The following is a 70342-nucleotide window of genomic DNA, read 5'->3' as shown; positions in this document are numbered from 1 at the left end:
GCAGTGGTGACTCTAGCTGGCTTTCGCAGGGGGAGGTGGGAGGAGAGAGGAGGTTGATCTGAGCTGGGCAGGGGCATTGCTGGCTCACACCAGGCAGATCCAAAGTATCCCAGTCCCCAATCCAGAGGGCACGAGGCCGATCCAAGATATCCCAGTGCCCCATCCAGAAGGCCTTCCTGGGTCCCCCAGACTCCCCCCCAATGCTGAGGCCGCTTTGCCTTCTCTCATAAATAACCTGTAATGCCGCTGAGTGCGGTTTTCTTGTTGGGGCTTTTGTTTCTTCAATCATGACAAAAGCCACACTAATGAGTTATTGGAAAAACCAAGCCCTGCTCCAGGCCAGAGAGGCTGGGTGAGCACAGAGGGGGAGGTGTGGAGCACGACGGCCAGGCAAGGCAGGAGGCTGAGTGATTCCCTCAAGAGAGCTTGCCAGCTTGAGAGAGTGAATTTAAAAAGCCCTAATGGCTCATATGTTTCCAGGGCTTTCCAGTCCACACAGACTATGACAAGAAATCCGTCTCTGAGCAGGTGTCATTAACATCCCACTGCTCCTAGGCATTTCCACCTCAGGGCCTTTGTACCCGCTGGCCCCTCTGCCTGGAACACCCTGGCTGCCAGGTATCCACTTGTCTCCCTCCCTCCCTTTACTCACGCCCTTGATCAAACAACATCACCTCCTCAGAGGGACTTCCCCTTACCACCGTGTCTAAAGTGACACCTCTTCTCATTCTCCATTGTCTTGTCCTGATATAATTTTGTTTTTATAGCACTGATTGTAATCTGATGTCTTGGATTGGATTTTACAGAAGCAGATCCCAAGACAAGGATTTGAGGGCAAGCAGTATTCAGTGACTCCAGGAAACACCCATGGGAGAATGGGGAAGTGATACAGGGGAGGGAAGGCTTCCAATAAAGGGTGCAGTAAATAATATGGGGAACTCTGGGAGCCAGTGTGGGACACATACCTAAGAGACATCCTGCCCAAGAGGTGAAGGAGCCGGATATTTATGTACCAGCTCTGTGAGTCACTGGCTGAGGGCTGCTCCCAGGGAGCTGGGGGTGTCTGGCTATTCTGGCTACTATGTGGGCAGGCAAAAAAGGCTGTGGGCAAAGGCATTCAGGTGCTGCAATTAGAAGTCAGCCTGAGGGCAGTGAAGTTAGTATATGAGCTGAGCACCCACAGGCTCTTCTAGAACTGACTTGACACAATTATGTTTGTCTCACCCACTAAAATGGAAGGGAGAGACTGTCGTGTTCACTGGTACATCCTCTGTGCCTAGAACAGTGTCTGGTAATCATGACATAGTTGTTGAATGAATGGATGCCCATTTTACAAAAAAAGAGGGTAAGGCTCAGAGACGTGAAGCACTGTGCCCAGATTAGATTCATTCACATCAGTATTTTACTGAGCACCTACTTTGGGCCCAGCACTTAAGTCTCTCCGACTCCAATTCCTGGGATCCCCCTACTCATGTCTTCCCCGAGCCTGGGTCCTAGTGAGGAGGAGGTGGGATTTTCAGGACTCCATTCCATACCCCTTGGCACGCAAATGCTCCTCTGCCCTTAGTCTGACCTGGCAAGGAGAGGTCTGAGAAGCCTTCAATGGAGGTTCGGGCATGAGCTAGGCAGCTAGGATGTACACTGAAATGTTATTTTGCCTTCTCCCATTTCGCTTAGACTAATGACTGACATTTCTCTCTCCTCCATCCCAAGAAAGGAACCAAGGTCAGTGTCTGAGTCTGGTCTTTCTTGCCTCAAGAAGCTTTGGGTTTTGTTATCAATATGCACCAGCAGGAACACCCCAGCCCAGGCTTGGAGGTGGAGGTCTCTTCCGGGGGACCGAAGAGAGTATGGACTAAAGAAGGGAGGAGGAAAAAGTGACTTGACTAGGAGGGAGACGGGAGAAGGGCCAGGAAAGGACAGAGACTGGGGACTTTTTTGGGGGGCCTCGTCCCTCTGGACTGCAGTGCCAGATGAGGTAGCTGTGGAGGCTGGATGGTAAGTGCTGAGGCCCTGAGGGAGGTCTCCAGGGCCCACTTGTGGTCACTGAGAGGGCCGCTGTGGAGACCTCTCAGAGCCTGTCCAGGACAGCCAGCTGACTGAGGCCTTGCCCAGGGTTCAGAAGCCAAGGCAACAGGAGTCAATTACCATGGCAACCACAAGGCTCAAGGCCTCTTTCCCTGGGTCCTAGATTCTTCTATGACCCTGGAGACTCCCCCTAAACATAACTAAAGCTGATTTCTCAGCACTCTGGCAATTGGAGACTTGGGATCAGAATTTATTTGACTTGAAAAAATAAAACAGTATGACATTTATTGCATGTGGATGTTGCTGAGTAAATTCAAACCCACTCCAGTGCAGAGGGACCTGAGGGCCTCTGGATGAAGGGGACTGAGCTGAGGGGCACAATGCCAGCCTCCTGTCTGCTAGTGGGTCTGGCCAGGCAAAGCCAACCCCCAGGTCAGGCTCCTGATGGCTTGGAGGTCAGAGGAGACCACAGAGGAAACAACGAGGAACTTTTTAAAATTTATTTGAAAATCACATTAGTTCTGATTACAAAAATAATACAAACTGCTTGCAAAAAGTTGGAGAAAATAGAAACATATAAAGACAGAAATGCAAATTGCCCATAATCCCATCACCCACAAAATCATTAAAATGGTATTATACATCCTTCTCATCTTTATACAGTTTTTACATAATTGAGACCATATTAGTATTATTTGTATAATTTATATTCTATCTATAGCAGACAAAGGCCCTTGAGCTCTGCATGGTGAACAAATGAAGAACACACACACACAAACACTCCCACACAAACACACACATCTGCACAGACAGTGGAGAATAGAGCGAGGGCAGACCACTGAACAGTAATAAATTCCCACCTTACTACTAAACAGCATCATTACCCTGAAAAAGTTATTTTACCCTCTTTGTGCCTCAGTTTCTTAATCTTTAAAATGGGGTTAACTGCCTCCCTGCATTTTGAGGAGGGCCAAATGTGAAAGCCCTTTATCAGCTGTAGTGGTTATCACTAGACCAGGATAAAAAGAGCCAGTATCCCTGCTTTTGGCATTTAATTTGCCGTGTGGCTTTGAGCCAATTGCTTAGTTTCTCTGGTCCTTAGCTACCTACTTATTTAAATGAAGGACTGGACTAGGATTTCTAATAATAAAACTAACAGTTTTTAGAATGCTTACTATTTGTTAGGCACAGCATGGAATACTTTATACGCATTTTCTCATTTAATGCCCCTAACAGCCCTATGAGGTTGGCACTATTCTTATCACCATATTATGGATGAGGAAACAGACCCAGAGAGGTTAAGTAACTTGCCCACAGTTGCTCAGCTAGTAGGCAGTAGAGCTTAGGTAAAATTAAAGACTGAGTGCTGCTGTCAATCAAACTCCTTTGATGATAGAAGTGTTCTATATCTGCATTGTCCAAAATGATCTTCATTGGCTATGTGTGACTGTTGAGCACTTGAAATGTGGCTAGTGTGACTGAGACACTGAATTTTAAATTTGACTTTATTTAAGCTTAAATAAATGCTAGTAGCCAGTGGTGGTGTGCTTGGCTGGCACAGCTCTAGAATGTCAGCTTTTGGCCCCTCTTCTATGTGAGGCAGCACCAAGTAATAGAGAAAAGCAGACTCTCCTCTCTGGAGGCAGATTCTCTGGAAAACCAGCATTGCCACTTTCTAGCTGTGTGACCTTGAGGGAATGACTGAATCTCTCTGTTCCTTAATTCCCCATCTCTAAAACGATGATAAAAATACCTACCTTCTGGGTGGTTGTGAGGGCAAGGGCATTTTATGGTTTTGCAGTTGTCTACATACTCCCTCAGATAAGCCCTGGGTTAGCGGATGGAAACGGTGACAGGTGGGGCTAGGCCATCCTCAAGGGGCTGAGTGGGAGGTTCCCTGGGGGTCCCGCCTTTCATGCTAGCCGTCAGATGTGGCTCCCGAAGACCCCCGGGATGCTGGGTGTGGAAGTTCCCCCAGGAGAGACAAAAAATGAGAAGAGTTAATCAAAAAGGCAGCGAGTCCCCAGGGTTCCTGGTGTGTCTGGAACAACGATTCGTGTGGGACTGCGCCTGAGACCCCTCCCACCCCCTAGCGCAGCTGGGTGGGTGGGGTGCCTAAACCAGGAGTGATCTGGAAAATGAGGGGCTAGAGAGGAACTAGGGGCCAGAGAGGCTGGGGTGGGTTGGGAAGAGAAGCAGCGGTGAGGAGGTGGGGCAGGAAATGAGGTACAGAGTAGGATGACATCAGTTTGTCCTGGGGTCGGATCAGAGCAGAAGGAGGGGCAGTAGGGCCACCACATCGCACACTAGGGGTGGGAGGTGTGTGCCGTTCCTGTCGTATTCTGTGTGAATGGCGCCCCCTGGAGTTTATGCCACGCACTGGTCCCGTCGGTGTGTGTGCCTTTGATTATTCCACTCCAGATTTCCTCCTCCCCGCCCACTTTACAGGCATCAGAAAGAGATCATGGTTAAAGGAAAAAGAATTTGCTGGGGAGCTTAAACAGAGAGAGATCTGGGAAAATCACGGGCCCTGTCCCCAGGCCCAGCCCTAGGCCTCTCCCCTCCCATCACCTCAGCTTCACTCCCCTCCTCCCATTCCTCCTTTCCCCTCACACTCCAGCCTGCCTTTTCAAGCTTGAGAACATTTGATCCCGCTTCTGAAGAGCTGTCTTGGAGAAGGTAAGAAAGACCAGCTCAGCGAAACTCGATGCCTTCCACTGGCCCTGGAGCAGATGCCAGAGGACAGAGCCACCCTCAGCCTGGCAGAGCCCCGACACCTTCAGGAAACACACCTGACCCACACCTCCCTTCCTAGAAAGCATCCCAGAATGAGGCAGCAGTGGAGGGTCACGTCCCCTGCCACTGTGTACACAAGGATTTCCCAGAGTGTTCTGCCCCTCACTTGCCTACTTCCCTTCCCCAAGAATTTGCTTCCCCTCAGCCTGTACATAACTCAAACATTTCTTCTTATATATTCATTATTTCCATTTGTCTCTGATCCACACATTGTCTGGATAATTTTGGCCTCCCTTATCCTGATAATTCAGGTCTTGCCCAGAGTCCTCTTTTGTTTGAGTCAGTGTAATCCAAATCAGTCCATTTTAATGAGCAGATGTCGAGTGGCTGCCACATGCTCAGTCCTGCTCTGGGTGCTGTGAGTGATCCACACAGGACCAGGACACCCACCCTGCCCTTGAGTTCACAGCACAGATGCCACTATAAGCCTGAGGTGGGAGGTGACAGCCATGAGACCAGAGTAACAGGTGGCTCCTTCAGAGAGGAGCTTGTCTCCAGGTGCTTGGCAGTCTCTTAGTCAGATGAGTCTCCCTAGGGAGGCCAGTGGAGGGAGACAGGGATGGGGCTTCTGTCTGGGATGGGGCCTGGCCCCCAGAGAGTGGCTTCTCCTCCCAGTGGGTGTTGACTGCTTCATGCCAGCTTCCAGTCTTGCCTTCAAACAGGCCTGGTTCCCAGGAGCCCAGAAAGACATTTACATTGAGAGAAATACCCAAACAAAACACCAAGCTGCTTCCCTTGGGCTTGGTTGAAACTTGGAAGGCTGCAGGCAATCCGGCTTAGGGGTATGAATCAATCTTGCAATAAGAGCCAAGAAGTCAGAGTAACCACCCCATGCTGTCCTTGTTCCCCAGCCCCTTAGCATTTACCTGTGTAGTAGATGCTTTGTGGCTGTTCCTGTATCTATTTCCTGACTCTTTTTTATACCTGGATCTATAACCCTGTAGAAGCAGTATCTCCACTCCAGGTGAGGGGCCTGGGGGTAGGGCTGTGTCTCCCCCTCAAACTCGCAGGACAGGGCTGTGTCTCCCTTTGGACTGGGGCTCCCTGAGGGTCTTTACTTGTTGGATGTCTCCAGCAGGATGCTCAGTATGATGTAGGCACTATGCCTGGCTTAATAAATATTTATTGAATTAACGAGTAAATAGTCAAGAGAACCTGACTTTTCCAGCCCATTCACTCCCTTCCCTGACCTACCCAGTGGGGAAGCAGGGCTGAGTAAATCAGTGCTCCATACACCTCCTCAGGGTGGGAAGACCAAGTGTTTCCAAGCTGGTGTTAAAACAAAATTACTTCTGATCCACTGAACTGTCAGCTCAAAGAAGTTAAACAAAACCTCCCCTGTCCTAATATTAGTGTGGACTAAGGGAGCTTGGGACAGCCAGGTGACCCTCACTTGGGAAATGGTAGCACCAGGTCTCCAACATAGCTCACAAGGCTCTGGAGTCAGGGCACATCTGCTCATTGTGGAAATGAGAATCTGGGGCCCAGAGAGGGAAGATCTCACAAACAGGCAGGGTGCAGTCTTGACACAGAAGCCAGAAAGCAGGGAGGGACGCCTGTCTCTTTTGTATCCTCCAGCCTCATCATTCTAGGACTGGTATTTTCAGTAACTCACTGCTAAGCCAGTCAGTGAAAGTCTCTTTGCCTCAGTTTTCACATCTGTAAAATGGAGGTGGCCGCACATCTTAACTTACCTCACAGGGACATTTTAAGGACCAAGTAGGATAGTGCATGTGAAATTCCTTTGAAAGTTCAAATGGGAGGGCACCCCTGGAGCTGGTTGTAAAATAATTTACAAGAGAATCCAAATAAATTGGCCTTTCAAAAGTGATCATGGTTCCCAGTCTCACAGTCTAGTGCCATCAATTTTCATTGGTCAATTTATATGATAAGCATTTATTGAGTACCCACTAAGTGCCAGGCACTGTGCCAGGTGCTAGGGATGCCAGGCACCCCCTTCAACCCATTCCTCACACAGAGCCAGAGCAGGCCTGCTAAATTAAAGTCCAGTCCTGTCCCTCCTCTGTCCATTGCCCTGCCATAGCTCCCATCTTACTCAGAGTAAAACCCAACATCTTGCAATGAGCCCCAAACCCAAATTACCTGCCCCCTTAACCTCTCTGATCTCAGCTCCTACTACTCTCCCCTCAGCTGTAGCCAAATCCTGCCCACCATCGCAGGGCCTGCTCACTTGCTGTCCCTATCTCGGCAATGCTCTTCCCCGAGAAATGGCACAGTTTGCTCTCTCTTGTCTTTAAGGTCATGACTCAAATGTCACTGGGATCTTCTCTGGACACCCTCTCTAACGTTTTAGCCCTCACATTTCCTACTCCTCTTCCTAGATTTAGCATTTTCCTTACTATCTAAATTCTACTTATATACTATATTGTCTGTTTCTTCTCTAGGATGTTACCTCCATGAGAGCAGGAGTTCTTGTCTATTTTGTTCACATTGAATCTGCAGTGCCTAGTGGAGTGCCTGGCACATAGCAGGAACCCTTTAAATATTTCTTAAATGAAGGAATGGTGAACATATGGACAGGGTCCCTGCTCTGAATCCTGCATTCTGCAAGCAGAGAGCCTGCCATGGGTATGGGGTAGCGGTGGGGGCGGAAGTGAAGGGGGCTACAGACCTTGATGGGTGACAGAAGTCTCTATGGCCTCTCCTTTCCAAGTGTGCCTTTGCAGGATTGCAATATTACTAGTCTTAGGCAGCACGATTTATAACAGGAGTTAACTGCTTACTAATTAGCAGCTGGAACCATTAATTGGCTATTTGTTAGAGCCAGAATTAATAAACTGGTCTTTCAGTGGGGTCATAACTCTCCCTGTTCCTCACCCCTCCCAGCCAGCCTTCCCCTACCTGACCAGAAAGTGTCTTGCCCCTAAATTGAATAAATACCTCCCACTGTGTGATTTCAGAGAATTTTCCTTGCAAGGTGATGACGCTATTCCCGCAAAGACTCTTCTTTTCTCTCTCCCTCTTTCCTCTTTCAGGCTCTGACTTGCTGGAGGTGAGTGAGTGAGAGGCGGGAGGAGATGTGGGGCGCTTTCTAGTAGCACACTCTCATAGCAAAAGCCCAAAGCTGCCCTGCTTGGCCAAGGTCTGGGGCTTCTGGTTCCCTGGCCTGTCACATACCCCTTCAGTCAGCAGCTAGTTACTTGGAGTCCCTGGAGTTCCAAGGGCTGAGCTTTCTCTAGGGCAAAATACTGGGTTTTTTCTTAGAACGCCATGGGTGGAACCGAAGAGGTGGCAGTTGAGTGCTGACCACTGAGCCTCCAGGCAGTCCAGCTTCAGTCTGATCCTGTGCCCAGTGGCCCACTTCATGGATGCCTCAGGTCCAGTGGCCTAGCCCTCATCTCCCACCCCCTAAAAGCCCAATTTGGGGTCCACAGAATTGTTCTCTATGAAAGAAGAGAATAGGAACACTTCCTGTGAAAGCATTTACTAAATCCCTAGGCCCTTACATCTCTTCTATGGAACAGTGGGAAAGAGCAAGAGCACAGAGCCCACTTCAGCCACTTAGCAGCTGTGTGACTCACTAAATCTTCCTATGTTATTCTATGAGAATAACAGTCCTATCTCACACAGTTGTTATGAGGATTAGTTAGTACACGTGAAGGCTTAGAACAGTGCCTGGCATGTGGTGTCAGCTATTACTATTATTATTCACTTCTGTCAACAACCCTGTGAAATAGGGATCCCATTCACTTTACAGCTGGACAAGCTGTAAAGGCCTAGAGAGGTCAGTACTGGAGCTCAGGACTGATGTCTCCCAAGCCCAGTGCTCTTTTCCTTCTCCTGGGTTGTCTCCCATTGTCAGACCCAGGGCTCTGTCAGAGGCAGCAAGCAGGGCACACCTAGGGGAGGAGAAGACTGAATTTACGACACATGCAAACAGGCTGTCAAGGTGTTTACACTGCATACAATTAGCTGCAGACTATTCACAAGTGGATTAGCTACAGCAAATGTTCAGTCCCAGACTGCTTGAATTTGGTCCTCTGTTCCCCCTTCCCCTCCCTCTGTCCCTCCCCATCATAAGTCTTCTCTCTCTTCCAGGCCAGTGTAGGTGTTCAGAGACTAGTAAACTCACTGTCAGCTGAGTCAGGGGGGTCCCCTGCCAGTAATGAACCCTAAAGCCAAAGAGGAGCAATTAACTGCTATTTAGGGTTGGACTAGCTAACTGAAAAATAGGAAAACAGTTTACCATGACATGGATAAGTACTTAGTCAACTCAAAATGGGCAAAGCCAAGGAGGGTGGGAATCACTGTGATCACTCCCTGAGAGCTTCCTGGAGGAGGTAAGTATTTTCAAATAAAGGGAAGAAGATGACAATAAAAGAAGCTACTCACCCTCAACTGGTACTACTTCCTTTTCAGACTGGATGGGGGAGGTGGGTGGGAAGATGCCTGATAGCTTTATATCTCTGTGGGGCAGAAACTGACTTTTCTCTTTGGTTAGGGGCTGGGGGTGGGGTGTAGAAAGGACGGCTGCATTGAGGGTATCCTAGGTCTGTGGTATCTGGCCTATGATGGGAATCATTCATTCATTCATTCATTTAACAGATCTTCAGCTGACATCAGCTGGGTGCTCAGCACTAAGTTGGGTCTTGTTCCCCTTATTCAACCTTGGACCCACAGGAAAGGAAAGAGAAAAAAAGGTTGAAGGGGTGAAGGAGGCACAATCAAGTGGAGATGGGCTGAAGAGTAAGATTCTTCAGACGTTCTTGGACTTTCTGAGATAGAAAGGGAACTGAAGAAGTGTCACCTGATGGAATGCCCCTACTGCCTGGAATTTCTCTGGACACCTCCCACCCCGTCCCCCTCCCGCTATTGGGGGCACGTGTTCCTCTGGGGATCAGTCCCTGGAGGGCCCGGAGAGGAGAGACCCAGCAGGAAATGAGCCTGGGAAAGGGTGGCTTATTATTTTTAAAATTCGTTTTAATTCACATACTGAAAAATTAAAAAAATTTTAGTGTGCATTCTTTGAGTTTTGACAAATGCAGAGAGTCGTGGACCACCGTCACAGCCAAGATGTTAAACAGCTCTGGGGGATGGGGGGAAGAGGGTCTGTAATCTCCCCACTTGTGAGCTGCTGAGGGTTTTCCGCGCGCCTACCTGCCCCTCTAACACAATTCTTGCACACACGCCGAGATAAATAACGGCGACAGGTGGAGCAGGTGAGATTAACAGGACCAGGGTAGGGGGATGCGATTGGAGGTGCGGCGGAGGACGCCCGCCTTGCTTCCTAGCCTTTACCTCTCCCCGCTGGCGTTTGGGAGGAGCGCTCTCCCCAACCCTGCTCCCAGAGGGCCAGACTGAGGTAGCGGAGTCCGGGAGTGCAGGACCCCCGCAGCTAGAGCGGGCCCCTGGCTTGACAGCCGGAAGAGAGGGCCCCCTGGGGCGCTTGGGGGCGCCTGAGGTCCTGAGGGGAGACAGGATGGGGAGATGGGCGAGCTGGGAAGAATGAGGGGGTGGCCTGGGCGAGCTCTGGCTGCGGGGTCCTGAGGACAAACCTGTTGGCAGCCCGTGGGCCGAGGCAAGAGCAGGAGATCTGATCGCGCCCTCTCCGCCCCCAGCTCAGCCAGCTGCTCCGGCGGTGGCCCCCACGCCGGCCGCCGGGAGAGGCCGCGGGTGTCTGGAAAGGGGCGGGGCTCGGCCGGGGGCGGAGGGACTCCCGGGCGGCGCAGACAGCCCTGCAGACCGACAGCAGGCGATCGGCTCGCGCTCCTGCAGAACCCTGAGAGCCCCGGGCTCCCCGGCCTTTCTCTTCAGTCCCGCCCCCCAAAAGTGCAAAACACTTACAAAGTGTACAGTGCCCCGCAGGCTAGACTAGAGTCCCTGGGGCGATCGGCTGTGCTAGCCCAGCGAGCTTACTGGGATCGGTGCACCCGGCTCGGGCAGCGGGTCTGGGTGAGCAAGGGCGGGCGAAGAGCGGGTGTGCGAGCGCGCGGCTGCAGAGCCCGCGCCGAAACCTACGTCCCTTCGCCACTGTCCTCGGGATAGATGGATCCATTTCTGCTTCCTGACATTTTCCTGTTTGGGGTAGGGGGTGTTGTGGGGGGGGGGCGGAGAGAGGGAGAGAAGGAGGAGGGGGAGAGAGAGAGAATGAGACAGAGAGAAAGAGAGAGAGACACACACACACACACACACACACAGAGAGAGAGAGAGAGAGAGAGAGAGAGAGAGGAGAAAGGCAGTCTGCTTCCCCCAGCCCTGTTTTGTTTTCTCTAATTGGTCCTGGGGGAGGCGAGGAAATTGGACAGAGGCTGGGCCGGGCGAGCTGGGCTGCCTTTAATTGGCTCCTTTTTTTTTTAACTGGAGGGGAATCAAACAGGAGAGCGAGCGACAAAGGGTGGGAGAGCGAGAGACCGAACGAGAAGACGCGAGGAGGAGGAAGGAGGGAGGAGAGAGGGAGGTGGGGGGAGCGCGGAATGAAAAGCTCCGAGAGGGGAAAAAGCAGCACAGCGAAACCCAAGTTGCCGAGCGAGAGGAGCGCTCCCGCTGCCAGGAGCCCAGCGGCCGCCGCGCCCGGGAGCCCGGCGCGGCCCCGCCTGCTCTGGGCCCCCGCCCGTGGAGGCCGCCGGGCGGGGGCGGGGACCGCCAACTTGGGGCGCGGCGCTGCCCGGCTCTCCCGAGAGCGCCGAGCCCGGGAGCGCCACGGCCGTGGCCAGACGGTGGGAGCCGAGCGCGGCGAGCGGAGGCGGCGAGCGGCTCTCTCGCCGCAGCCCCGGCCTCGGCGAGAGCGCGAATATTTTTCAAACGACTCAAACTTTCCTTCTTTCCCTGCGTTCTGGGGTTTCTCAGAATTTCTCTATTGGAATGGAATTCCTCTATTGATTCCCGCGGGGCGCCGGGGCTCGATTCCGCCCTTGGGCTTCTCTGTGGCTCGGCTAACTTCGCGGACCCAGGGACTCTTGGCTCCCGCCCCTCGGCGGAGCCCAGCCCGCGCTGCTCCCCGGCTCAGGAGGGCCAGAGCCGGGGCTTTTCGCCTAGGAGAGGGTGCACAGCCTGGCACCCTTGGGTCTGGCCATTGAGCCTCCAGCACCAGCCGCAGGACTGGAGACAGCGGATTAACCCGAGCAGAGACCCGGCCTCCCGCCCCCGCTCCGCGGAGGGGTATCCCCTGGGCGGGGAAACGACAAGTTTGTCGTCTGTGGCCTGTTGGATCCAAACGCCTCCGCCTCCGCAGAGGGGTTCCTGGCGCCCAGAATCCCGAGAAGACAGCCCTGGGGACCGGGGGCGGCTCGGCGGCCGGGCTACTCGGGCCGGGGCGCTGGCTGCTGAGCCGGGCGCGCCGAGGCACCCGGGGCCAGGCCAGCGCCCCCTGCGTCCCCACGCGGGCAGCGGCCCCGCTGGAGGAGAAACCCGGGTCGCCGCTGCCGCCACCGCCGCCTCCTCAGTCTCCTGGTCTCTGTCGCCGCCTCCTCCCCCTGGGTTGCCTCTTGCGGAAGGGCGAGACGTAAGGGGCATCGCGGGGCCCCGGCGTATGAGCCCTCCGCCGCCTCTCGGGCTGCGCCGCCTCGCGGGGATGAAGCACGGGCCGTGAAGATGGAGCTGACCTGCCTTCTACTTCTGGCGCTGATCCCCTTCCACTGCCAGGGACAAGGAGTCTACGGTAAGAGCTCGCGTCCCGCTCCACGGCGGCTTAACATCGCGAGGAAACTTTGCAAGAGGCGCAAAGTGCGCGCTGCTCGGGTTTGGTGGGGCCCCGGGCTCGGACTCTGGAATGAATGTCCGGGCACCCGCCCTTTCCCAGAGCGGGAGGAGATCGAGCTAGCTGCTTCAGATGAAGCACGGAGATAGGTCGTAGGGTCTGGCATGAAGCCGGGGATGCCAGGGGGAGGTAGTACCCACTTTCCCAAACCTTGCCAGTGGCGGGAGTGACTTGGAACTCTCGAAAGCACCCAGTTGGTTCGGGAGATCCTGACAGACCGCAAACCGGGGTCTGGGGAAGCGACTTGCACCGAAACCTCGTCCTACCCTGTCTCGGCCTCCGGAGTGGAAGCCGAGCGATGCACGATCCCGAGTTGCGCCCGGCTTAAGGGCGAGCTGGCTGCCAGCACCGCGGCCTGGCAGTGGGCTCGCCTTCTCTGCTCTCGCTCGGCTTCGCTTCTTTTGCTCGCTTTTTGACAGCCCAGGCGGAGGCCGGCATCCCCTGGATCTGGCTTCTAAGAACCCAGAATCCTTCTTCTGACCTCTCCTGAGCCAGTTAGTTCTTCCTATCCCCGGTTCTCAGCTACAAAACCCCAGCCCCACCTTCCTTCTCCCTGAGCACACACACATTCAGCCACCGTCCCCAGGAAACGCAAACACTGCACGCACCCATCGGGCTGCGTGTTCAAACTCTGCCTCCTGCCACGCAGCTTTGCTACCGCATCCCCACGCCTCTCTCTCAGGCGCGGAGGAGACTCTGGTTATCCCTTCTCCCTTCTTTCTCGTGGGTTTTCCCAGGGAAAGGTCCCGGGAGCTGATATCATTCGTTCAGGATCACACGGGCTCACCCCTCTCAGGGACTCTCGCTCCTGAGTTCTGGCTGCCATCAGTGCACTGGCCCACAGCACGAAAAGTCTTTGGGGCAACATGGACCTTACTTTACCTTCTGACTGCAGGGTGGTCTGTGTAGGTCACTTTTTAATGATGTATAGCTGGAGCGGGGAGGATTCTCTTTCCCTCTTTCTCTAAGGTTGAGGGCCTAATTATTTGTCTTTAGATCAGGAGAGGGCTTGACCTATTCTGTTGAGGGGTGGGGGCAGAGGCATTGTCCCCTCAGCTGCCAGCCTCAAGTGCAGATTCTAAATGCTTCCTTCTAGGGGTGCCTGGCCTGCCTCCCTGAGCCTGGCAAGAGGAAGAGGTGTCCTGAGGGGTGTCTGGGAGGTGACATCCTTCTGGCCCTACACAGCTAGCTGGCTTGGGCTTTATTCCCTGGGTAGGCTGGCCCAGGCATCTGGCCAAACTCTGCTTCTTAATTAGTTTGTGTGTCTCTTACTGCCTGGTCCTTTACATAGGCCAGAAAGGGAAAGAAGGAGGAAGAATGCAGCAGGGACTGAGAGAGGCTGGGTTGTGGGGAGGAGGCCGCTGAGTGGGTCCAAGAGACCTCGGTCTCCCCAAAGCAGAGGAAAGACATCAGGGTGTACGGGGAGGTCCTCTTTTTTTTCTCTTCAAGGTTTCCCTATACCTTTACTGCCTCCCTAAGAGGTGGCCCAAGGAGGGACCCACTGAGGCTTTTGCCTTCTCACCACACCCCAGGGGCTCCAGAGAGTGAGAGGAGCCCTCCCCATTTGCTGCTGTCCTCCACCGTGCTTCTCCCTCCGAGTGCCCTTGGGCAGATCTGGCAAGCCCATCTCCTGGCCATCCCTCTCCTCTATCCTCTCCCGCTTCTCCAGCCTTCTCCAGGGATACATGGGACCCATCTTGAAGAGGCCCCCCTGAGCCTAGCCTGGAAACCCCAGCAATGAGAGCTGGGGGTGGAGCAGTGGTCTCTATGGACCTTGATTCAGAGTACTTTGGGGCCAGAAGGCTTAAAAGTCCCCCTTTCTCTGTATTTTCTCCACTTCCTCATGTACTGGGGTCCCAGCTGCTCTCACTCAGAGCAAATCAAGGTGGGCTGGGTGCACTGGGGCCAACCTGGGTTCTTAGGTGACGTTCTTTCTACCTGCCCTTCAAGAACATGGCCCCTAAAATGTCTGGGGCCTCAGGGGAATTGCAGGATGGAAAGTCTTTATCAAGGTGGATGGAGAGAGGGGAAGACCTAATACGAGGAGGAGGGTGAGAGACTGCTGAGTTCCTTATGATGCTAGAAGCTTAGGCATATATAGTAGAAGGGAGAACCACTGTATCACAAGAAATAGTATGAAAAGCTAGTTCTTCTGCCCCCCCCCCCCGCCCCAAGCAGATAGAGCAGCTTGAGAAAGAGTAGGGTGTAGAGGGGAAGGATGGTCACTCATATCTGTCATTGAATGTCAGCACCCAGCATGGTGCCTGGCACACAGCAGGAGCTGGGCAAATATTTGTTGCATGAATGAAAGGCCATTGTTGGGGGGAAGTTGAGGAAATGCTTCTTGAAATTTTTTCTCCCCAAGAAGTCTGTCTAGGATGGCCTCCCGCAGGGTAGCAGGGTCTCTTTGAGAGTCTCTGCTTAGGGAGAGTGACAGAGTCCTAGGCTGGCAGCTGTAGGGAACCTCAGCTACCCTGGCAGTGAGGAGGGAGGCAGAAGGTTTTACTCAAGGCACAAAAGAAAAAAGTGTGCCCTGGGGAGGGAACATCAGCATCTTTCCAGAATGTATGGCTGAGGGAGGGGCAGGCTAACATGGAAGCTGAATTGAGGAGAGAGAAGAACAGGATGTGGAGGGTAAACCCAGCAGGATCTGGCCTGGGCTGTGGGTCTCTGCTGGTGGGAAGTACATGCCTGGAACCCTGTGCTCGACTTCCCTCTGGGTGTCCTCTTGTCGGCTCTGAGGTCCACTGTCTGCAGTAGGGCTGGGGAGACACTCTCAGTCTGGCCAGGTGGCTTTGCTCTTCTTTGGGGCACAGATGCTACAGCAGCGGAGCACTGGACCAGATGGTCCAGTTGGAGCCAGTCCCCTCTTCCCTCCCGCCTCCCAATCTCCTGGCCCACTTTGTTGTACTTCAGGGTGGATACTGTAATCTGCTTTCTGGCAAGCCAGTGGGATGGGCTGGCTAGGTCTCTGGGGCAAAGATAGTAGCCAGGTGATGGAGGAATATTCTGCGATTGGATAACATCAGAGAACACCCCCTCCTCCATCCTGGCTTCCTCTCCTCCTCCCATGGCTTCTGGACTTCCAGCCAGTGTCAGGTCCATGGGACTCCTCTCCCTTACAAAAACACAACAAACCCCTGGATTATTTAATATGCAGGAGTGGGAATTGACATTATCCTTAAGACAGGTTGTTTGCAACTTACTGGTGGAAGTCAAAATATTTCACCAAAGGTGTCATCAGAAACTACTATCCTATGCTAATTTTTGTGGGAACATGAAGACAGATGTTGAATAATTTGACAAGAGCAACATAGCTTACAGAATTATCACCAAGTCAGGTTTTTTCCCTCCTCTGAGGGGTGCGGAGAGGGCATTTCAGAAAGTGTGTCTCCCAGTGCCATCTTCTGGGTGTTGCTCTGGTTGTGGGCACTCTCTGGATTTTTCATTAGAGTTTCTACCCCATGCCTTGAAAACTGGCTTTCCCCTGGAGAAGGAAGGCATTGCATCAGGAACTCTGGCCCCACAAGGCCAACAGAAGGCTTGGGATTTTCTAAAAGCTCTCAAGAAGGTCCCTGCCTCTGTCCCGTCTTCCTTCTCAGTTATAGAAACTGCATGAGGGAGAGAGAGGGCCTTGTGTCCACAAACCTACGCTGTTCTGTTTGCATTGTCAGCATTGTCTGCACCCCTCCCCAGGCCCTGCCCTGCTAAGTTGAAGTCGTCCCCTGAGCCAGTCTGAGAGCTCCCCAGGCCCAATGCCAGGCAGGAGAACCCCCCTTCAGGTCAAGAGCCACATGATGTCCCATCCTTCACTGCAGCCTGGTAATCTGTGCTTCCTGTCTGGGAGGGGACTCTGGGGAATGGGGGAGGGGTGGTTAAAGACGATTTCATTAGCCAGGAAAGCACCTTTGACGGGCAGGCTGGGGCCATGCCAAGGGCCTACTTGTAATTGGCCAGGCCTGGCTGTGAGCTCCTGGGGCCAGGGTGGCGAAGCTTCGTTTACAGCCTGGTATTAGCTCTGCTTTGCTGGAACATGAAGGGACGGGCAGGGGGCTCCATAGGGAGAATGGAGGGAGCTAATCACAGCCGCCAAGGCCCAGCAAATGAATGATGCAGGAAATCAATACCTGGGGGCGGGAGTGGAAATCCGGGCAGTGGTAGCAGCCACCGCTTCTCTGGCTGCCCAGGAGGCACGGGCAGGCCTGAGAGGAGTGAGACAAAAGCAGGAATGTGGGACCCGCCCTCTCCCCAACATCCTCCCCTCTTCCCCTTCATCTCCCTTCCTCTCCCTCACTCCTACCTTTCATCTCCTTGTGGCTGGGCTCAGGGAGGTTGCCGGGGAGATGCCTCACCCAGCCATAACAGAGGACCTGGGAGAAGGGACCTTGGACTTCTCAGTCCTGGAGAGCCCTTCCTCGCCCTGACCTGCCTCTGGACACTGGATGCTGACAGGCCCCAGGTGTGGGGATATGTACCTGGGGACCCTGCCCTGTGTGGCTGCACTGCCACTCCAGATGTGGCCAGCAGGGGGAGGGCTTGGCTGCCACATTGCTTCTTGCCTTTCCTGGGCTCCATTGGCCTCTCGCCTCCCAATAGGATAAGAGTTATTCCAATTCCTTAGCCTGGGGCCCATCAGACCTCCTTGGGGCCTTCTGAAGCTCAAGACCTCCTTCCAGCTCCTGTGTCTCCACTCCAGTGTCCTAGGGCATTCACCTGTGGCCAAAACCACACTTCCTGCACCCTAGCCTGGAGAAGAGCTCTCTGGTGGGGCTTGGCTGAGTTGGCTCCTGCCTGGGCAGGGCTGTGTGCAGAGCAGGGGCTCGTGACTTGGCAGAAGTGACTCTTTGTGAACCTGGGTGCGGCCCTTCTGCATCTTTCTCCCCAGTTGTCAGAAGACCTTGCTTTGCAGGCACGTAACTGCTGATGGTTGGAACTAGGTATTAAGGGACCCCAATTGCTTTGAAATGCTGATTTGGAAGGCAAAAGCAATGCTTAACTCAAAGGAATGAACCATTTTTTTTTTTAAACAGTACAATCTCCCCTTTCCACAAGTCTATGCGTATCACGTGCTCTTTGCAAAAACAATCGTAGAAAACATAAAAATATAAGGAAGAAACTCACTTGGCATTTTGCTCTGCATTTGATGGTGATTCTTTCAGGCATCTTTCTGTGCAAAGAGGAATGAACTTTTTAGGGAGAATCGTTGGTTATAACTACAATATCTTATAGGTATGTAAGTGCCGTGTGCATTGCCAAGCATTTTCATGCCTCTGCCTCCTTTGATTCCATAACATTCTGAGAGGTCAGCACAGCAGGTCCTATCGTCCCCATTTAATAGATGGGGAAACAGGTTCTAAGAGTTTAAGTGATATGCTCAAGGTTATACAGCTGGTAAGAAGTGGCTGGGAGACTTGATCCCAGGGGATCTTCTGATTTGGGTATAGGAAAACAACATGGTGTTCCTCTCACCACTCATTAAATATTTACTGAATACCTCCCTTGAGCAAGGCCCAGTTCTGAGCACTGACAGGGCTACCGAGATAAATAAGATGGAGGCTCTTCTCTCAAGGAGAACAGGAGAAGAATCACAGACAAGATGGTGGTTCCTGGAAAGATCTCGATAAATGCCATTTGGCAAGGGCAGGTAAAAGGCTGTGGGAATTTGAAGGGGGCGGAAATTACTTCCAAGGCCTTGTGGAGGAGGGAGCATTGGAACTGGTCTTGACAAATGGAAGTGAGGACTGAGAAGGGCATTCCAGGTGGAGTGCTCATTGTGGCAGAAGCTTGGAGGATAAAGAACCTGGTGTGTGTGGGGAAAGTGAGTCGTTCATTTGGGCTGGAGCATATGTTGAAAGGGAATCAGGATGGAAAAGAATCTAAAAAGAAAAAATATATATGTATGTATATGTATAACTGAATCACTTTGTTGTGCACCTGAAACTAACATTGTAAATCAACTACACTTCAATAAAAAATTTTTTTAAAAAAGAAAGTAAATCAGGGCAGTTAGAATTGGAACAGTAAAGGAATAATACTAAAAATTGCTAATGTTTAATGCCCAGGCAAAGATTAGGAATATATATTGTCCTCTTTAATCCTTACCACAGTCCCTTAAGAGAGAGTCATTCATCAGCCCATTTTACCAATGAGTAAACTGAGGGCTCAGAAAAATGAAGTTACTTGTTCAAGTGGCAGAGCTGGGCTTGAACTCAAGACTTGCTGATTATAAAGCCTGTGCTTGGGTGGAGTAGGCTGGAATCTTGGGTTTGGGAGATGATATTGGTAGGGTCTTGAGCAGGGGAGTGGGTTGATATGAGCCCAGGTAGCTCATATCAGGTCAGGTAGCCATGCAACTGTATGTTTGAGGAGGCTGTGTTCAGGAGGAAGGAGACATCAGGAGATCCTGAAGTTGTCTGGGGATGTCTTAGTGAGAGCTTGCTCCAGGATGGTGGCCATGAGAATAGACAGGAGGGATTGGGTATAAGAACTGCAGTCTATCAACAAACATATGAGTGAAGGCTCTGTATGGGGTGCTTGAGATATTTAGTGAGAGAAACAGGCTCTTGCTCTCCTAGAGTTTACATTCAAATTGAGGGGAAACGGGTAGTAAACAAGTCAGGGAATATGTGTGTGTGTGTGTACATATATATATATATATATATATATATATATATATATATATATAAAATGATGATGAGTTCTATAAAAAAGGGTAGGCAGCTAAGGGAACAAGGAGTGGTAGACTGTGGTTTAAGTTCATATACAGTAGTTGGGAATAGGGGTGATCTTTGAGTAGGTGCCACCAGAGCAGAGACCCACGAAGGAAACCTCATGGATATCTGCAGGAAGTGTGTTCCAGGTGGGAGAATAGCCAGTGCAAAGGCCCTGGGGTAGGAATATTCCTGGCTTATTTAGCAACAATGCGGCATCCTGTATGGCTGAAGCAAAGTGAGCCATGGGGAGGGGAGTGGGAGTTGGAGTTAGAGAGTTAATGGGACCAGATTGTTTGCAGCCTTGAAAGCTATGTAAGGACTTTGGATTTGATTCTGAGTGAGGTGGGGGCCATGGGAGGGTTTTGAGCAAAAGGAGGGACATGAACTGACACCTTTTTAATAGAATTCTTCTGGCTGCCCTGCAGGGAATAGACTGGAGGAGGTTGGGTATTGAGGCGAAGGATCCAGGCAGAGACTGTTACAAAAGGAGAGAAGTGAGACAGTACAATGATTAGGTCCTGACAGTGTTTCAGAGCTCAGGCAAAGGATAGGAGCTGAAAATGGCTCTGAAGTTTGGTGTTGAGAGGCTTGGCACATAATGGCAACGAGGTGGAGCAAAGGTCATGGGAAGTCAGACAGGTTTGGGGCAGTGGAGGGAAGTAGATAAATGCCTAGACTTCTGGATAAGGAACTCAGGTCTGAACCCTAGCTCTGCCCCGTGCCAGCTGTGAAAGCCTGAGAAATCACATCTGCTTTCAAAGCTGTGGCTTTTGGGCTTGTCAGACGGGTTTGTGATAAGCATGCAATGAGATGGTGCCTGGGACGCTCTGAGCACTGTGCCAGGCACTTAGCAAGGCCTTGCTGAATGGTTTTATTTGAATGACAATGCCAGTGTAGTTTGGAACTTCATGGGATTCTGGTGCTGGGATGTCTGGGAGAGAAGCTGGTGGAGCAGGTGGACATGAGTGTTGGTGCTCAGGAGAGAGGTCCGTTCTGAAGAGGTAGATCTGCATGTCTGGATTTACGATCACAGAGCGATGTGGGTTGACACCATGAGGTGGAATAAAACTGCCACAGAAGAGAGAGCAGAGTGAGAGAGGAGGCTGGGCTGAGACCAGTGCCCTGGGATGGGAGGAGGAAGAGGAGCCAGAGCAGGTGGCATCAGGGAGGTAGGAGGAGACCCAAGAGGGGACAGGGACCGGAGAGCCAGGGAAGGGATAGAGTCCATGGGAGGAAGGGTCGTCTGAGGTCGAGGAGGAGACAGAGTAAGGACCATCTGGGGACTGGGAGGTTGGTGGGGAGGCAGCTGCAGCACAGAGCAGGGCTCATCAAGACCCAGCTGGAATCCTCTGGGGATTTTGTGAAAGTGCAAATTTTGATTCAGTGGGTCTGGGGCTAAGCAGAGGTTCTGCGTTTCCAACAAACTCCTGGGTGAGGCCAATGCTGCTGGCCCCTGGGTTGCTCTTTGAACAACAAGGGCAGACAGGAAAAATGATTGTGCTCAGATGGGAAGACTTGGGTTGGAAGGCCAGCCTGCTGTCTCTGGGGGACCCTGGCCCAGTAGCCTCACCTCTCTGAGCCTCAGTTTCCTTATCTGGAAGGCTGGTTCAGGCACGCCCACCTCTTGAGTTTACAGAGGAGCCTGAGTGATATCACTTTGTAAATTCAAAGGCAAACTATGGGGGCTCTGTTTCCTGAGAGCAGAGAGAGTGGCAGGCAGATGGTCGGAAGCCCCGAGTGTGGGTGGCTTATGGAAGCAGGGGGTGCAGGCTGCGTTCTTGAGAAATGTTGCAGGCCAGGAAGGGTTAGAAGGGCAGTTCCCCTGCCCAGGCTGGGGCTTCTGTCTGTGAGAAGCTGGGGCTGCAGGGGTGGATGACCTCTGTGGGGGGTGGTGACATGGGTGGCCATCGAGGGTGCTGCTTGGCTGGCTTGGAGATTCCACCCCAAACTCTTCTTGATTCCTTTTCAGTCCCAGAAACTCGGCCTAGGTAGACTGATTATCTGGAGGGTTGGAAGCTGTGTAGAGAAGTGGTTCTCAGCCCTGGCAGCATGTCAGAACCACCTGGAGAGCTTTTTCAACAACATATGCCTGGCTCCGCCCTCGGCCCTCCTGAATCAGAAACCCCGCAGGCGGCATCAAGGCAGCTGTGGTCGGAGAGCTCTCCAGTTGATTCTCAGGCACAGCTGGTATAGACAGTGCATCCGAATGAGTCAGGTCCAAACAGATACCTTCTTCCCTTGGGCTTTCTGAGGGCATTTCTGGGTTTTCCAGATCACTGCCCAAGCTTTGTTTCAACCCATTCATCTGGACCCTGGGGTCTTAAAAAACCCCAACTTATTATTCTTTAAATTATGAACAAGGGAACTTGCAGTTTAATGGTTCTAACTGAAAAGTCCATGTCAGGAGCTTGGGAGACTGGCCTCTCTCCCTGCTTTAACCAGGGAATTTCTAGTCCTGAACCTAGCGAGACTGAAAGAAACAGCCCCAGAAATGTTGTTTTCATTGATTTTCAATAGGTAAATTCTGTTACCTTTTTGAAATGTGTCCCTTTTATTTATTCTCCTCTCTTTTTGGTTTAGAGAAAATGAAAATTTCAAAGCTGGACCACATCGTAGGAATTCAATGTAAAGTGAGTTACTAGTTTAATGAGTACCTGCTAAGGGTCTGGGAGGGTAGTGGGTACTGTGGCTGCAGAGGTGAAGGACACCTGCCCCTTGGGAGCCTGCAGTGGAGTAGGGAGAATGTCATCTTTTCCAACATTCTAGTTTTCCAGATGGAGAAGCTGAGGCTCAGCTTGAGGAACTTGCCCTAAGCCCTGCAATTAGCAAGTAGTGGAGTCAGGATTTGAACTCAAGCCTGCCCAATGCCAAGTCTAAATGCCTGCCTACTTCCTGAAATGTGAAGTTCCTGAGGGCAGGACCTGGCCATGTTTTTGTTCTCCAGCCTGTGCTATGGAGGACAGGTTGGCTGATGGGGGCAGTATAAGGATCCTTAGTCCCATATGAGTTGGGAATCATATTCTGTTGTTAGAAACAAAGACCTGACTACAGAGTCTTCAACAAATTAAAGTGACTTTTATAAAAAAAAAACTTCTTTCAAAATTTTAATTAATTAATTATTATTTTTTAATGGAGGTGTTGGGGATTGAACCCAGGACCTTGTACTTGCTAAGCATGTGCTCTACCACTGAGCTATACGCTCCCCACTTATAATAACTTCTTATGATCTTTTATACTGTTTGTACTTCCTATAGTGAAACTCCTTTTTAAATCCTAATATTGGTTACTGGTACCTTCTTTTTTTTTTTTTTTTTTTTTTTGATTAGTCATTTTAGGGGTTTATCATTGTTTTGTCTTATCAAAGAACCAAATTTTGGATTTGTCAATCCTCTGTGTTGTAAGTTTGTTTTCTTTTTCATCCATGTCTACTCTTTAAAGTGGCTTTATTAAGTCTAGAGGTAGGCTATCCATGGCTGCTATGGTGGCTCCTCAGTCACTAAAGATCCAGGTCCCTTTCATCTTGTTCTCTCCTTACTGTGGTGCTTCTCAAAACTTGCTCCATGTTAGAATTACCTGGGAGTGTTTAAAAATCCTGATGCCTAGATCGTACCTCATACCAATTAAATTGGAATGTCTGGGAGTGAGAACCAAGCATCAGCATTTTTTTTTTTTAAAAGAAACCCAGGTAATTCCAATGTGTAGCAAAGATTATGAACCCCCACCTTAGAACATTTTGCCTTAAAGTCACTAAAGGGCTGCTGGGGCTTAGCCATCATGACACATTCCAGGCAGGAAGAAGGGAGGAACATTTAAAAGGTTGAGTCATCTACCAATTGAGTCAGCTCTTCCAGGAATCCCCTCCCAATGATGTCTGCTTCCATCTCATTGGTCATTCTTAGATGAAGACAGGCTGAAAAATATAGCCCTTTAGATGGACACATTCTCACCTAAGAGAATATCAGGTTTCAGTTATAAAGAAGGGGAGATTGGATGCTGGGTAGGTAATGAGCAGTCTTTACCACAAATCCCCACCTCAGGATCAGTTGGCATTTCTTGAAATGAGAGGATTTAGATGAATGTGAACAGCTGCTCTTCTCCACATCTCCCCCTGCCCTGCCACCCTAGCTCAGGTGGGCTGGGGGCTCTGTCTGCTCAGAGTATGCCCAAAAGAAACCTTAGAGAAGACTGAGACCCAGAGTAGGGAACAGGCTTGCTTGGGGTCACCTAGATATTCATGTGAGGATCCAGCTTCCCATCAGCTTATGCTGTCTCCTCCTCCTCACCCCAACACCCTGTTCATTCACATTTCCATGAGGCTGTTCATTTCCACTGGTTGATATCTTTCCACTAGCAAGTGGCTTCTTTCAGTCCCAGCTTCAGGAGAGCTCTTTGGGCCCTCCTGATTTTGGGGAACAGAAGCTGAGGGACGGTGCTAAAGGCCATGGGGCAAAGAGTGTGGCAGAGGTGATCTAGCTCATCTTTCTGCCTCTCAGCCCACACCCACGTGACACCAGGCAACCCCACTGCTGTTTGTTCAATGTCTGGTCCTTGGTTGGAAGTTCTTCTCATTGTTTGACCTTATTTCAACTTCTATAATATAGCCTCTCATCAGAAAGTTTCAGGAGCTGAGGCCTCTGAGTTGAACTTGAATATCTTCTTGGCCCTGAGACTTTCCCTATGTGATTCTCAAGAAACTCTTAATGAAGGCACTTTCCCCCATCTCTGAGAGGGACATCAGGAGGGTAGAGGTGGGGACAGAGAGAGATTCTGGTGGTCTCATCTACCAGGGTTTGGTTCTGGTACTCTAGTAAAATGCAGGGGGCCCTTGGGGAGGTCAGTTTATCTCCAGAAAAATACATAAGCCCACTAGGCAAGGTGAAGCTCTGTGCTGTCACAAGACCTGGCTTTATTTTCCTTCCTGGAATAAAGCCACAGGGTAGATACAGAGAAGGCCAGGAGATGGGGCTTGAAAATGTGGCAAGAAGTGAGCTCAGCTGCCAACCAGTGCACTTAAGTGATCCAGAGGCAGATCTTTGGGACTGAGTGCAGGAAGAGACTGAGACCAGAGAAGGTAAGTGGCAAGTCAAGATCACACAGCAATTAGTGCCAAGGCTGAAGTTAAAAGTCATGTCAAGGGACTTTCCAGATGGATCGTTCTCATTCTCCTATATTTTGTGGGCTCATGAGAAGTCAGGACATGTCTGCATGGCATTTATAAGCTCATTTCATGCCCACATCTCTATAATCCTCCCTTCATTCCTGTAAACTCCCTTTCTTATTCCCAGGCCTCATTGCAGGATCTGGAGCTCACTCTGGGTGCAAGACTCCTGGTTAGATGTTAGAATCCATTAATGAAATGTCAGGGAGGTCCTGGGAGGCCCCCCCTTGTGGGTGGAGGAGGCAGCCAGCTTGGTAGTGTGCACTGAGGTTGCTACCAATCTCCATCAGGTCCAAGAGCTCTGTCACACTGCTTAAGTTCCACCTTAAAGTTATTATTCAAGTTAGCTGAGAGAAACACAGTCACTGTTTCCAGAAGGTTGCTCGGGGAAGGTTGCTCCAGCATCTCTCAAGCCTTTTTCCAGTGGCCCAGTTTGGTTGATCAGATGAATTGGATCTTAAAGCATTGGGATTCAGGCAAGGAGGTTTCCAAGGAATTGATGGGTGGAGATAGGGGAGCATGGTAAGGTATTTGATGTGTGTGTGTGTATGATTGTTAGGCAATATGATGGCTCTGGACTGTGGCCATGTGAAAGATTTAATAGTGGGCAACCATAGTGATCATAATTGGCTTGGACTCACAATCTTGGTTTGGGTTCCCCAGAAGCAGATCCTAAGATAAGGAGCTGAGTGTGGGTAGTTTATTTGGAAGGTAAGCCTGGGAAGCTCTGGTAGGAGAATGGGGACGAGAGACAGGGAAGCAAAGGAACCAATAGAAGGTGCGTTGTCAAGCCATTCACCACCATGTCCCACTAGGGACCTCTGGGACACTGTAAAACACACTTCAAGGTTATTCCACCATGGACATATGGAGTTGGGGCATGTATACTCTAACTCCCACCAGTCACTGGTTGAGGGCTGCCCCAGGGGGTGTCAACTTCCCACTACAAATGCACACACAGGCAGTGTGAGCTATAGTGGTCAGAGACAGCTTCAGGCAGAGAAGCAGGTGCTGGCTGGTGTGCACTGAAGAGGTTAGGGGAGGGGGTATGTGTAGTAAGGCACCGATAGCCAAGCTGTCTCCTGACCCTAACTGGTCAATTTTTTGAGGCAGAAATCAGTGGTCATAGGTGAAGGGTCATACCAAGCTCTACCTGCCAGTGAGCTTACCTTCTTTCCTTCTTCTATCTCCCAAGTCAGATCTGGGCTCCAGGTTACCTGGGGGAGTGTGTGTGTGTGTGTGTGTGTGCACATGCAAGTGCAAGCATGTCTGGCTTCACATAGCTAGGAGAGCAGGCAAGAGACATGAGAGGCTTTCTTCAGATCAAGCCAACGCACTTCCTTCAGGGGTATTCAGAGGCTGCAGCGAGCTCTCCCATCCCCTCCCGCCTTCCTTCAGCTCCCCTGTACAGCCATGGCCCCTGGCATTGCCCAGTGGCACAGTGGCTTCGGGTGATGCCAGGACGGCTTGGCACTGAGGGGTGCCCTAATGTGCCTGAAGCACCGACACCCTGTCTGGTCACTCCCTCACTTTCTCAGGACCTGAGGGAGCAGGGCCTGTGAGGCAGTCCAGGGTAGGGGTTGGCTGCATCCTCCCCCACAGTCTCCTCTTCATTCTACTGGAGCTGGGACTGGTAAAGGCAGTGGCTCCTTCAGGCTCCCCTGAAGAATTATAGAGCCAGGCTGAAGGGTGAAAGGAGTAATCAGTGGGGATCCCTGGCTGCTAGTGATCAGTGTGTATGTGTGTCTGTCTGTCTGTCTATGTATGGAGAACCATTAGTATGAGATAAACTGCTCTCACTGGGTACTTCAACAGGACTTTTTGTGCACACATAAACCCACATGGACATACATGTGCGGAAGGTATGTATACGTGTGATGATGCACACAAGAACATGTGTTCATGTGCAAGGAGTCATGTGTGTATGTGTGGGGGCATTGCAGACCTCTTTGGGGCTTCCCTGGGTCCACCTTTACCCCACAGGCAGTCTCTGGTCATCCTTGCCTTGGTTCCCAGGATGGAGGCGGGAACAGCATCCAGCACTCTGGGCCATTGGCCCACAGCTTACATCCATCCTGGGTTATAGCTGCCCCCAACTCCTAGGAGACCTGCAGTTGGGGGCAGGGGTAGGCCGAGGCTGGCCTGAAGCTCCTGGCTAATTTTCCTGGCCTCCATCGATCCAGCAGCTTCTCCTGAGTCTATTAGCAGTCGACGAGTGAAAATATCCCCCATCGCAAGCCCTGACCTGAGACAGGCAGGAATCTATAGCAATTTGTTCAAACAGAGGAAAGCGTTTCCCTCTGATTTGTATTCCAATTTATTCTAGGCAGGAAGGGGGTCAGGGTAGGGGGACAAGCCCTGGCATGGCTAGAGCTGGGCCCGGCTGTCCCCCCAGCCCCCCATGCCAGCCAGGGTGGCAGCTGGTGCTCCCCATGGTTCCTGGGTGGGGGGCTGAGGAGGGGAGGGTGGGCCTCAGCAGGGGGACGGGAAGAGAGACCTGCCAGCCTTCCCAGCAGGCCCTGCTTGGCTGGAGAGCTCAGTTGTGGATTTGGTTTTCGCAAAATACAAAGCCGCCGGCTTGAAGCCTCTCTCCCGGGCACTGGGGCCTGTGCCAGGCGTGCGCTCACCCGCTGCGCCCGTGCCAGGGTGGGGGTGGGGCTGGCCGTATGGACACAGTGGCCCCAGCTGGGCTGAGTGGCAGAGGGGCCTCCTCTTTTCCTGAAGCTCTCCCCAGCCAGCCTCAGAGGAACAGAGCTGCTCAGGCTCAGAGGGCAGCTGGCACCTTCAAAAGGTTCCTTGCGGGGCTGAGAGCCCATTACCATGGGAGCCCTGAGCACATCTGCCTGACACAGTGCTCAAGCTTCACTCCTGGTCTGAGCAAACTGGGGCTCACCGGTGTCCTAACCAGGAAGTCTCTTTTGAGCACCTACAACAACAACAGCTCCAGCTGATATTTATTAAGTACCAACGACTTGCTGGGCACTGGACTAAAATACTACCGAATACCCAGTTTTTGCAGAGTCCAGGCTTCCTCCTACACCTCAATTTCCCCACCCTCTGCATACTTATCATCTCCCTCACCCATCTCAGCTCAGTGTTTCTCAGTTTCTCCTGGGAATCCCCTCCCCCTTCCAACTGAGGGTGGCTCTGGTGACTGAGGGCCTCGGGACTGATGCCTCTGTGGCCTCCCTTTGCCAGACGGACCCCACAAAGAAGCTAATCCCCTTTCTTCTGGGTCGCTTCCTTTGGCCCCACCTTGCCTTCCCCTTCCCGCCAGGGCCCAGGCCTTGCAGAGGTGGCTCCATGGCAACCGGAGAGGAGGATTCTGGGAAGGGTCAGCCAAGTGGTCCTGCAGCTTCCTCCCTCCACCCCCTGCCCTCTACCGTTTCGTTCCCTCAGGCCCTTAGAAAGGGGAGTAACCAGAGAAGTTCTTCACACCGAGGTGTCAGTGACTAGCAGCTCTGAGGTCAGCTGTCGCACATGACTTGCCAGGCTCCATGACACCACTGAGGTCTAATTTCAGAAGCAAGCAACTAAATATATCAAAGTTGATGCATAATCATCTCTCTTGCTCAGGTGGGAGGGTAGGGAGGCAGTGTGGCCTGAGGGCTAGGGGCAGAGGCTTCTGAAACAGATCTGGGTTCAGATCCTGCCTCAACCGCTCACTGGCTATGTGATCTTGGACAGGTAATACTCTATGCCTCAGTTTCCCCATGCACAAGGTGGTGGTAATAATAGTGCCTTCCTCAGAGGGCTGCGGTGAAGAGGAAAGGGGGAAAGCCATTCTGAGTCCGGTGCCAGGTGCTGTTCAGAGGAGGCCCTGCTGAGTGAGCGATTCCAGAGCCTGGGCCTGCTCAGGAAGCTGCTGGGTCACAGAGCCTGCCACTAGGGAAGGGGCCTGTGAGGCTTCCTGTACAGGCAGGTGACATGATACTGGGGAAAAAGAGGGAGCGAGACCGCTACCCTGGCCCTAGAGAAAGGGTGGCAGAGTTCCAGCCCTCTTCCCATCTTCCTTTTGAGGAAGTTTCTAGCAAGCACAATCCCTTGGAGCTTCTTTATGAGTTGGGAGACAGGTGTTTTTGCACCCAGCCCTTTACTGCCACCCACATCTGCCCATCCCAGACTCTACTTTCCTCCTAAGAGGTGGGTCCCCCTCTCCCCTGTCCTTAGCCCCTAGGAGCCTCCTAATGGCAGTGACTTTTCTGTCCCTGGCTGTGATTGAACTCTAGCCCAGGTGGCTCCCCCATCCACAAGTCCTTCACTTTTCTCCCCTAACCTACTGGGTTTCAAGTCATTTACAAGTTGCTCAGAGGCTCAGCATTATAATCAGATCCTATGGTGTATGCCACTTATGTGGTTTCTAAAATTGTAGCCAAAAAAGGAGAGAAACCCTTCGGTGACGGAGAAAAAAATAATAATGAGAATACTTAAGCAGAGGGGCAAGTATTACACTTACTGATTTATAAATATACCTGATGCTAAAGAAAATACATTCCCAAACATTATGCTTCTAGATTTGACTCTTGGGGAAAAAAAGTTGTTAGGTTGTTCGTCCCTTTCAGGAATTTAACATGTTTTCCCTCCCATGAGTGTTTTCCTTTGAAAGGGACACAGAAAGAGAATGAACAAGTGACTATATAATATGTTAGTGCTGATGAGGAAGAACACACAAAGCAGGGAAAGGGATTGAGAGGGATGGTGACGGGGGCAGGTATGCTGTTGTAAATTGGGTGGTCGGGGAAAGCCTCTCTCAGAAGAGAGCTGAAGGAAGCCATGGAGAGAGCTCTGGAAATCTGGGGATGAGCAATCCAGCTGAAGGAGCTGCAAGTGCAAAGACCCTGAGGAGGAAGTGGGCTTGGCCTGCTTGAAGAACAAGGAAGAAAGCAGTGTGGCCGCAGTGGGGAGGAGGGCAGTAAAACACAAGGTGGGGATGGGAGCAGAAGACAGAGCGTGACTGGCTATTGAAAAAGCTATTGCTTTGACTCGAAGTGAGATGGGAGTCGTGGTAGGATTTTGAGCAGAAGAGGGACTGGATCTGACTTAGTGTTGTAAAGGGATTCCTCTGGCTGCTTGTGGAGAACAAGACTGTCCCAGGCAAGGGAGGAGGCAGGTAGACCTATCTGGAGGCTGCTGTAATAATTCAGGCAGGAGGTGGTGGTGATGGCTAAGACTAGGGTGGTATTGCAGGTGTTGGATTCAGGGTTAGTTCTGAAGGTCGAGCTGAGAGGGCTCGCTGGTGGATTGGGCATGGGGTGTGGGAGGAGAGAAGTCAGGAATAAGTCCCACGTTTCTGGCTGACAGTGTGTTGACACTAACGGGGACAGTGAGGAATGGCTCTCAGACCTGGGAGGTGTTGAGGGGCAGTATGTGGTGTCCTCCTGAGGTCAGTGGATATAGAGAGGGGCATAAAGCCCTTATATCTCTGCTTCCTAGTTTTTAAAACTTCAGAGCGAATCCTTCTCCTGCCTCCTGAGCTAGGGTGAAGGGCAAGCCTGGAGGAACTATGTAGGAGCTGCTTTAAGAGGTATCAAGCAGTCAGGTTGTGGTACCCATAATTCCACCCCACAGCTGGGTGGGGTGATGCCCAGGAACCCACCGTGGCCTGGGATGTTGGGGGATCAGGTTGCTGCCCCACCAGAGTGGTGGGGTAGGCTCTGCAGAAACACTGTCCTTCCCTCTCCAGCCCTTCTGTCCTGGGGTCTAAGGCCCCATCTGCTCTCAAGCTGCAAGATTGATTTTGCTTTCAGGGTTGTGATTGTTATCATTATCCACTTAAACAACTTCATAGGAAAAAAAAAAGGAACCCAGTGACAATCAAACATTAACCATTCACTCTAAATTCCCTGCCCATACCTGTCAATATATTTTTACATAGCAGTAAACAGTGGTCCATTCTGCTTTCTTGGCCAACTTTATCTCCTACACACGTCTCCTGGTATTGACTGAGCCTTTAGACCTGTCAGTTTAATGGCCACAGGGCACCCCCTGCATCGATGCGCTGGAGTTTGGTCACCATTTCTCCAGTGCTGGGCGTTTGGGCCGATGCCAATTTCTTCTTCTTCTAAATAGCTCTGCCATGAATATCCTTATGTGAATTACTTTTTCCTTTTAAATTATTTCCTTGGGGCCTATTCCCCAAAGTGAGATTGCCTAATAGGTCATAGGATAGGAACAGTTTTATGGTTCTCATTTCACACTGCCGGGTTGTGCTACGAAAAGTTTGAACCAGCCTTGTGCACAGCCCAGCCACAATGGATTTTATCATTTTAATTTATTTTCACTGGTTTAATAGATGCATTATGGCCTGCTTCTTAAGTTCCAATTTTCACTTCCCGAAACCCTATTTGGGTCTTTCAACACCTAATAATAATAAGACCTGATCTGTGCAGAACTTTACAGTTTACATGGCACTTTCTGATATGTCATCTCACTCTTCTCAACTATGAGCCTAATATTATTGGTCTCTGTTTTATATGGTGAAGTGGGGGTTTAGTCAAATTAAGTGCTGGAGTGGAGCTTCTAACCAGTTCTCGCAGGTTTGTTTGGAAAGAACTCCCACCCACCCACCACCATCCCATTCCTTCTGAGGGCCTAGGGTCCTCAGATGCCCATTTCAGCCTCAGTCCAGTGTCCCAGCCCCACCTTGGCTCCTACAGCCAGGCCTGTGCCAGGCCACGAGCCATGTCCTGTGCTTTAGGCTTGGGTCTCAGCTCTTGGGGGTGGGAAGAAGCCACTGGGCTTTGAGTCAGAGGGGCTTTGGGGGGTTTTTGCTTTAGCAAAGCCACAGCTCCGTCCATTCCCTGGCCTAGGGCTAGCCCAGGCTCTGCATTCTGGGTTGGGGGCCTGGATCTGGCAGTGTATCTCTGGTCCCAACCAGGATGCGCCCTATCCCTGGAGTTGGTCATGGGTACAATGGAGCCATGTTGTAAGCCTCAGGCTACAACAAACAGGGTCACTCAGGGCACATTGGAAGCCTCAACTCAGACTAGGGGGACCTTCTCATGGTGGACACATCCTGCAGTATGAGTTTGGTTTTATTCTGCTCCCTTCTAACTATACTTCTAGAGTCCCTACTAGGCAGCATGTACTGTGCTCGGTGGATTCCATTCTTATTATATTTAATACTCACAGTAGGGAGCATTCTTATGCCCATTTTACAGTCAGGAAACTGAGGCTCTAGGCTAGAGGGTTAAATGATTTGCCCCCAGTCACATGGCAGTTATTGCAACAGCATGAATGAGAAGCCCTGTGTCTACTTCAGCTCTGCTCCTCCCACGGGCTCTGTTCAAGAGGTATGCTTTGTGGGGTAGACACTTGGTCATATCGAGAGTCTGGGCTGCGGCCAGGGCCCAGCGCCAGATGAACTCCAGTGATGGGGTCTCCAGCACTGAGAGAACTTGGTGAGGCTGGGTAGCTGGGGCCTGCGCAGAAAAGCTTTACATGAGAAACCCCATGTCTATGGGCGCCACATCCCTGAGCCAGGCAGACTCAGGTCTTGGGTTCCAGAAGCCATTGTCTGCCCTGATGGGTGGTAGCCTCTCTTTCCTGCCATCATCCTGGATGTTCTCTCCTCCCAGTGATTACCTCTTTCTGTCCATGCTGATGATCTGGTCTCTCAGGGTTATGGCTCTTGGCATGCCCCTAAGTAGACCTCTTTGTTCAGTCTTACATTTTCCTCTTGCAGGCCCCTAGAATAAGTTCCCAGAGGGTCGCGGGCTATATGATCAAATGGAAAGAGAACTGAGATTTATTTACTAGATACTAATCATTATGTTGTGTACCCAATGTGATTTATCTCGTTTAATCCTCACAACCTAGAAGTTATTTCCACTAGAGCAGAGATGTAGTATTTTCCCATTTTGCAGATGAAGAGACTGAGGCTTCGAGAAGTTAAATAACTTACCCGAGGTCACATAGCCATAGAGGAGATAGAGCTCTACCTCCTGCTCCTCATACCACACAGGCAGCCTCTGAGACTTGCATTTACAGCCACGGCTCAAGCAGTGTCCAACTCGAGGCATGTGCCTTTCTATTTTCTCTTCCCTAAGTGTCCTGCCTACACTGGTTAGAGCTGCCCTAGGTCACCTCGTTGTTGAGAGTATTGATTCTGGTGGTCTGGGGCCCAACACGGAGAAAGTCCCTTTATAGTTTCCCCCAGGGGACCTCAGAGTCCCCATTTAGAGGGCTTTCCCAGTGTCCTGTCCCGACATCCCAGTGTTGAGTAGTTGTGTGTAGATTAGACTTCCAATGATACTCAGACAGTGAAGATTCTACGAGCAGAAGCTGGCAGTCTCAGAACCTGTGTGTCTTCCGATGGGGCCAGGATATAGGTGCAGCAGTGCCAAACATTCCCCAGCACACGGGCACAGATGGACTGGCCACCACTTTCAGCAGAGGATGGTTGTTAAGAGTGCCAGGCTCTGCCAGAAGCATGAGGGTCTGCAAACAGTATCAGCTCCTGAAAATGGAACCAATCCTTATACATGGGAGCGGATGCTGCGAGCAGTACCAGGCCCAGCATCTGACTATGAGAGTAGAGCTTGTTTTCATGCTCAACAGTGGGGAGAGACTGGCAGCCTGTGCCCTGATCTTTCAGCCGTGGTTGCTCTCCACACTCAGTGACAGTATCCTTGGACCCAGAGGTCAGAGATGTATTCACTTGGGTTGGGGAAAGATTTTTGCAGCCAAAGGGGAGGTCGACTGAATGTGGACTTGGTTTTGATGAGCCAAAAAGACCCAGTGCTGAGAGCAGAATTTAATGGAGCCTGCAGCAAGGGAGGACAGAGGTTCTTCAGGGAGGGGAGCTGCGCCTGATTTAGCTCTACATCCTGGAGCTGAGGGCAGGGAATTTCACACAATAGGTGCTCATGAAATGTTACAGAAGGAATCAGTAAATCAATGGCAAATTGAAAGGTGATTGTGTGTGCCCTTTGAAGAGGTGGGAGGCCAGGGAGCAAAGGGAGGATGGAGAGGGAATCAGCATGACCTGAGAGAGTGACCAGAGATGGACAGGGCAGGGTGTCCAGGTGCTTCTCCTCAAAATGACTGGCATTAAGGTGAGGCCAGGGGAGATGGCATAGGATAAGTGGGACTGTTTCAAATTGATTTTCCTAGCAAAGAATTAGAGCCTCCTGCAGACTCTAGCGCTCCTGAGAAGCCACCTGGCCCACCCCTAGGCCAGCAGCAAACCTCTGAGGACAGGCTTCAGCCAGCTCTGCAGACAGGGCTGTGGGGAGAGCAGGGTGAAGCCCTGCTGCAGCGAGCACAGAAGACATGGTTAATTTTCCCAAGAGGTCCACAGAAGAGGCACAAAGGATCATCCCCGGCAGAAGGAGGCTCCGGCAGAGCTGGCCAGGCACTTGCCCTGAGAGCTCCTTTTAGACCCGGCTGCCATTCTCTGAGCAGCTAATTAAAAGAGAAAGGCCTGTTAATATTTCAGCACTGTTAACTCTGCTAAATTATTAAGTGTCCATTTGCATTACATGCAAAAGAAGGATCGATAAACATGTGCGTACCAGTTGCTGGGAGGAGGGAGGAATGGTTTCTAAGGATGCTACATGGGACAGGTCCAATCAGTGACTCAGACTGTGTCCTGAATTCTGAGCCCCATGTCCTTAGCTAGGCACTTGGAAACTGGAAATGCATGGGGCTTAGCACAAAAGTCAGAGGCTCAGATGGACTCCAAACCAGCAGGGCATTCTTGGGCAAGTTACTCAACCTTGGTGAGCATCAGCTTCCTCATCTGACAAGTGGGAACAATAGACTTGATATGAGCAATAAATAAGATAATAGATAGATATAAAACACTCGATACAATGCTGGCACAGAGTAAGTCATTACTGTTACAATGTGTATGTATTATTATGCTACTGTTATATTATAGGTGGGGGGGAAGACCTGAGACACAACTCCAGCTCACAGCAATCCCTCCTTGCTTCCTTTCCACCTCTCAGCAGGCCTTTAAAGGCATCATTCTTATCACAGCTCTTCTAGACTATACACTTCCCTAGCACAGGGCCCGGGTACCATAGCTCTTATACCCGCAGTACCAAGCTCACCACCTCACACTCATTAGGATTTGTTGAATGACTGTCTGATGGAAGCTAGGACCAGAATATAGATCCTGATTCCATACTGCCTGACCCAGAACATTCAGGGATGCTTGTGGGAGGTGGTTAGTGTTGTGGTACCTGCCCTGCCATCTGATTCCGTAATCCAACTCCAAGTGGGGAAGTCTGCAGCATTCCCATTTTCTTCTCTTTCCTTGCCCTTCACAAGCTCTGCTCTGTTTGGAAGTTTCTCCAGCCTGTAGACACAGTTCCCCTAGAAAGAACACCAGCTCCTACTTGACCATGATTAACCGTTTAAAATTCAGGGTGGGGAGAAAAGCTGAAGGAAAGCTGATGGGGCTTTTAATCAAGGCTTTTAATCCCCTTTGCTGTCTGCCTGCCTTGTTTGGCTCTACCTCCTACTGTTGCGACCTTGTGCACTTAGCCAGCATCCCCCACCCCTTGGCTAGCAGCTGGGGAGAAAAATTCTCTGATGGGGGATGGAGATTCTTGACCGAATTCTCCTTCGAGGTTCCAGTGAGAATTCTCTTTGGAAGCCCAGTGGGCAAGTTGGAATAAGCCTTAACATGAGTCCTTGAGAGTTTGTGGCTTCCTCACTGGGCCTCCTGAGTGATGGCAGTCCCCGCCACCACCTACAATTTGGGGTGTACACTTTTGGAAGAAGAAAGGGGCAAGCTAATAGGTCAGAAGCATTCTGCCAGGGACTTGCCATTTCTGCTCAGCTGTCCTTACGACGATGACATCTCTCATGCTGCTTGGCTATTCTCAGCCAAAGGACTGGGGAGGGTCATGTTACTTGACTCCACAGCCATTATATTCTGTGAAGAAAGGCCTTTATGATCAAATACATTTGGAAAGCACTGGATTAAAACAAGTTACACAGATGTGTTTACTGCAGGACTTTTCAGAGCCTTTAAAAGTATACTCTTGTGTGCAGAGACTCCGAGAAGGAGTGAGAAGATGCAGCATCCCTAATTGGCTTATCCATGAGCACTTTATGGCACGTAGTTTGGCAGACACTGTTTTCCTTTTCCGTGGGGGTTTGTTGACAGAGCTCTGGAGAGTGAAATAGCAAAAGTCTCACAGACCAGAGGCTGGGAGACATAGTTGCTTCCAAAATCCTGTCCTATTTTCTATGCAACAACATGGTGTCAAGCAGTGATGAACAAATCCAGCAGGGCCTCTGAAATTCCCAGGGAGCTTGTGACAAATACACCCTCTGAGACCTGCCCTTGGAGAGTCAGGGCTGGTAGAGCTGCATGGGCCTGGGAATCTGCATTGTGACAGGCTCTCCAGATGACACAATGTAGGGGTGGGGGAGTCTGTGGTGGACAATGACCTGAGTTCCAAGCTAACTGGCGGAAGGCCTGGGTTTGAGCCCCAGCTCTGCTACTGTTCTCTGTCTGTGAGTGACTTGGACAGGACATTTCCTTCCACAGGCCTCAGCTTCCTTTTCTGCCAAAGGAGGCTAACTGGGACCTTCCCTTTCTGCCTCTTAGAACTGAGGCAAGGAGCTTGGAAATGTACAGTGGACCTTAGGAATGTATCAGGCCTCACCATCTGTGGCAGATAAGGCAGGATGCTTTCATGCAAAGGCCTTGCAGGCCCCCGGGGAAGTGGGTTTTTTGAGAGGAGTGTGGGTTCACTTATAGAATAATAACGCTGGCCAACATGCTTAGATGGCTTGCTATGTGCCAGACAGTTTTAAACACTTTACCTGAATTTACCTATTTATTCCTCTCCACAACCCCATTTTACACATGAGAAAACTAAGGCTTAAATAACTTGCCAAAACTCACAAAGTAACTTTCTGAAAGCTAGGTGAGTAAAATGGATGCTCAGAAAGGGCTCCATCCCTCGCCAACTCCTCTGAAGCCCTGCACAGCCTTCAACATGAATTTTGAACATATTCATGAAGCATCCCTACCGGTTTACTGTCTGCTTTGAGTGTCTCCACCCCTGGGATATAGAGGGGGCCACAGAGGGTGGTCTCCTGTCCCCATCTCTTGCTTCTATTTAATCATCTTAGGAGCTGTGGTTTCTTGACAGAACATATACTGTTTGGCCATATGTTTTACATATATTGTATTCAACCCTCACACCAGCCCTGGGAGAAGGCATTATTGTTCCCATTTTGCAAATGAAGAGGCTGAGGCTCAGAGAGGTTAAGTAACTTACCCAATGTCACCCAGGAATTAGTCCCAGATTGTCTGCTTTTTCCGACAGATCCCTCCTCTGCCCACTGCTCCTTTTGTCACGTCCCCCTGCCTTAGAGTCATCTTAGCACTTACCACACTCTGAAACCATCCCGTTCATTTCTGTTTCCTTGCTTGCCATCCTTCTCCCCAACAATGCTCTTTCAGAGCTGGTCCTTGTTTGCTTTTCATGACATTCTCCCTAGCATCCAGCACAGTGGCTGGCTCGAAGCATTTGTTGTTTGATAGACTGAATGAAGGGATTATGTTGTGGTGCCTCTTGACTCAGGCTCTGGCTTGGTTGCGTTTGGAATCAGAAGATGCTGTTGCTGGCAGTGCCTTCTTGGGCTTTGTGGAGTGAGAGACTAAGATTCAGGGGGAAAGAACCCCTTTGGGGGCCTGTGACTCGGTTCAGCCTCAGAAACACAGTTTTAGCCATTCCAGGGGTAAGCAGAGTGGGGCAGGCTAACTCTTGTTAATGAAACTCAGTGGGGGTAATCGGCAAATTGGAATGCCTCGGCCAAGGGAACCTGGGTGCTTTGCTACCGGCCAGCACTTGCTCCAGAAGGAAAATCTGCACCTGGACGAATTCAGCCACGGGATGTGGCTCATCAAGCAGGACTCAGAGTAAAGGGAGTGGGTCATTGTAATGGTTGGTGTTAACAGTGCAAACTGGATAACCTCAATGGGAAACGCCATCAAAGGGAGGTGGATGCTCTTTTTTATCTAATTGAAATGTAACTTAGATACTGTAAAATCTTAAGCAAATAACTTGATGCATTTTTACGTGTAACCCATATAAGCACCACTCATAAGAACATTTCCATTCCACTAGATGGGATCCCACATCCTCCCCTGAAATTCTCTTGTGCCCCTCCCAGTAAATAATCCCCTACCTGCACCCAAGGGCAACCACTGTTTAGACTGTTACTATAAGATTGGTTTTTCTAGTTTTGAATTTAAAATACTTGAAATCATACACTATCTCCTTTTTTATGTCTGAATTCTTTCACTCAGATTGTGCTGTGAGATTCAATGGTGTCATGCGTCTACCAGTAGCTCATTTTCACTGCTATGTAATATTCCATTGTATGAATATACCAGAATTCATTTACCCATGAGGCTCTTGATGGACATGCGGTTTGTTTCTTGTTTTTAGTTGTAATGAATAAAACTTCTATGAATATTCTTGGACCTATTGTTTGGTTGTCATAAGCACCAATTTCTATTGGGTACATACCCAGGAGTGGAATTCTTGCATCATGGGGTGTACACTTGTTTAGCCTGAGTAGGTGCTGCAAAATCTTTTCCAGAGTGCTTCTACCATTTTAGAGTTGGATAGTCTTAATAGTTGGATAATAAAGGGAGTTGGATAATCTTAATGATGTCATCATCCATGATGCCAACTCATAGCCCCATCTCCAGTGAAGAAGCATACCTGTCAGGTAGCCAGAGGCCTTGTGTCTCCTGGCTAGGCCCTATCTTTTCTGGCTTGGGCTGGCTGGCCAGGCCCTGAGAAGGTCCAGCTGTCCAGCTCTTTTTCAATATTCCTTATCAGTCACCAAAGCGTCTGTCATTACAATCCTGCCTGGCTACGGGCAAGCCACAGTGTCCACGATTACAGCTTATCTTCCATTGGAGCCTGTTAAATCAATGTCTTCCTTGTTGAGAGGCACCCTAGGCCTCTTACAGACATCCATGCAGCCTTCTAGTCTTATCAGCACCTGGCACACACATCATGCATTGGTGGGTTGTTGTTTCCTAATGAGATTTCTTGGGGACCATGGCCATAGATGGCCGTCTCTTCCAATGCATTTTCATTGCAAGTGGTGACAGTTTCAGACCCATTCCCCAGATTCTAGGCTGTTTCTTATATAGGGACTATGAGCTGATTATAAAATCCATAGAAAGTATGAGTTAATAAAGACCTCAGTGTTTTATCTAATCCACTCCCCTCCTATTGGTGGGGAAACTGAGGCCCATGAAGTCTGACTTGTCCAAAGTCACACAGCTTGTCTCCTGACAACAAGCCTAGGTTCATTCCTCCATGGCAGCCAGACTGGACACTCAGACTCTGGGTTGGTGGCAGTTGCCACTGTCTGCAGAACCTGCTGCTGTTTGCAGAGATTCTTATGGTTAAACGTGGCCTACATCACTCCCAATGATTGCCCCACAAGCTTTTTGACCTGCAGGCAGTCTGCCTCTGTGGACCCGCCTCTGTAATTAGTTCATGACTGTCCCATCAGTGTTGGCTGGGGAGACTCTATTAAGGTGCTACCTGTGGCAACAGTGGAACACATCAGAGGTCTACTAAGCACTGCTCATTTATCCTGTGTTATCACATCCATTCTTGTGAGTTCTCAGGTTGGTAGCATTCTCTCCATTTTAGAGATGATAAAATGAAGGTCCAGAGATTACTAGTGGTTTGCCCTGGGTAATACAGAATATAAGACTGCTCTGTCAGCCGCACAAAGCCTCCCTGTTCTTTGAGGCCTGGTTCAAATGCTGCCTCTTCCATAGAGCCTTCTGTGATTCTTCCTCTAGCAGAAGGTGATGCCTCTCCCCTCTGAGCCCCTAGGGCCTTCTATACCTGTCTTATGATGCTCAGCAATTTCACCATGGGATATCCTGATAAGTTCATTTATTCAGCGTTCACTGGGTACCCGCTATACTCAAGGCCTTGTGTTGGGGGTACCAAGGTGAAGCTCATGGTTTGGTAGGCAGAAAGACAAGAATCCTGAATTTGGTAGACATACAAATTGATGTTTTGTTGTTATGCTGGGTGAGTGATGGATACAGAAGAAGGGAGGATGCAGAGCAATCATGGGATACTTTCTGGAGAAAGTTATACATTTTATGTACCGGTTTTGTCTTAGCTCTGAGCACCTCTTCAGGGCAAGAACTCAGTTTTTACCTCCTTGTATCCCTTGTGCCCTGTATTAGCTCTCTCTTCCACTCTCTCCACCCTCAACTGTGAGCAGACAGATGTGATGGAGGCCTTGACACCCTTCCCAGAAACCAAATACTGGTGGGCTGGGGGCTGGGGGCTGGTTTGCCTTTAGGGCAATGGGGCTAGACGCTGAAGGAGGGCTGTGTACTCTCCCAGTTCAATAATTTTCCCTTTGGATCCCCCCAGTCATATCCTCCCTCCGGTCCCCTAGCCCTGGCCAGACTTCAGCCCTGGGTACTGTTGGAGAAGTCAGGGAGGAGCCAAAGTCTTGTGAGAGCTTCCAGGCCCCCAGTGAGATCCTCTGTCCCTTGGAGAGGAGGCTGGCGCAGGCTCAGGGAGCAATGAGGGAAACGAAACAGGCCTCTGGGTAAGGGAAATGTGCAGCCAGTGAGGCTGGGGGATATCTCAGTTAGGTTCATTAAAAGTAGAGCCTGGGATGATTGGTAGGGGTGAGTTCAGGCAAGTGATTTGCTGAGAAAGTGCTCTCAGGACAAACTGTAAAGGGACAAGGGAAACAGCCAGGTGAAAATGTGGTTTAGTTGACTTTGACTCAGCGTGTTCCCCAGGAAGTGAGGGGTGGGGTGGGTTCTGGAGTATGAACAGCACCACCATCATCCCATCTTAAGGCAAGAGGGCTGGGCTTCTGCATGGTGTCCATCGGTCATTGGAGGGTGTGTGTGTGTACTGGGGAAGGGGGTGACCTCCTATGCATGTCTGGTCCAGGCAGCTCCCACTGGCTAAGGGCAATTTCTTGGGGAAGGTGAGCTCTGTGCGCCTAGCAGCTAACACAACAGCTCGGAATGGAGGCACCTGCCAGATCTGGGGAGCTGGGCAAAGCACCAGCAGCCTCTGTGACAGGGGGCTGCTAAGATAGTGATGCTCACTGAGTAATAACCAATCTGTACAGATTACAAAGCCTCCTCACAATCCTCAGTTCATTGAAGAGTATAGATCTCTTGCAAGGGTGTTGGGATGGCAAGGAATTGGTCCTTTCCTGAGACCCTGGCCCTTCCAGTTCTGGCCTGGGGCCCTGGGAGGAGTCTTTCTTGAGCTCAATGGGATCAGTCCCCATGGGATGGCCTAGGGAGGTCTGGGCTGACCTCTCCCGCTGACACACTCAGGAGGAAGCCTTAGACCCCCTCTGGCCTAGGTGCCTCTTGTCTAAACCTCCCCCTTTCCCACCAGCTCCAGCCCAGGCTCAGATCGTGCATGCAGGCCAGGCGTGTGTGGTGAAAGAAGATAACATCAGTGAGCGTGTCTACACCATCCGAGAGGGGGACACCCTTGTGCTGCAGTGCCTTGTCACTGGGCACCCTCGGCCCCAGGTAAGCCCCTACCCTGGCTTCACTTCCTCACTCTCCATCCCACTCTGGGATCAGAAGAGGCAGTAGGAGCTGGGGACAATGGCATGTTAAAAGAAGACAGGAGCCTGGGGCTGAGGAAATAGCTGGAAATAAACACTGTAGGGGAAGGGCTAGAGGCTGTGGGCTTATTCACCTGAAAACACTGATGGCTGAGGGCAAAAACTGAATGTCAGTTGTTCAGTTCCACTCCATTCCCTACTGAGCAGACACTCCCTCAGATATACCTTCAACCACTGTTTGAGGGCAGACCCTGTGCCAAGCACTATGCTAGGTACCGTCTCCAATGTTTTCTCTTTGGAGCCTCCCAATGATGCTGCGAGGAAGGCATTAGGGCCTTCTATTTTAGTTGAGGAAATTTAGGCTCAGGGAGGTTGGGTAAACTCCTAAGGTCACCCAGCTCTTGTGAGGCTGGAAGCAGAATTTGAATCCAGAACCAGTGTTCTCTGCAGCTTAGCACACTTCCTCCCATTGTATCTGTCTTTGGGTTAGGGGCCTGAGGAGTTACCAATAACATATAATACAGTCTCTACTTCAGGCTTTCAGTTGGCAAGCCCCACACTTTTGAGGTTAAGAGACTCAAATCTATTAGAAAGTAGCAGAAGATGAGTATCTGGAAATGCCAGGGGAATTTTGTCCCAGACCAAGTGTATGGTTCAGGCAGGAAGTGTTGGCTGGTTATCACTGAGAGCTGATGGGAAGAGGCAGGAGGATGGGCTGGAGGGATGAGGGAAATTTGCTGGCAAGTTGCTGTGAACTTTAGGAGCAGCAGAAAGGTTTTTGATTGGCTCCCAGGAGGCACAGTGATTGCAAAATCCTCTTTTTGGGATAATTTTAGGAACAGGGGCAGCTTTGGTAGGTTTGGCCTTGGGACAAGCAGATATGTTTAAATGTCTAAAGATTAATGGAAGGAATGGAATCCATAAGACAGGAGATTATAAAACCTGAGCAGTTAAGATATGGAAAAAAAGCAAATAGAAATCCTAGAAATAAAAATAATAGAGTCTCTGGAAAAATTGGCCTCCATACCATAGAAATAGCTAAAGAGAAAACTGGTGAACTGGATGACAGATCTGAGGAAATCAGCTAAACACAGTCTGGAGAAGACAAAGGAAAGGAAAATGTGAAAAGGAAGCTGGGAGACGTGACAGAATGAGAAGCTATAGCATACACCAAGGCATTACAGAAGGACTAGAAAAAACTGAGAGGAGGCAATATTTAAAGACATAAAGGTAGAAAATTTTGTAGAATTAGAGAGTAGTGCGAACCCTCAGATGAACAAAATAAACCGAGTCCTAAGCAGTTTGTAAACAAACCCCATCTAGGTAAATCACGATAAAACAGCAAAATGTTAAGTACAAAAAGAAAACATATTTTCATGGTCTCATTCTTTCTCCAAAGCACCCTCTGATCTACATCTGAATGGCCTGAAACCACATGTAGTCTTCTTGAAGTTTTGTAACCCCTGGGTCCATGAGGGTAGAGTTGAGGGTGGTAAGGGGATGACAGCAACAGAAAGGCCTGCAGTGGTCCCTCCCTGCATGAGAAGGTTGTTCTTTCACCCACATCTCCCAGCCTTGTTGTTTTTATGGCCTGTGCCCTGACCTATTTACCAAGATCAGGGGCCTTGCCCTATGTCAGTAGTCAGCAATCCTCCCCAACTTTTAAGATGGAAGCTTCCCTACCTTATCCTCCAATCCTTACAATTTAATAATCTGGAACTGATAAGTTTTTCTTAAACCTCTGGTACTTTGAGTCGTAGCTCCAGTTTCTTGTTTGAGCCTTGATGTTTTCCCATAATATAAGGCAATGTTAATAGTAACACAAATTTCTTGAGTGACTGATGTATATCAGGTGCCACACTTAGGTGTTTTATGTACATTCTTTCTAAACCTAACAGTGACCCTGCAAAGTGGGTTTTATGCTATATAATAGCTATAGTTATCAAATGCCCCAAAACTTAGGGGCTTAAAGCAACACACACCTACCATCTCACAGTTCCTATAGTACAGGAATCCTGGAGCTGCTTAGTGGGCTAGTTCTGGCTCAGGGTCTCTCAGGAGGCTGCAGTTATTTGAGGACTAACTGGGGCTGGAGGGTCCACTTCCAAGCTAACTCCCATGGCTGTTGGCATGAGGCTTCTGTTCTGCCCCTGTGGCTCTCTCCATAGGGCTGTTCATGACATGAGAGATGGCTTTCCCCAGAGCAAGTGATCTGGGAGAGCAACCAAGATGGAAATCATTGTCTTTATAACCTGATCTTGAAAGGATACACCATCACTCCTGCCTAACTCTATTGATCACAGAGATCATCCCTGGTATAAAGTGGGAGGGATACAGGAAGGTGTGAATACCAGGAGGCAGGGACCACTGGGGGCCATGGTGGAGGCTGACTATCACATAGACCTCTTTCACAGATAAGAAGTCTGAAGCTAGGAGATGAGTTACCTACCCAGGGCCACCAAGCTAGTAAGTAGAAAAACAAAAATTTACTCAAATTCTTGGTCTTCCAGGCACAAACTATATCCTCATTTAGTCTTCCCAGTAAGCGTAGGAAGGGAGTATTATTTCCATTTTACAGATAAGGAAAGGAAGGCAGGAGAGGGTGGGTAACTTGCCCACAAATCCATGCCCTTAATGACTGTACATACTGTCTTTTTCAAAGCCTCCTCCATCTGACCGGATTCATTGGGCTGTTTACTGAGAGGTCCTACTTCCAGTGTGCATTCACATGAGGCTATTTGAGTTAATTTCCCAGGCCTGTGTATGCCCTGTGTGTGCTGGTGGAAAAGTATGGGGGTGGGCAAGGAGACACAGCTGCAGGGTGTTCAGCCTGGAGCCTCCCTCCCTCACTGCGGGCACTGTAACTCTGACCTGCCCGGCCTGCCCAGGTGCGGTGGACCAAGACGGCAGGCAGCGCATCGGACAAGTTCCAGGAGACATCGGTGTTCAATGAGACACTACGCATCGAACGCATTGCGCGCACACAGGGCGGCCGCTACTACTGCAAGGCCGAGAACGGTGTGGGTGTGCCGGCCATCAAGTCCATCCGGGTGGACGTGCAGTGTGAGTTGGAGTTCCCCTTCTCTGTCCCGGGGCCAGAGTCTTGACCCTGAGGGCTCAGGCTGGGAAGGAGGAGTGAGGAGGAGGATGGAAAAGCGATACCTCCATGGAGAACAACAGTACAAACTTTCTCTCTTCCAGGTCAGAGAAGGGCATCTCTGGTGTTCCTTTGATGTGCACTACCCCATACCACCCACACATTCCCACCTGTAATCCCGTATGAACCTTGCAGCATCCCTGTAAAGCGGTCAGAGAGGGCAGGACAGGTTGGATTATACCCATTCCACAGATGAAGAAGCTGAGACCAAGATCTTGTGACTTGCTCATTGCATAGACTTTTGACTATGGTCCAGTGTCCTTCCCACAGAACCTCATGTCTCTGTTTTTGTCCCAGGGCAGACCTGAAACTTCCCTACCCCAACACTTGCAGGACCAGGCACCCCTCAGTCCTTGCTGGTGGCTGAATGAGAAGACCCCAGTCCCTCCCTCTCCTCCATGGACATCCATCCCCTTGATCCCCAAGAGGCTATCTCCCTGCTTGCCACCACCTCTGTGCCCACCCAGACTGATGTAGGTACTCAGAAACTGTGGCACCAGGCCCAATGGCCTGTCTGCCACCATCTTAATATCTACAATGAACCTACCCATTAAATATACCCCTGCTCCCAAATGGGACCTTGAGCAATGGAACCTCAGGTCCTCTCTGCTATCTCCCATCAGCCACCCAGGGACCTGCCAGACCCTGGGGCTGAGGGTTGTTTCTCAAATTAGTGCAGCTGAAAGCAGCTGGCAGGCATAGTTTGGGCTTCACCAATACCCTGCCTTTGCCCATGGCCTTGGTTATGACTTCTATCATAGTGAGCTGTGGAAGGAGGACAGAATGACTGGATGTTAGGCTGTGGAATGTTGCTGCCTTTGATTCACAACCCTGGCTGCACATTAGACTCTCAAGGGGATCTTTAAAAAAAAATAATAATGTGTGGGTCCTCCTTCCAGAGATTCTGATGTAATTGATTGGGGGTGGGGGCCTGACATCAGGATTTTTTTCTTAAACATTTTTTAAAAGTTGAGTATTAAACTACACCCAATAGAGTGCACTAATCCCATGTACATTTCAATGAATTCTTGCGTATATATGTGCATGTGTAAACACCATTCAGTTCAAGAGCATTTCCTAGAAAGGACCCTAGAAAGTTCCTTCATGCCCTCTCCCAGTCAATAATCTTAGAGGTAATCACTCTTCTGACTTCTGACACCATCAGTGAGCTCTGCCGGGCATCAGTATTAAAAAGAAAATCTCCATGTGATTCTATTGTGCACACAGGAGTGAGAACCACCAGTCTAGTTCAATTTACCAGTGAGGAAACAGGCCCAGAGAGAGAAGGGATTTGGGCAGGTCATGCTACAAATTAACAGCTAACCTGGGATTTGAACCAAGTTTTCCTAATTTCCAGTCTGCAGCTGCTTCCTCCATCCCATGATAGGAGGGTGCAGATAGACATCCCCCACCCTCCATGCAGGTCCTTGGGGAGGGACAGCTGAGAAGCCATCAAGTCCAGTCCTCTGCTTCTGACAGGTTGGTCAAGCTTGCAGGGCAGGGAGGCTCTCTGGAAGCATCCCATGAGGGTGACTTAACTTTCCCTGAGGGCTGCCAGGGGCCCAAGCCCCGCATCTTGGGATTACCCAGCTCTGATTCCATTAGGGCTGTGCCCTTGCAGACCTGGACGAGCCAATGCTGACGGTGCACCAGACGGTGAGCGATGTTCGAGGCAACTTCTACCAGGAGAAGACGGTGTTCCTGCGCTGTACTGTCAACTCCAACCCACCTGCCCGCTTCATCTGGAAGCGGGGCTCTGACACCCTGTCTCACAGCCAGGACAATGGGGTCGACATCTACGAGCCCCTCTACACCCAGGTCAGGACAGGCGGCAGCTGGCCCGGTCTCATGGCTCACCCCACACTCCTCCTCCTGCACCCTACAAGGCAGGGTTCTGGGGGTGGGGTGTGAGTCCTCACTGTCTGGAGTTCCAGGGACTGCCCTGACTCCAACAGTTTTCTTCTGACATCAGAAGCATGCATTCTAATTGGGCTTCAGACAACCTGGAGCAGACCAAATCGGGACAGAAAGGTCAGGGAGCAATGGTGAGGACAAGAGAATCCTCAAGCAACATGTCCTCTAAGAACATTGCCAGTTGGGAAAGGCACCCCCTAGGGGCAGACAAATCATCCCTGCCTGCTGCTGGCTGGCTGGGTCTTGGGAACTCATGGGCAGGCAGAGCAGGAGTTGGGGTAGAGAGATGACTCACTTCCCACAGGTCTCCTACAGTCCCAGGAGATGGTGATGAAGCCATCCTGCCAGGGAGGACTTTCAGAGGCAGCTTTCCTAGGTGGCTGTCAGAACTCCATATGTGGCCGTGGCCATGGCCTGTGGGCCCAGCCCTATGTTTGTATGGGTTGTAAGACAAAGCAGGATTCCCTCCTTATCCTTCCATTTCCCAGAGTGGGGCAGCTGAGGCCTCATCCTGGCCAGTGTGTACCAGGACTCCCTCAGACCCGTGGAAGTCCAGGGCATGGGGAGTGTGGTACCTTCCCCACCCAAGGCTCTGTGTCTCTGGGGATAAATGGTATGGAGGTTGGGAAAGTTGGGAACTAGAATAGGAATTTGCTCTGGTGCTTGGTGAATGTGTATGAGACCCCTGGAGGCTCAAGCAGGCTCCTCACCCCAGTGGTCCACTGCTGCCCAGGGGGAGACCAAGGTCTTGAAGCTGAAGAACCTGCGGCCCCAGGACTATGCCAGCTACACCTGCCAGGTGTCTGTACGCAACGTGTGCGGCATTCCAGACAAGGCCGTCACCTTCCAGCTCACCAACACCACGGGTACAGGCACTTCCCCTCCCATCCCCTTGCCCATCTGGGCTGAGTCCCTAACCAGGAGATGGTGCCTACCCTACACAGACCCCAGGCACATCACCATGAGTGTGTCCCCTCCTCTCTTCCGTGTGTTCCCTCCCTTCTCCCTGCAGGCCTTCCCCAGCCCTCCATGGTTTCCCTCCCTGCTTCTTCTCCCCAGCATCCAGCCCTACCTCACAGTCCCCTAAGACCCCACCTCCTTGTCCTCCTAGCACCACCAGCCTTGAAGCTGTCTGTGAACGAAACTCTGGTGGTGAACCCTGGGGAGAATGTGACGGTACAGTGTCTGCTGACAGGCGGTGATCCCCTGCCCCAGCTGCAGTGGTCCCATGGACCAGGCCCACTGCCCCTGGGTGCTCTGGCCCAGGGTGGCACCCTCAGCATCCCTTCAGTGCAGGCCCGAGACTCTGGCTACTACAACTGCACAGCCACCAACAATGTGGGCAATCCTGCTAAGAAGACCGTCAACCTCCTGGTGCGATGTACGTGGCTCTGGAGGGGTGGGAGGGACCTCGGGAAGCAGACAGGGTCCCTGCCCCTTAGGAACTGAAAGGGACCTGTCTCCTTCCCCTTGGTAGGAGAGAGAGGCTGAGGAGGCAGGTTCCAGAGCTTTGATTTCCCTGCAATTCAGGTCTCTGCCAGCAGATGGCAGGACTAAAATTTGTATAGAGTTTTATCTACAGTTTACAATCTACATTTTCAAATGTCACCTCAACAATTCAAAAAGTAGGAAGAGCTGATATTGATTACCCACATTTGTTTTAGATTGGGAAACTGAGGCTGCACAATCTAAAAACGTACAAATACTTTTCTTACTAAACTTCAGCCTCAGTAATTGTCATTAGCTGCTTGATAAGATATTGATTTTTGCTGCTCTGCTTTAAGGAGAAAACTTTAAATCCTTCTGCTTGTGCAGCTTTAGGTTGTTTTAAAATTTGTTTTTGAAGAATTTTTTTTAAAAGATCCAGGCTTGTTTCCAGCTCTTTAGCACTTGAAAGTAAAGTACAGCTTCTGTCAAATTCAACTGAGGGACTTCTGAAAAAATGAACACTCTTCTTTGTTCATCTCTCACTAGTGCTCTCCCTGACTCTCCTCCCAAAAAGAAGCTAGCTATCTATGACTTTTGGCTTAATTCTGATTAAGCAGAGAGAAAGATAATAGTCAAACTGTGGCTATCTGATTATTACTTTTTCCTTTGATGATACTTTTCCCATCAGAAGATTGTTTTTCTCCACCTGATTCCATCTGGCCTTTAAAACCTGAATTAATAAGATTGCGATTTTCATCAAATACTTGCAATCGCCTCTTAAGGTGACACGTAACCACTTTGTTCAGATCAGTCCTGATTTATGGTTGTTGTACCAGAGTCCTATCCAGTGAGCACCTAATATTAAGAATTCTGTCTAACTCTTGGCATACATCAGACAATATTCAGATTTTTAAAAGAGGCCAGACCTTTTTCTTTCCAAACTCTGTATTTTTCTGTAGTTGCATGTAAAATGATTGTATTGATGTTTTTTGATGATACAAACTTGTTGCAAAGAGTTAAATAGCACAAAAGAGCAAGTTAAAAATTTCCCCTCAATTCCCCTCTGTCCCGCTCTGTAGATAGGACCACTATGACATTCTGGTGCATTCTTCCAAAATTTGTATTTTGTATATTCAGGGTCTAAAACAATAATAAAAATAAAGCAGTATAGTAATTAAGAACGCAGGCTCTGAGTGTGAGTTCAAGGTTGGCTATTTACTTCTTTGGGCAAGTGAATTAAACTATCTGAGCCTCTGTTCCCACCTTTGTACAACAGGGACAACAAGGTGCCTCCCACAAAGATTGTGGGATGGGCTAAATGAGGAAACCCACATAAAGTGCTTAGAGCAGGCCTCTCACATAGTGTATGCTCAGTCAACAGTGGCTATAATGATTACTACATCCACTTTTCTACAGTGAGCTCTTTTTGAACTTTCTGAAACATATATGAGCAAGCGGAACAATTTTCAAGCAGAGAAAAGTGATGAATTCTCCTGGGAGTGGGGGTTGTAGCCCCCAACTTCCAGGAGGGCCAGTTAGAGGGGAGAAGCTCCATCTGGTTGGGGGGGTGGGGGTGGGACATAGAACCCTGGCTTTGGGCCAGCCTCAAACCACCCTTTCCTCCCCACCCACCCATAGCTATGAAGAATGCCACATTCCAGATCACCCCAGATGTGATCAAAGAGAGTGAGAACATACAGCTGGGCCAGGACCTGAAGCTATCATGCCATGTGGATGCAGTGCCCCAGGACAAGGTGACCTACCAGTGGTTCAAGAATGGCAAGCCAGCACGCATGTCCAAGAGGCTGCTGGTAACCCGCAATGACCCTGAGTTGCCCGCCGTCACCAGCAGCCTAGAACTCATCGACCTACACTTCAGCGACTATGGCACATACCTGTGCGTGGCTTCCTTCCCGGGGGCACCTGTGCCTGACTTGAGTGTCGAGGTCAACATCTCCTCTGAGACAGGTGGGCAACTGGAGGGGCAACAGGGAAGTGTGAGGGGGCTGGAGAGACCCACAGAGGGGAGGTGGGGGCAGCAGCTGGGAAAGAGAGGCCACAGTGAGGAGGATACCATTTGTTCATGCCACATGCACTTATTAAACATTTGTTGTATGCCAGGCATCGTGCTAGGCACTGGAGTAAAATGGTGGGCAAAACAGGCTCTGCCTTCATTGAACTTAGTAGGAGGCAAATATTTTTCAGATCATCCCACAAGTAATTATATCACTGCAAACTGTGATTCATGAGAAACAGGAAAGAGTTACCTAAGACAGAATGTTTGATTTGAGATCTGAGGGAGGGGCAGGATTTTAGTAGGCAAAGTAGTGCAAGGGAGGGTGGAAGAGAGGCAAGACAGGCCAAGAAATCAGCATGTACAAAGGCACTGAGGCAGGAAAGTGCATGGACTGTTTGGAGCACTGAAAGAAGGAGAGTGTAGCTGGGAGAATGGAGTGAGGTGAGAGTAGAGAGGTTGACAGGGGCCAGATTTTGCAGGGGATTTTGCTCTTTATTCCAATAATAATAGATAACAATGAAATAATGGCCAACATTTACTGAGTACTTACTATGTGTTCTGATGGTTTTATATTGATCTCATTCACCTTCATGATTTGCCTTATGGGTTAGATGATTTATCTTGAGTTTTTAGAGATGAAGAAACTTAGGCTCAGAGAGTTTAAGAAACTTACCTAAGGTAACACATCAGTAAGTGGTGGAGCTAGGATTTGAACCCATGCGGTCTGACTTCAGAGCCTGCTCTCAGCCACCTCTGAAGCATTTATACTTTGAGAATGACAAGAGTTTGGAGAGAATGACTTTGGAGAGGGTCTCAAGAATCTCATCTCCAGCCCCCAGTATCTTGCACTGAGCTGTTGGCTGACTTTGGCTAAACCTCTTTGACTCTCTGAGCCTCAGTCTCTCTTCTGTGAGACGTTGAACCAGATGGCCTTGGAGGCCCTTCCCATCCTGACATCTTAGCAGGGAGAGGCTAGGTGAAGCTGGAGGGGTCAGGAAAGACTTCCAGAAGAAGACTGACCTGAGCTGGGCTTTGGGAGTGGACCAGGCCTCCACAGATTCCACAAATCCATTTTGAAAATTGGGTGTGGAGCTGGGGACCGAAACACAAACACCACTGCCCTACCCTCAGAGCTCATTGCCTAGTCAGGGAGATAGACCTATTGTGGAAGTATCAGGTAAGGCACTGGAAAAGGAAGGGCAAACCTTAGATAAGACTCAAGAGCTACAGGTGGGATCTGCAGAGCATCCTGGAGATACGAGAAGAGTACCAGGCTGCCTGGGGTCGTCAGGGAAGGCTTCTCAGAGGAGTCATGTCCCATGTGAGCATTTGCTAGGTAGGGGAACAAGCCCAGGAGAGGAGGAGCAGGGACCCTCCAAGGAGTATGCGACTTGTCATGTCTAGGAAGTATGTTCCTTGCAAGTGGATCCCACAGCTGGGACACAGGATGGGAAATGGAAGGTGAGGCTGAGGGATGGCATAGGCCAGATCATGAGGACCTTGTCAGCAGAACCAAGGAGTTTGAGCTTTAACCTGAGGGCAGTATGGCCTCAAAGGAGGGGTATAGCCCTTTAGCCTGTGGAGGCACAGATGGGTTGAGAGCTGGGATGTTTTAGAAACAGGGAAATCAATAGGGTACAAGGCCATTTCCTGCATTTGACTCATAAGCTTGATGCCTAGGGCATGGAAGCTTTTTAAGGGTCTTTGGAAATAGTTTAGACCTGGAAAAATTAATTAATTGGTTTCAATACAGAGAAAATTGCAGAATTAAAGTCAAGAAATGTATAAATGTTTACAGAATATAAATTATGCTAACTAGATAATTGGACTTCAGCTTGCATGTAGAGTTATTTACAATTTATATTTAATGTAGACATTTTAATTTGCTTGATATGATGTGGGATGGGACTCATGGAAGTCTTTAAAAGACCCTTCATTTGGGTGATATATTGGGTTGGATTGGGTTTGGCTGTGAATAACAGAAAATCTCTAAACACTACTGGCTTAAATGAGCTAGTTGTATATTTTTTCTTCGTGTAAAAGTGAGCAGTCCAGGCTGGAATAGTGACTCTGCTCCACCAAGTCCTCAGAGGCCCAGGCCCCGTCTTGTGTTGCTGTTCAGTTATCCTTAGCATGGGCCACCTTGTCCACAATGGCAGTGCGAGCTGCAGCCATCAATCTGCATTCCAGCTTGCAGGGAAGGAGGAGTAGAAGACGGGCACCATCTCTCCCTTTAATGACCTGTATCTCATTGGCCAGAATTTAGTCACATGGCCACAGCTAGCCACAAGGCAGCTGGGAAATACAGTCTTTATTCTGGCTGTGTGCCCTGCTAACGCCCAGATATTCTATTGCTTTAGAAGAGGGTAAGAATGTTGGGGGACAGCCTACTAATCTGTGATAGAGAAAGAGAAGACGGAAGCTTTAACTAGAGCAGGGCCAGTGGACAGGAGAGAGGGGATGGAGGGAGAAGATATTTAGCAGAACTGTCTAAAAGGTGGAATAAAATAAACGAAAGGTGGAATCCCGAAAGCTTAGTAATGTTGGGGTACAGGAATAGAAGGAGTAGGCTTGGACGACTTCAGTTCTCTTTCTGAGCTGGGAGACCTTGAGGCAGAGACTCAGGAAGTGGAGAGAATGTGGGGAGGGGTGTTCCCCTCTGGAGATACTGCGGGATCTATGGATGATCTGGGATGCGGAAGGGAGGCTTGCACCCACGGGGAGGGAAGCAGAAGCTCCAGATCAGAGGCCCAGGGGGCAAGGTTGGGTGGTGGAGCTCAAACCCCGCTCCTACCTCTCCTCTGCCCCGCAGTACCGCCCACCATCAGCGTGCCCAAGGGCAGGGCGGTGGTGACGGTGCGTGAGGGCTCACCGGCCGAGCTGCAGTGCGAGGTGCGGGGCAAGCCGCGGCCGCCTGTGCTTTGGTCCCGCGTGGACAAGGAGGCTGCGCTGCTGCCCTCGGGGCTGCTCCTGGAGGAGACCTCGGACGGAAAGCTGCGACTGGAGCGTGTGAGCCGCGACATGAGTGGGACCTACCGCTGCCAGACGGCTCGCTATAATGGCTTCAACGTGCGCCCCCGCGAGGCCCAGGTGCAGCTGAATGTGCAGTGTGAGTCCCTCCGCCTCACCCGGACCACCGTCCGAGCTGTCCCTCCTGGTTTCCAGTCAGGCCTGCCTCCGCTTCACCCCTTCACCACTCTGGGCCAACCAAGCTCCGTCTACTACTGATACCCTTAAACCGTCCTTGACCCCGTGCTCTGACATGGAGGTCCATGACCCTTGCCGCACTTCTACTTCGTGTCTCCCCACCTTCATTCCCAGGGACCCAGTGAGCAAATAACTGATTTTGACAGGTGGAAATGGGAATTTGAAGGAGGAAGGACCTTCAAGGGAACACTGCGTCTGATAGTGTAATGAGAGTTAACTCATTACCTGCCAAAAGCACTGCTCTAAGTGTTTTAATGCACTAACTCAGCCCTCCACAGCCCTATATATAGAATCTATTATTCCCCTACTTTAAAAAGAGGGAAAACGAGTCACACAAAGGTTAAGTAACTTGCCTAAGATCTCACAGCTAGTTAGAGGCAGGGCTGGGATTTGAACTTAAGCCATCTAGTTCCGGGATCATGCTCTAAATCCCGACGATATGCTGCTTTTCGTTGGGGGGAGGGAACGGGGCCGTTTGAGGCGTGAATGCAGGCCCAGTCTGGGAGCAACGCTGGAGATTATGGCGGGAAGGGGTAGATATCTACAGATCGAGGAGGTATGAGCGTGGCTATAGTGTGAGTATGTTGCTAGAGTGTTTCCGCCCTGAAACTTCCCGGCTGGGGGGCGCGGGAGTAGGCGCGTGTGCGTCGCCTCCCCATGGGGCCGCTCCTCGGACTCCAGTCCGTGAGGACAGGCCCCGCTGACCGCCGTCCCCACCCCCAGTCCCGCCGGAGGTGGAGCCCAGCTCCCAGGATGTCCGCCAGGCGCTGGGCCGGCCCGTGCTCCTGCGCTGCTCGCTGCTTCGAGGCAGCCCCCAGCGCATCGCCTCGGCTGTGTGGCGCTTCAAAGGGCAGCTGCTGCCTCCGCCGCCTGCCGTCCCCATCGCCGCCGAAGCCCCCGACCACTCCGAGATTCGCCTCGACGCCGTCACTCGAGACAGCAGTGGCAGCTATGAGTGCAGCGTCTCCAACGACGTAGGCTCGGCTACCTGCGTCTTCCAGGTCTCCGGTGAGCGTCCCCTTGGTCCCGCGCCACAGAACCCCGCCCCAATTTCAAACCTAGCTACGCCTAGCTTGGGCCCCGCCCCTTTCCGGCTCACCTGCTCCTGATTTAGGCCCCAGCCTTTCCAGGACCTTCCCGTGCCACGTCTAGACCCCACCCATGCCTCCCGGATCCAACCAGAACCTCCTCTTACAGCCTTGCCCCCTCCACTTGCCCACATAGGTCTAGGCTTTCCCCTTTCAAGGTCCGCCAGACAAGGCCTAAGCCTCACCTGTTTTAGCTCATTTCGGTTCCTGGCCTCTGACAGCCACACCCCTGTCAAGCCGGCACCGGGCCTAGGCTTCATGCCTCAAGCCCCGCGTGCACCAGGTATGAACCCTTCCCTTTAAAGGCCCATCCACGCAGCGCTTACTCCTCGCCTACAGAAGGCATAGGCTCCACCCTTTTCAGCCTCGTCCAATCCCAGATCTCCGCTTCCACCTGTTCGCAAAGCAGGCATCGGCTCTCCCTCCAGCCCCGCCCATACCAGGTTTAGACCCGCCCACTCAAGCCCTGGGCACCACCCCATTTCTGCCATCACTTTGCAAGGCCCTCCTCCTTCGTCCTTGACCCCGGAGACTGCAGATAAGTAATCTTCTCTTTTCCTGACCGGAGGCCCAATGTGAGGGGCCTGAGCTGTAGCTTAGAGGATGGAAGACTTCCCTCACCAGCTTCTCTGGAACGTCGTAGGTGGCGCTGGGCCAGCTAGGACACATTACCTGAGCTGTCACTCTAGAGAGGGTCAGGCCTCTAGGTGTCCAGAAATCCTTTTCAGCCCCATCTCTTCAAGTCATTCTGGTGGGCTGTTTGGGGCTGCAGGCGGGAGTGGGTTGGTCAGAAAGGGGTGGAAGTTGTGGTAAGGGTGGAGGGGAAAGGAGAGGAGCTGATGGGGTTGCTGATCCCCTCTCTCTTCCTCCCTTGGGAAGAGTCAGTTCCCTGTCAGAGCTAGTGGCAGAACCCCGGAGGAGAGCCCCATATGTGCCCTTCCCCCACTTTACTGCACCATGGGTCTCCCAGTAGCCTCTGACTGATTGGGTGCCCCTTTAGCTTTAATTTGAATCTCCTCACTCAACAGTAGGGGGCTAGGACCACAGGTAACTGGCCACCTCCCCAGCCCCTCTCCAGCCCACCCAGCCCTGCCAGCAGGAGGCCCCTGTGACATTTCCCACCTCCTTCCCCTCTCCCCTGTTCTCCCACACTTTCCCTGTCTCCCCACCTTTTCGCCTCTATCTCCTCTCTCTTCTCTTCCTTCTACCTCAATATCCTTGACCCTTCTTGGTGTCTTCTCCCCAATGCTCTTTCCCTGTAACTTCTCTAATATTCCTTCTCTGTGTCATCCCAAATTTCTCCTTTCTGTCTTTTCCTTGGCCTTTCTGCTCCATTCTCACCAACATCACCTCTTGAATTCCCAATCTCCCTTTCCTCCATCGCTCCTGCCCCATCCTCATTCTCCTCAATCTCCTCTTTTCCCACCATCTCCTCTCCTCACAATATTCCTTCTTTTTGTCTCCCCCTACCCTCTTTCTGTTCCACCCATCCTCTTTTGTCTCCCTCTCCCACACCTCCTTTCTCTATCTCTCCCCATCCCCTACCCTTCACGGCCCCATGCCCCCTCCCTGCCCTCTCAGCCAAAGCCTACAGCCCGGAGTTTTACTTCGACACCCCCAACCCCACCCGCAGCCACAAGCTGTCCAAGAATTACTCCTATGTGCTGCAGTGGACCCAGAGGGAGCCTGACGCTGTCGACCCTGTGCTCAACTACAGACTCAGTGTCCGCCAGGTGGGCCAAAGGGGACAGGGGCCCAGGTGCAGGCTAGCCCTGGGAATGCTCATGAAGCCAGGGGAAGGGGGTGGAGACACATTCACCCTCTTATCGATAACTGTTTATAGCCAGAGAGAAAGTGTTCTGGACACAGTAGCAGGAGCTGAGAGATTCTAGGGACCTTTCCTTCTGGACCCATACTCTAGGCACAGCCCTGAGAATTGAGCAGGTGTCTGCTGGGTAAATGTAGCAGAAAGGAGGCAGAGCCTATTCTGCTCACAAAACACAGAACCTACTCTAGCATCAGAAGTTTAAGGCATGAGCTTAAGTCTCATCCACAGGGCCCCTAGAATGCAAGGCCAGAGCTACTATGTTGGTCTTGTGTCCAGTCTAATTCCACATGGTTCTGTCCAGCCCAAGGGGTCGTCGGGTGAAGGGTGAGAGTGTGACTCTGGGGCAGACTGCCTAAGCTAAAATTCAGTTCTCTATTAACTTGTGTAGGCTACATCTGTTTGGCCTCAGTTTACTCATCTGTAAAATGGGGGTAATTATAATATTCCACCTGGTAGGATCATTATTTTGAGTTAATGATTGCAAAGCATTGAGGACAGTACCTAGCACACATTAATTGTTCAATATATGTTACTGTCACTTATTATTAAGATAGCCCCAGGAGGCAGGCATGGAAGGGGTGATTGCTCTATCTTATAGATGAGGAAACTGAGGGCTGGCTTCCTAGTCCTTTGCTCTTTTGCTTCCCAATGCTGCCCCCTAAAGTCACACCAGGGCCTGGGCTGGTGCTCAGGTGGAGGGCGTGGCCTGCTGGGCATCTGGAAACTCCCTGTATCTACAGTTGAATCAGCACAACGCCATGGTGAAGGCCATCCCAGTGCGGCGCGTGGAGAAAGGGCAGCTCCTGGAGTACATCCTGACTGACCTCCGTGTGCCCCACAGCTATGAGGTCCGCCTCACACCCTATACCACTTTTGGGGCCGGAGATATGGCCTCCCGCATCATCCACTACACGGAGCGTAGGTGGTGGTGGTGGTGGTGGTGGGAAGGGTGGGTCCATCTCATGTCCAGGGAACCCCTCTAAACTCCCCTTATGGTTCCTAAGCTTGGGTCTCTCCACTGTGCAGTATTATATTCTATCACTGCAGGCCAGGTACCTCTGGCCCCCAGTCTGGTCCTAAGCCCAGGCACCCTCTGCACAGCCCATACCTTGGTTCTGACTTAGTTTTCCTGCTTGCTTTCTCAGCCATCAACTCTCCCAATCTGTCAGGTAAGACACCCCTACCCACTTCTCCTTCTCTTTGAGGACACAAAGGCTTCCCTGGTGGGAGGAAGGGACCCCAAGAGATACCCAGAGAGAAAATGGTGTGGAGGCCAGTAGTTGAAAGGAGAAGCAGAAGGGAACAGTGCTGGGCTTTGAGATATTTGCATGAGGGATTTATTCTGGGGCTTAAAGGGACAGGGGTGGAATCAGGGGACATCTCTAACTCAGGACTTTTTGTCCCCACTTAGCACCATTCACTGTCCTCAAGATAAAAATGGAAAGACTAGGCTAATCCACATTCTCTGTTCCCTGGGGCAGGGTTCCTTAATCTGAGATCCATGGACCACCCCTCAGAGGATCAAAGGGGTCCATGAAACTGGAATCTGGAAGGGCATACAATTGCTTCTTTATTTTCCCTAACTTCTAGCAGAAATTTAACATCTCCTTCAATGATAAATGTAGGAAAGTGGTGTAATCACTACCTGTGACTTTGTCATCAGTAGAAATCGATGTTTTCACATCACCTAAAAGTTGTAGCAACTATCTCTAAATATCATTTCCATTCATTAGTATTTCAAAACCATAGTGGTTAGACCTAACACTGAATCTTGTGATTTATTTAGATAATAAAGAAGCCCACTTATTATATCACAAATTTGTTTTTAAATATTTTGACAACTATATTTCCTATAATTGATTTCCTTTGTAACCCTGTGTTTTTCATTTTATGCCCCTTAATAATTATTAAGAGATGGGGTCCTTCACTTCACCAGATGTCAGTTAGGTTTGCGGCACAAAAAAAATTTAAGACGTCCTGTTCCAAGAACAAATTTGTCAGAGGCCCCATTGCTTGGTTTCTGAAGCCCTGGAATCCTGGGCCCACTGCTTGTATGTTTGGGAACTGCCTCAGGGGTGGCCAGGGCTGGAGCAGGGGACCTGAGGAGGCTGACCCTCTTTGTCTCACTCCCTCCCCACCCTGCCCTGAATGCAGACAACACCTGCCACTTTGAGGATGAGAAGATCTGTGGCTACACCCAGGACCTGACAGACAACTTTGACTGGACCCGGCAAAATGCCCTCACCCAGAACCCCAAGCGTTCCCCCAATACTGGTCCCCCAACTGACATAAGTGGCACCCCTGAGGGTAAGGACATGGCCTGCTGCTAGGGATGGAGGACTGCTTCAGGGAGGGTTCTAGCCCTGGGGAGCTCCAGTCTAAGGGGAGACACAGTCCTATCCTTAAGGACCCCAGTCTGAGGGGAGGTACAGCCCCGCCCTTAGGGAGCCCCAGTCTGAGAGAGACAGTTCTGTCTTGCTAGAGGATTAGGAGGAAGAGAGACTGCTGCAGAGCTAAGAGCTCACAAATGCTGGGAGTCCTGTGCTGTGCTGTGAGCAGGGAGGACAGGGTGGGCTGGTGTGAGGCACCTGGGATTCAGACAGCTGATACTAAGGCAAAAAAGGAGTCAGGTGATAAGAGGCCTGGGAGGGGTGAGGAGGAGGCTGTTGGCACATCTGCCCCTTCCCTGCAGGCTACTACATGTTCATTGAGACATCAAGGCCCCGGGAGTTGGGGGACCGTGCAAGGTTGGTAAGTCCCCTGTACAACGCCAGTGCCAAGTTCTACTGCGTCTCCTTCTTCTACCACATGTATGGGAAGCACATTGGTGAGTCGAAGGACCACCAGGTAGTCTGCCTGAGCATGTGCTGGGGCTGGGAAGGGAGGGGGACCTATTGGAAGCTGGGGACTGGCTTATGTAAGACCTGGGCTTCCCAACTTGGCTGAATCACAGATCCTTGTAGGTGGTGTGAGCAGAATCTGGGTTTGGGGGAAATCCAGAGCCAACTTGTCTGAGGTTTTGAGATGATCAAGGCTTTCTGAGTCTACAAAGAAAATGGTTCCAAAAGAATGAGGTGGAAGTCTTGGAGGGGATGGAGAAATCAGCTAAGAGGTTGCTTGTATTGAATGCTTGCCAGATGCCAGGTGACATCCTGGGTGCTCTGTGTCTGTGGTCTCATTAACCCTCACAAACACCAGGTGAGGGTTACCATGTAGATTAGAGAGGTTAAGAATTTGTCCAAGATCACACAGCAACCCAAGTCTGTCTGACTCTACCAAGCCTTAAACACAGGGTTGGAAGGGAGCTGCTTTTTGAGCAGTGAGAGGAAGTCTTCCTTCCTAAGCATGGCCATGAACCTAAGGAGTGCCCTTTAGGAAGAGATGGTACTGGTAGGAGTGTCACATTAGTCAGTGAACTCATCAGTTCAGCCATCACTTCTGGAGCTCCTGCTCTATGCCAGGCATCAGGTGCTGCAGTGAACAGGACGGACAAATTCCTCATCCTCTTGGCACCTACAGTCAAGTGGGAAAGACAGACATTAAATAACTAATTGCACCACGTAGGATTTAGTGACCACTGTGATGCGTGTCTGCAGCAGAAAGACAGAGGCCAAGACAGCTGCTAACAGGGAGACCTGACTGACTCTGGGGGCCTGGATATAGAGGCTCTGCTAAGGAAGTAACCATTTTAAATTTATTTATTTATTTATTTGCATATTTATAGGAAAGATAATGTATTTTTGCATAGGTCAGAAGGTACAAAAGGGTGCATAATGAGAGTCCCTCTCCCATCTCAGTCCTCCTGCCACCTAGAGTCCTTCCCCAGAGGCAATCAATGTACTAGATTTGGTGGGTAAACTTCCAGAAATACTTTATGCAAATAGAAGCCAGTAAATATATATTCTTTTGTTTTGTTTTCGTATATATATATATACAAGCCGGAGAAAGCTTCATTGCTTTCCTCACTGCATGGTAGAGGAAGTGACTTTAAGCAAGCATCAACCTAAAGGCTCATTGTGGAGAAATGTCCACAGCTCGAGTGCTGGGTCAAGCTGAACTGATGAACTAGAATGAAGTGGGATGGAACCTTCTGCATCCACTGGGGCCCCCAGACCATCCACACAATCCAGTTCACCTGTGGCTGGGTCTGGACTTTGTGAGAAGCTTCCTGTGGGGTATGTGGAGAGTGGTGGTGACCAGGACTGCCCTGCCCTGCGCTGCCCTGCCCTGCCCAGCTAGAGTAACCAATTCAAACCAATCCTGGTTTGCCTCAGCCTTTCCCACTGTTGACACTAGGAGTCGCACATCCCAGGCAAATCAGAACAGGTGGTCATTTTATCTTCAGCTCAGGAGGGGATCCAGCTGGCAAGAAGAGCATATTGGCTATTATAGGGCCCTGGGAGATCAAGCCTTAAGAGCTGGGATGCCCAGGTACCTGGGTGCAAAGAAAGCTCTGAGGGAGCCATCTGTGCTCCAGAGCTTGCTTGGCGTTCCCAGCGGGTGGGACAAACACCAGTCAGTGAAAGCTTCTAGGAGGCAGGTTTGAATTCCACCTGAGGAAGATCCTATAAGCATCAGATCTGCCCAGCAAAGGAGTGGGCTATCTTGTCCCTGGACAGGAGGACTGTCCAGCAGGGGTCCTGTGCAGAGACCCCTGTCCCAGGTCATGTTACTCCCCTGCCCAGTCCCCTTCCATCACCATCTTCTCCAGGCCTTTCATACCTGACCCAGCCCCTGCTTGCTTCTCTGACCTCATTTTTTGCTTCTCTCCCCTGACTCCACTCAGCTCAAGCATACCAGTCTCCTTTAAATAATTGAGGCAGGTTCCTGCCTTAGAGGCCTTTGCTTGTGATATTTCCCCCAGCCTGGAATGTTCTTCCTCTCCCCTCATTCAGGCCTCCTTGGAGAGGTCCCTGACAGCCCCACCTAAAACAGCTCTCTGTCCCTTTCCTGCATTATTGTCTTCATAGTGCTTACCACCAAAAAAGCGGGAATTCCAGGAGGCAGGGGTCTTTGTCCTATTCATGGATGCATCTCTAGTGTCTAGAAAAGTGCTTGCTCAATTAATTGAATGAATGATAGGGCTGGGCTTGATGAACCGTAAGGGAACTTCTAACCCTGAGACTCTAAGAAAGCCCTTTTTCAGTCCTGATGACAGTCATAGAAAGTTCTTCATTGAACATTCAACTATTGAGAACAGATAGAAATTTGTTGGAAACTTTCCCTCAAGGAGTCAAATAGGGAGAGAAGATGTGAATCCCAATAACTGCCACACCACAGAGCAGAGGGCTATCTGGACACAGGGAGCTGCAGTTTAAGGACTCAGTTCCCAGGAAGCACAAAGGGCTCCCAACGCAAGCCCAGGAAGACTTCTTGGAGGAGGTGATGTTTCAGAGAGGCCTTGAAGCACAGGAAGTATTTGGCCAGGGGAGCATAGTAGGGGAGGGCATCTCAAGCAATGGGTACATCCTGGGCAAAAGCCCAGAGTCTGGAGAGCTGGACTGTGTCCAGGGTGCAGCATGTAGCTCAGTTTGGCTTTGGAGGTGACAAGGAAGGTAGAGAAGAATGTAGTGAGCAGGCATCCTTATGGCCCCAGCTTACCCTGTGAGAGGCTGTCAGGAAGCAGGGGAGATCTTAGAGCTGGTAGGATGATCAGAGAAGAGGGCAGAGATTCAATTTCTGTTTAAGCAGTGAAAAGGTGGGGTTCCCCAACTAGAGTCCTTGGGGCAGGGTGGTGGAGGAGGAAGAAAAGGTATGGGAATTGAGGCTGGACCCCAGGGGTGGTGGGATAGGAACAGGGGGAAGATCTCTGGGAAGAAGAGAGGGAGGTCCTTTTGAGGCTGGTGGGGAGCCCAAAAGGCACTGAGGCTTGGGCCCTGACTAAGCCAGTGTGGCATCTCTTGGCTGGTTGCAGCCCTCTCAGGCCCCCATCTGCTGGTGAGGGTCCCCCACGTGCCTTGAACCTTTGGTGTGCTCCTTCCACAGGCCTGGGCCTGCTACTGGGGAGAGGAGGGTGTTTCTTGCTGTGCTGGCCCCTCCTCCCCCCTCCCTTCTCACCCCACCTGGCAGCTCTGGGCACCAGCTGTCCCCAGACCTTGTGTCTCACTGGCTCTCCCTGGTCCAAGCCAACTCTTTTTGTCTCAGGCAGGTAACATTTGGTGGCTCTCCCCACTGGGGTTCTGTCTATCTGGTGTCACAGATGGTGTGGCTTTGTCTGTGGGCAGCGCCATGGAAATGCCAGCCACCAGGTGACATTTAAGATTGATTCCCCTTCCCTCCGAGCCAGGTCTTTCATGTCACAGGGGGCTGGAGGTGGGCTGGAAGAGCTGGCGAAGGGCATGACCTTTCCTGGGTGCTCTTAGCCAAGGCTTGATCCCCTCCTTCTCTTCCACTGCCCCTCAGCACCTCCAGAATTTCAGGCCCTGGGTCTGTGAGCAAAAAAAGCTCAGCACCCCCATACTAATACTTCCAGAATTTCACATTTTACCACAGCTATGTAGCATATATACTAATATCTTTATTTAAATCAACTCACTATTTTTTTTTCTTAGGTTTGTCCTAAGCATCAGTATTAGAGAAATCATGAGTTTGAAGGGCTACTTTATTCACCCCTTAAAACATACATATAAGTATTAAATTTTTTATTGAGGTATGATTAACATTATATTAGTTTCATATGTACAATGTAATGTTTTGACATTTGTATATATTGCAAAAAGATCACAATAAGTCTAGTTGACATCCATCACCAGAACTTTTTTTCCTTGTGATGAGAAATTTTAAGATTTATTCTCTTAGCAACTTCCAAATATGCAATACAATGTTATTAACTATAGTCACCATGCTGTACATTATATTCCCAGGACTTATTTATTTTATGATTGGAAGTCTGTACCTTTTGACTTCCTTCACCCATTTTATCCACCCACCACACTCTAAGTACTAAAAAGTTAAAGTCCATTCCTGTACCTCCAGAAATCACCATATGTATCATGTACCACCAAGTGTGTGCATTGAATTGCATGCTTTGGGAATCCTGCTCTGGGTTCAGACATGGGCCCCACTGTCCTGGGACAACTCCCCTGTCTAGAGGAGGAAGGGTGGGGGGGGTGGTATGTGTGTATGTATGTTCCAGGGATAGGGGATTAGCTGATTAGGAAGGAATGGAAAAAAATGAAAGAAAACTTCAAACTGTCCTGGTGAATGGAAGCCCTGCTGCTGTCCTCTCTCTTTCCCATGCAGCGGTCCCCTCTGGGATAAGGGGACACAGAACCAGTCTGCAATGGGGAGAAGGTCCCATCCAACGGGGACAGTGCTGTGGGGAGTGGTAGGGAGTCAAGCTTGGTGAATGGGGAAAGGTGAGGGTGCTCCCTCACTGCCCCATCTTCTCATGCCCACCACAGGGTCCCTCAACCTCCTGGTGCGGTCCCGGAACAAAGGAGCACTGGACATGCATGCCTGGTCCCTCAGTGGCAATAAGGGCAATGTGTGGCAGCAGGCACATGTGCCCATCAACCCCAGCGGGCCGTTCCAGGTGAGTCTGCCGGTGCTCCTCACTGCTTTCCTGGCCCCCGGGCTTCTGCTTCTGGGAGCTGAGGAGGAAAGCATGCAGGGATTGGGGGGTCTTTCGGGTAGACTGAGGCTAAGGGCTGGAAGCCTCTGGTGCAGAACCTCCCTCACCCCTGCTTCCTGCTCTTTGACCCCACCCCAGATTATTTTTGAGGGGGTTCGAGGCTCGGGCTACCTGGGGGATATCGCCATAGATGATGTCACACTGAAGAAGGGAGAGTGTCCCAGGAAGCAGATGGATCCCAATAAAGGTGCAGGATGGAAAGAGGGTGGGGGGATTGCTGAATCTTCTGGGGGGCCATGTGGGTGGGCATTGGTGTCAGGGGAGGCATTGGTGTCTGAATGGGAGTTTAGAGTGGCTGGATGACGGGATGCATGTGTCAGTGACTGTGGGAACAGGTGCCAGTATGTGTGGTACCCACCTTGGGCCCCACCCTGGCTCAGGCTGTGGGACGTATATATGGAGGACAGTGATATGACCAGATCCTCCTGTGAGCTTACTAAGTTGTTTACAGTAGCAGCATCTCTGTCTGGGTACATCTGTGTGTGTTGGGGGTAGGGGAATCCAGATGTGAACATGCACCCCCTCCTACTTCCCCCACTGGGAGCCAGGTAAATGCAAGCAATAATAACAGCTTGCATTTACCAAGTGATTATGGTGTACCAGGCGAGGTACACACACCTGTATATGCATGATCTCATTCATTCCTCACAACAGTCCTCTGGGGTGGCTTTTACTATTAGACTCATTTTACAGATGAGGAAACTGAGGCCACTGATATTGAGTGAATTGCTCTTTGTCTTAGTGAGCCACAGAGCCAGGATTTGGATCTTGGCAGGCAGAGTTAACCCCCACACCACACCACCTCACGTCTTACGAGTGTGTCTCTGTGCACAGAGGGCCGTGCCCACCTCCAGGTCCCCCAGAGAGAGGGACAGAGTAATGGCCCCCCCATGGCCTGCATTCCTGCTCCTCCCTGGCCCTACTGAGCTGACAGGAGCCCTGGCCTGTCTCCCTTTTCTCTCCTGTCACAGTGGTTGTGATGCCGGGCAGTGGAGCCCCCTGCCAGCCCCGCCCGCAGCTCTGGGGGCCTATGGCCATCTTCCTCTTGGCGTTGCAGAGATGATGAGTGCTTCATGGCCCCCCCACCCCGCCCCCGGCACACCAAAGTGTCTGCATCGTACCAAAGACTGACCCCCGCCAGCCGGGGTGCCCAGGGGCAGGGCCGCCTGCCAGGGAAGGGGCCTGCATTGGCTGCGAGGATGAGCAGAGAACAAGGACAGAGGCCTGGCACTGAGGCCCCAGAGACAGTTGTTACACACACACACACACACACACACACACACACACACACACACATATTAAAGCACAAGTTTCTATCTGACCTGCCAGCACCTTCTTTACTGCAGAGACAGGACTCGCCTGAATGGCATCCATTACCCCAGGGACCTTGGTGCCATGTAGGCCTTGTCCTGGCTGCATCCGTGGTGTGTTTCTGACCTTCCCCTGTCCCTGACTCAAGGCTGAGCTCAGCCCAGTGGCTTTACCAGAAGCCAGAGGGGAGAAGACATGGGAGCCCTGCCCTTGGCTGGCCTCTGGGACTCCCTGGATGGGGGAGGCCGGGGTCAGGGGGGCCAGGTGGGACTTTGTGAGCTCTGTGAATATCCCCATGCAGGGAACAATGAGGGAGATGAGGCACCTGCTGCATAAACTCTGTTCCCAGAGCAAGGGCCAGAAGCTGGAGACCCCAGGTCACCTAGATCCCCTGACCCATCCCTGGAACGTCATATTCCCCATCACTGTGCCCCCTTCAAAGGGATCCAGTGCAGGGTCTTGGGCCTGGGAAGTCTGAAGACTGATCCGTTCCCCAACCTCTCCTTCCCACTGCACCCCACCACACAAGCAGCTGCATTCCTGAGAGCACAGTCCCCACTCTGGTCTGTTGGCCTAACCTCAGCCCCCAGCTGCATCCCCGAGGAGCCAGGGGGAAGGGTTGGTGGCCAGGCCATTTTCTGGGGTGAAGCTTGACTTTGAGAGGAACAGAGGAGAAGTCCTGCTTTTGTGATTTCATACCCCCATATTGGACACTGATTTTAGGAGTAGAGGAGTCTCCATTTTTTATATACTTGCCGTGAAGGGGTGCCCTGGATAGGGGTGTTTGTAGGGGGGCTTCCTTTCCCCCTCCACCTCAAAGCACTGTCTACTGCGCTGTTCCCTTCCCTGCCCAGGGTCAGTGAAGAAGGAGGGGTTTGTAGAGCCAGGGGTGGTGTGTGGGGCAGTTGCTGGTCACCATGCTCCCTGGGAGTTGAGCCTCATTCCCCAACCTTGGGTGCTGGGTTGGGAGGCTGAGACAGGCATGATGGGACCTAGACCTCCTCCTCACCATCACCCCTGAGCCCCCTACCCAGATGTCCATGGGAGAGAGAGGGCCCAGCCCCCTTCAGGATGATTTGTCATGGATGTGTGCATGTGGCCGTGTGTGTGTGTGCACGCATGTGTGACCATGTGTGTGGACCCATCTGTGTCTGTGTACCACTGTGGGTACATCTCTGGCAGGAGAGTGTGCAAATATGGGGCTGTGTGTGCAATTATACATATCTGTTTGTGAGGCTGGGACTAACCCCCATCTCTGTGAGTGCCTGTGAGTTTCACGTATGTTTGCGGAGTGCTGGCCAAATATGCCACTTCAGCCCTATTCTATAATCTCAAGTGGCCTCTGACCACCTGAATTTCTACCTTTTATCCCCTATGGTTGACAAAGAGCTTACAGATGACCCAACAGAAATGCAAGCACCTTCAGTTGGGGGGGGGGTGTCACAGGGCTCTTCCTGGAGCATTTGGTGGGGACAGCTGCAGAAAAGAGGCAGCACTGTGATGCCAGAAGGCAGGCAGGAAACCAGAGCAAACGCTGCCCATCTCAGCTCTGCCAGGCCTGTGTTATCATCATCACCAACAGCTGGTGGGTGGCCAGGCCAGGGCTGGAGTGGGGCCTTCTGATACCTGACCAGCGTGGCTGCCTTCCCAGCCCAGCCAAGGTCTCTGTCCGAAATGAGTGGCTCCAGGTTCCCAGAACATGCTTCCATCATGTCTGCTGGGTATTGTTCCTTAATTGTCCCATCTGCACAGGGTCTGTTGCCCCAACTAGACTGTGAGCTCCTCCTCTGAGCCTTCCAATCCTCTCTCTCACCCCATCCCAACCTCATGCCCAGCACAAGTAGGCCTGTTATGGAATCGCTCAGCGGGCTTTGCCCAGTGGGATGGATTATATAAATCAGTGGTTCCCAGCCTGTCTGCAGAATAGGACCACCAGAGAGTCTTTTAGAAAGCACCAGTGCTGGGCCCTCCCTGGAGATTCCAGTTTAATTGGACTGAAGTGCAGCCTGGCATCAGAAATGTTTAAAAGCTCCTCTGGAGAACCTGAGAGTGGGAACCACTGGCCTATCACCTGTCAGGTGCTTCCTCCGTGCCCTCACTGGGGTGGGTGCTGGAGATTCAGAGATTGGTAGCCGGGAGCACTTCCTCCTTGGGGCTCCATGGTGCCCTGTGCCTACTGCCCTCAGATGACCTTTGAGTGCATCTGTCCCCTCTCTGACTGCTCTGTGAAGGGGACCCTGTCTCCCTTGTTCACCGACACATCTGTAGAGCTGGATACAGAAAAGGGGCTCAGCATATGTTGGCTGAGCTGAACTGCAAACATGCTGCCCCCGAGTTCCTGGTCTATTTGGAGAGAGGGAACATGGTCATATGGACAGAGTACACAGGACAAATGAGCAACAGGGAACAGTGCCAGAGGGAGATCAAGGTGGGCCTGGGCAGCACTGACTTGAGGGTGGCTTGACCTGGGCTAGCAATGTGCCTGAGTGAGCTGCTGAGGTCCTTGGTCCTCACGTGTGTCTGTGTGTGCCAGCTCGTCTGCAGGGGATGTGGGTGTCAGCACATGCTCACCTTAACAGTGTGTGTGATTTGAGCACCTAGGAGTGTGCCAGCATGTGTGTGTGTGTACGAGGGGGTCTGCAAGGAATAAGTGTCTGTGTGTCGTCAGGTGACTTATGAGTGTTTGAGTGTCTGTGTGTGCCTGTGAGTCAGCCCCTCTGTGTCAGTGTCGGGTGTGTCGTGTATGTCTTCGTGTGTCAGTGATTGTCAGCAACTGTGTGTTGGTAGGTGGCCCATGAGGACCCCCAGCCCAGGGGAGACCAGGCTGGCTGGATCCAGTGCATCTCCCCAGTGGTAGTCTCGCCCTCTGGGTCAGGGTGGCTGAGGCATTTTGTGGCCTTAAAATGGGGAGTCCAGGGTCAACCTTCAGGGTGTTGGGGTCCTCCACCCCTGTCCCCTTCAGGTTGGTGTCTGGGGGACAAAGGGACTCCTGGGGCCAGCTGTTATTTAAGTAGGAGAGAGGGAGTCTCAGCTTGGCTGTCTGCTCTGGGACCATAACCAGACACCAGGCATGCCGAGCTGAGCCTGTAGACCAAGCCCCCTCCTCCTGGGGTGCTCCGCCCACCTCCACCCTCTCTGGGATAGCTCTGACTCCGCTTTCTCATTCATTTTCCTTTCTCTCTATGTCCCTCCAAAGTCCCTGGCTCAGGTTGACAGTGCTGGGACAGTACTAGTCCAAACTCCTCATGGTCTGAATGAGAGTGAAGACCAGAGAGGGAAAGGGACTGGCCCAAGGTCACACAGTCAGTTAACATGAAGCCAGCCTTTGAAGCCAGGTATTACAGCCCTGAGGGTATCACACCTCTGGTCATTGCCCCTGGGGTTTCCTGCCAGGCAACAAGGAGGAGCTTGGTCAAACAGCCCTGTCTCCTGGTGCCTGTGCAGATATTACAGTTGTTACTGGGCCCTGCACTGGGAGAGGTACTATCCTTGCCCCCAAATCTGGCCTCGCATCCCAGGCCACAGCCCCTCCTGCCCAGTTCAGGCCTGGGTGCCTCATGGAGACTACCACCCTCTGCCCACCCTGGTTGAAGCTGCTGCCCCTCCCCCAGGCTCCCAGATGAAAGGGACTCTGTTTCCCCTCCCCTCTGTCTTCACACGAGCCTGGGCTGGGAATGAAGTTCAGTGTGTCCTCGTGTCCTCGTCTCATTGACTTCCCTCTACGGTCCAGGGGAGCCTGGGAGAGCAGGGATAATCCTTGTGTTTTCCTCTCCCCAGACAGCTCAAAAGGGTTAGGGGGTATTTTCAGGGTCTGTCCCGGGAATGGGGTGGGTAAACCTGCTCAAGAGAGTTCCCATAGGGCCACTAGTTGAGATTCTGGGTTCAGGGGAGCCCTCCCCAATTCCAAAGGCAGGATAGCAGCCCCCTCTCTGTTGAGTCAGTGCCATTGTGTTTGTGCATATGAGAGAAGGTGTGTGTGAGGGTGTGTGTTGGGGCAGAAGGACCACTCTTTCTTGGGGACTCCTTGATCCTTAGAGCTGGAAGGGACCTTAGAGAACATCTAATCCAGTGCCCCCACTGTACAGGTGAGAAAGCTGAGGTCCAGAGAGATGGCACTTGCCTACCACTGTCCCCTCACCTCATGTCACCTATATTCATTTCCCAGGGGCCCCACTGGGAATGCCCCTCCTCTGGGCACCTCCCCCGCTCCCAGCCGCCTACATAATCACCATCTCAGCCCAGTTCTGCTGGCCCCTCTTCTCTGGGTGGTCTCCAAGCATCCTTCCTGCCCCAGGGTGGGCAGCTCACCAAGGCCTTTATCCCCAACCCAGGAGAAGGGACAGGGGAACGAGGGGACTGCTCCAGCCCTGAGGCCTCAAAGACTTGGGAGAAAGCCAACCCCTCCATGCCCAGGCCCATCCCACCACCAAGGTAAAAGCACAACAGGAGACCCTCATTAATGGGTGAAAGGTATTGGGGTTGTTTTAGTCACATGACCCCATCCTCACCCCTTTGCCTTGCTCTCTGTCTCCACCCCAGCCTCTGTCCCCATTTTGTCCCCCTTTCACCCCCATGTCCCCCAAATGTAACCTCTAGTTGCGGACGCGGTTGTTTCAATCAATAAAGCTGCAGTGTTCTAGTCCTCGGGGTCAGGCTGTGTGTGTTGTGGAATGGGCACAGGTGGGTGGAATGGGCAGCCCAGGCCTGGAGGGGGCTCCCCTAGGCCCCAGGAGGGGCCGTTCTTCCCTTTGATGCCTGATACTGTGGATCCTGCTCTGTGGCCTGGACAATGGGGACCTGCGGCCTGGTGTCCAACCCAACGAACTCAGGTGGCCTCGTTCATTTGTTCTTTCAACAAATACTAGCTAAATACTGCCTTTGTGGAAGCTCCTGCTCAGTGGGGGAGATGGACACTAAGCTCATAATTACACTGGGAAATGTATCCTTATGGACACAATTGGGGCTGTGAAGGAAACTGGTGCTGTGGAAAAAGGTAAGAAGAAGGTCTTATTTGAGTTGGGGCTGTGGGGAAGACTTCTCTAAAGAAGAGACATTTAGGAGACAACTAAAGAATGATTGGAGTTAGCCTATTGGGGCAGAAGGAGTCTTCCAAGCAGAGGAAACAATATTCACAGGCCAAGGGTGAAAAAAACATAGAAGTCTCAAGGAAGGGGACAGAAGACAAAGAAGGAGGAATAAAGTTGATCCACTACCTGTGCCAACTCTGCTCTTTCCCTTCTTGGCACCAACCCCCATATTTGTCCTACACGCTCCTTCTCCCCCTTCCCCCAATCACTGTGTTCCTGTCCTGGCCCCGTAAACCCCCTGCACTCTACTTGGGGCTGCCTCCCTTATTCACCACCAGTTAGCTGCCCATTCATCCCAAAATTATTTTGTGCCAAACTTCCCCTTTTACCAGACCTCTCAGAATCCTAAAACTTCATGCTGGGTGGTCCTTAAAATCACTTATTTCAATCATCTCCTATACTTTCCTTGGGAAAAATAGGCTTGCCAAGATCACAGAGGCAGGCAGTGATGAGGAAAATTCACTCTCCCATGAAGGCTTGTGAAGCGACCCTGAATCAAGGGCTCATGTGTCATGATATGAACTGTACCACGAGATCAGGCAAGTGACAGGAAGAGAGCTTTTTGTGTTACTTAGTAGTAACAGGCAGGTAGAGCAAATAGTTTCATTTCTGTGTTTCAAATGGGGAAACTGAGGCTCAGAAAGGTGACAAGACTAGGGGCTCCACATCCCACCTTTATCGG

The 70342-nt window shown here is 51.0% G+C and overlaps 1 protein-coding gene across 4 annotated transcripts; it reads left to right on the top strand.

Moving 5' to 3' along the window:
- The first annotated feature begins 12329 nt into the window (after positions 1-12329).
- MDGA1 (MAM domain containing glycosylphosphatidylinositol anchor 1) lies at positions 12330-69212 on the top strand. Of its 4 annotated transcripts, XM_006173283.3 has the most exons (17): positions 12330-12442; positions 40813-40952; positions 43879-44053; positions 45769-45965; positions 46795-46927; positions 47173-47442; positions 49128-49457; positions 52319-52615; positions 53437-53721; positions 55383-55534; positions 56370-56547; positions 56775-56798; positions 57784-57936; positions 58322-58456; positions 63033-63163; positions 63341-63449; positions 64234-69212. In XM_006173283.3, the coding sequence occupies exons 1-17, from the start codon at positions 12376-12378 to the stop codon at positions 64323-64325; spliced, it is 2868 nt and encodes a 955-aa protein (XP_006173345.1). In that variant the 5' UTR covers positions 12330-12375; the 3' UTR covers positions 64326-69212. The 4 variants fall into 4 exon arrangements, with proteins under 4 accessions (XP_006173345.1, XP_032318877.1, XP_032318878.1 ...); XM_032462986.1 differs by lacking the exon at positions 56775-56798; XM_032462987.1 differs by lacking the exon at positions 63341-63449.
- Positions 69213-70342: the final 1130 nt, after the last annotated feature.

Source organism: Camelus ferus, chromosome 20 (assembly GCF_009834535.1).
Source record: "Camelus ferus isolate YT-003-E chromosome 20, BCGSAC_Cfer_1.0, whole genome shotgun sequence".
Taxonomy (NCBI): Eukaryota; Metazoa; Chordata; class Mammalia; order Artiodactyla; family Camelidae; genus Camelus; species Camelus ferus.
Note: the sequence above shows the minus strand (reverse complement) of the source record. Positions and strands in the feature narration are given on the sequence as shown.

Coding starts and splice junctions, on each gene's coding strand:
- MDGA1 (XM_006173283.3), top strand. CDS start 12,376: ATGGAGCTGACCTGCCTTCTACTTCTGGCGCTGATCCCCTTCCACTGC. Junction 49,458..52,318: donor CAACATCTCCTCTGAGACAG/GTGGGCAACTGG, acceptor TCTGCCCCGCAG/TACCGCCCACCATCAGCGTG. Junction 58,457..63,032: donor CATGTATGGGAAGCACATTG/GTGAGTCGAAGG, acceptor TGCCCACCACAG/GGTCCCTCAACCTCCTGGTG.